The sequence below is a fragment of the Glycine max genome, chromosome 3, assembly GCF_000004515.6.
Source record: "Glycine max cultivar Williams 82 chromosome 3, Glycine_max_v4.0, whole genome shotgun sequence".
Lineage (NCBI taxonomy): Eukaryota > Viridiplantae > Streptophyta > Magnoliopsida > Fabales > Fabaceae > Glycine > Glycine max.
This window is the reverse complement of record NC_016090.4, coordinates 31870072-31942160: the sequence shown is the minus strand read 5'-3', so window position 1 is coordinate 31942160 and position 72089 is coordinate 31870072. Positions and strand designations below refer to the sequence as shown.

Genomic DNA, 72089 nt, shown 5'->3' with positions numbered 1-72089 from the left:
TTTCTGAGCAAGGACAGCCCCCAATGCATAATTTGATACATCACACATAAGTTCAAAAGGGGTTGTCCAATCGGGTGCCTGGATGATGGGGGTGGTAGTCAACGCTCTTTTGAGGCAATCAAAAGCCTCTTTGCATCTGTCATTAAAGTCAAACTCCACCTCCTTTTGCAACAAGTTGGACAGTGGAAGGGCTACTTTGCTAAAATCCCTTATAAAGCGCCTGTAGAATCCTGCATGACCAAGAAAAGATCGCACCTCTCGCACACAAGAGGGGTAAGGCAATTGTGAAATAACAGAAATTTTTGCAGGATCTACTTCAATACCCTTATTGGAAATAATGTGGCCTAAAACTATACCTTGGTCAACCATAAAATTACATTTTTCAAAATTTAGAACAAGGTTAGTTTCAATGCATCTATTCAAAACTTTTTCCAAACTATTCAAACAACCATCAAAAGAGGATCCATATACAGTGAAATCATCCATAAACACCTCTATGCAATTTTCTAAAAAATCACTGAAAATACTAATCATGCACCGCTGGAAGGTACCAGGGGCATTGCACAGGCCGAAAGGCATCCTCCTATAAGCAAAAGTGCCGAAGGGGCAGGTGAATGTGGTCTTTTCCTAATCCTCAGGAGCAATAATAATTTGCATATAACCAGAAAAACCATCAAGGAAACAGTAGTGGGATTTACCTGCCAGGCGTTCAAGCATCTGGTCAATGAATGGCAGGGGAAAATGGTCCTTTTTGGTAACCTGGTTCAGCCTCTTATAGTCAATGCAGACTCTCCAACTGTTCTGCACCCGAGTAGGAATAAGCTCCTCCTTCTCATTTCTGATCACTGTGAAGCCGGTCTTCTTCGGGACTACCTGGACGGGACTCACCCATTGGCTGTCGGAGATAGGATAAATGATTCCAGCTTGCAAAAGCTTGGTTATCTCCTTCTTCACTACATCAAGAATCACCGGGTTGAGTCTTCTCTGTGGCTGTCTTACTGGTTTAGCACCATCCTCTAAATTTATTCGATGCATACATGTGGATGGACTAATACCAGGAATGTCCGCCAGGGTCCAGCCTATAGCCTTCTTATGCTTCTTGAGAACTGACAACAACTTCTCCTCTTGCTCATCAGCAAAGGAGACAGATATAATCACTGGAAAACTCTTGTTATCATCCAAGTAAGCGTATTTTAAATTTGATGGCAGAGGCTTCAATTCTGGTGTGGTCGGCTGGACAATGGTAGAAGGAGATGGTTTCTCAACCTTTACCTCATAAAGAAAGTCAGAGGTATGTGTACTTCCTGAAACATGGTTAGTCCTATCTGACTCTATAAAATCAATCTCGAGAGGTAAAACACCACCACCAGACATGCAATCAATATCACTCTCAGATTCACTCTCAGCATCAAATTCAGACATATGATCAAGTACAATTTCAGAATCATTGCATGAAGAGTGAGAGACATGCAGATTAGAATAAAGATCAGTCATGTATTCATCAACAACATGGTCAATTATTTCAGCACGAAATACAGAAAGATCTTCAGATGGGTATTTCATAGCATCCAGAATATTAAAATGAACAGTTATATCACCAAACTCCATAGACAGTGTGCCTGCATAAACATCTATCTTAGTTCTAGCAGTTTTCATAAAGGGTCTGCCTAGAATGATGGGAACTGATCCTTGAGAAAATCCATCTTCCATATTCAAGATATAAAAATCAACAGGGAAAATTAGTTCACCAACTCTAACTAAGACATCTTCTATGAAACCAACAGGATAGGCAACACTTCTATTAGCTAAATGAATTACCACATCAGTTGACTGCAAGGGACCTAGAGATAGAGAATTAAAAATCGACAGAGGCATAACACTAACAGAGGCTCCTAAATCTAGCATGGCATTGTCAAACTTACTATTCCCTATAATACAAGGTATGCTGAATGTACCTGGATCTTTGCATTTTTCAGGAATTTGAGGAACAGATTTACCAATCAATGCGGAGACATTTCTGCCCATGCTAATTTGTTCACTTCCTTTAAGCTTCCGCTTATTAGTGCACAGCTCTTTCAAGAATTTGGCATATCTTGGAATTTGCTTTATTGCATCCAACATAGGTATGTTTACCTCTACTTTTCTAAACGTTTCCAAGATCTCTTTCTCTGCCTCTTCCATTTTTTTGTTGGAAACTGCTCTTGGAGGGAATGGAAGAGGGGGAATGTGCTGCTTCTGCAAATCAAAATTACCTGTGGAAGAAGATTCACCTGCACAAAAATTGTTAGGTAAATTTTTGTCATCACCTTTTTCTGGAGTAGAGTAAAGTTTGGTAGGTTCATTTGCAGATGAGGAAGGTGCTACGGGTTGAGGTCCTTGACACTGTTTTCCAGACCTCAATGAAATGGCACTGACATTTTTGGGATTTTGGACAGCTTGAGAAGGTAGCTTGTTGGAATTCTGGGACTGTTGTTGATTCAATTGGGTAGCCAATTGTCCCATCTGATTGGTTAAGCTCTGAATGGAGGCTCTGGTCTCTTGCTGAAACTGCATGTTCTGCATAGTCATTTGCCTCACAAGTTCTTCGAGGGAAGGTTGTGGAGGGGCCTCAACTGTTGGTTGTTTCTGGGGTTGTTGCTGTTGTTGGATTGGTGGAGGAATGTATGTTCTTCTTGGGCCAGCAGCATTTTGGAAGGAAGGAGCAGGCTGCTGTTGTTGTTGCTAAGGGCTGGACCATCTGAGGTTAGGGTGATTCCTCCATCCAGGGTTGTATCTGTTGCTGGAGAGGTCATAATTGTTCTGCTGTGGTTGATTTTGCTGCTGAGGTTGAGGAGGTCTATTGTAAATATTTGCAGCATAAGCTTCAGGCTGCTTAATTGCTCCAGGTTGCTGCATGGAAGGGCAAAGGTCTGTATGGTGGTCAGCAGAGGAGCACAAACCACAAACCCTTGCGACAGGTACAGATTTCTGATTCAAGGCCAGCTGGGTTACCAAGTTAACCAATGCATCCAGTTTTCCTTCAAGCTTCTTAGTTTCAGATGATGCAGATGGGTTTGTAGCTACCTCATGCACTCCTCTAATGACTATGGCATCATTTCTGGCGCTAAACTGCTGGGAGTTGGAAGCCATCTTCTCAATTAAATTTTTGGCTTCAGCAGGAGTCATGTCTCCAAGGGCTCCACCACTGGCAGCATCTATCATACTTCTCTCCATATTATTGAGTCCTTCATAAAAATATTGGAGAAGAAGCTATTCTGAAATCTGATGGTGGGGTCCACTGGCACATAGTTTCTTAAATCTCTCCCAGTACTCATACAGGCTCTCTCCACTGAGTTGTCTAATACCTGAGATATCCTTCCTGATGGCTGTGGTCCTGGAAGCGGGGAAATTTTTTTCTAAGAATACTCTCTTAAGGTCATCCCAGCTCGTGATGGACCTTGGAGCAAGGTAATACAGCCAGTCCTTTGTCACTCCCTCTAATGAATGAGGAAAAGCCTTCAGAAATATGTGATCCTCTTGGACATCTAGGGGTTTTATGGTGGAGCAGACAATGTGAAATTCTTTCAAATGTTTGTGCGGGTCTTCACCTGCAAGGCCATGAAACTTTGGAAGCAAATAAATCAGTCCAGTTTTAAGAACATGTGGGACATCCCCATCAGGGTATTGGATGCACAAGCTTTCGTAGGTGAAATAAGGTGCAGCCATTTCTGTTAGAGTCCTCTCACGGGGTGGAGGTTGTGCCATGTTCTCATAATGTGCAAAATCAGAATGCTTAGAATCAGAATGCTCAAAATTATAATGCTCAAGATCAGGATGTTCAAAATCACCAATAACAGAATGCACAGATTCACCAGTTATGGAATGCTCAGAATGATCAAAAGGTATAAAATGATGCCTAACTAATCTGTGAAATGTCCTATCTATCTCAGGATCAAAGGGTTGTAAGTCAGATGGATTGCCTCTAGTCATACACTACATTCAGCATGCACACAACTAGTTGACTTGTCACGTAAATAAAGGTGTAGGTTTGAACTACAGCTACCCTCAAATGATATCCAAATGACTTGAAATTTTGTGAGAAACCTTATAAAATGATGAGAAGATAGAACAAAAAATTTCAAACAAAAATTCAAAGTCTAACTATGAAAGCTAAAATTGGTAGGTTAAGAAAAATAAGTGAATAAAACTTGAAAAATAAAAAACTTTTGACAGAATCGCTTTTTTTGGACAATGGAGACCTCAGCCAGCCTATGGCAGGCTGCCATGGTGTAGGAAATTTTTTTCTACCCCAAATGCATATATAATAATTGCGATTCTGATAACCGGAGCAAAAGTTATGGCCGTTTGAAGTTTTGACAAACACAATTTGCTAGTTTTTTGGAACTTTCAAATCTGACCAAACTAAAGGCTCTAGCTATTTTTCCCACAAAATATGGATTAAAAGAAGTTACCACAAAAAAATTCAGCCAAAAATAACAACCCTAGCTACTAAAACAAAAAATCACAAATAATTCAGCATGGGTGGTCGCTAAGGGATTTCTACTACTACTCTGGTTTGCCGCAAGCAGAAATGGTCGCTAAGTCCGTCGCAAAACACTATTCACAGCAAAACACCCAAAACTGAAACAGGGGAAACGCTTAATGGGAAAACTGAAATAGAACACACATTAAACAAAATACCAGGACACTAAACAACACTAACACACATACTAACACAATACTAACAATTAAACATAAAACACGAAAGGATTAAACACACAACACTAGCTAGCTATTATGAACCTTTGGACACTGCTCCCTGACAACGGCGCCAAATTTGATCGAGGCCGTACCCGAATCAAATAAACATGAAAATGCAGTAACTAGGAAGTGATCCTAGGTCGTTTCCCAACAAGCAGTGACAAACCAAATGTTCATAATATACTTGCAGTAACAGTAACGATTGGGGGGGGGTTGGTTGTTTGGTAATTAAAGAGCAGAACAAGTAAACTGGAATACGAAACTACTAATATTAAAAACTAGTTGTTTCCTCTGATTCAGAAGCCATTCTCTTATCCTGGGTTATGGAGAATTCGTCCCTAACAGTCAACCACTTAATCCAACCCTATTTCAATTTACTAAGCGAAAATCAACTTAGGGTTTTCAATACGTGATTAGGCACCACATACACCAGTTAGCCCTTCGTCCATTAAGCATGAACGCAAGTTAGGCTCAGAGGCAATTAATCGAACACGAAGCGTGCACTGATTAATATTCACGAAATTGGGATAACTAGTGAAGGGAAACTGCCAGGAAACCACATTACAAGCGAAACCTCAAAGAGAGTTGGGCTTCGTCCTCAAAAGGAAACAACACCAGAAAATCTAGCCTTCCATGGATTCAAACAGAAAATGCAAATGAAACATGAAACAGAAACGTAAATGAACAGAACATAAATGAACAAAAATGTAAATGAAACAGAAACGTAAATGAGAGTAGAAGAAGAAGCAAGAACGAAACTGTAATTAGAAGCAGAAAACGTAAAATTGCATTACGTGAACAGTAGCATCAAAGCAGAAAACGTAAAACCCTAAAACAAAAGCTCTGAATAATGAATAGCATAACAGAATGCCTTGCACGAATCCCAAGGCTGCTATTTAAAAAGAGTCACTCAAAGTCACTGGGCTCTATTACAATACTCTGGCCCAAAATGAAATAAACACTGAACAAAATAAAATAAAATTGTGAAATTTCCTAATTAGAAATTAACTAAGGTAAGCGCTGCTTTATTTGCCCTCTTCAAGTCCATAACCAAAATCCGGATTAAGCCCAATGTTTCATTAATTCCTGAAATTAGATTAAAAACATCAAATTAGCTAAATGAGCCCAAATAATAAAACTGCCTGATTAATTGGCAATTAAGACCAATCAGTAATGAAAATGGTGAAAAAAGGGTTTAGAAAATAGAAGAAAATGATGGCACATCAAAAATACTCAAATTACAGTGACTAAAATGATACTCGACAATAATGAAACATATTAAAAATTACAATTACAACGCAAACATAACAAAACTAATGAGGATCTGAAATGTTGTGCAAAATACATGTCTTCTTCTATTTGGATTATTGGTTTGCTAAAAATAGCCAAAATTTCTATTGTGCATAATCGTTTCCAATAGTTGGATTGTGCTAACACCTTTAGCACGTCTTCATCATTTTTCAATTCTATTATCTCATATTCAATCAAATTTTCGGAATACTTAGAATGACTTGGTTGTCGAAAGAACAATCGTCTAACAAATTATGATCTGTGAATTCCATTAGGGGGAACCCCTATAGGTGCAACTTGCTTGATTAAATCGTTCAGTTTCTCCATGTCACATCCTGAAGGAATGTCAAATCTTATTGGATTAGTTCAAGTAAAGGAGTAACCCAAAAACTCACCTTGACGTGGTATGTTTCACTTCCCGTTGTAATACATAATTGCATCATGAGTAGGAGTGATGGTTGATTGAAGCAGGTTGAGTATAGCATCCGATCTTCTAATAATGGTACATAATAATTCTATAGGGCCAACACACGAGTATTGCTCATTGCACATTAACATTGTGTAAACATGTTAAATAAATTAAATAATATAACAAAATAATTAAATTTAATAATATCATTTTTTAATAAAAATTATAAAATAATCCTTCAAAAATTAATTTAATAAATATATAATTTTAATATATAATAAAAAAATTTATATAATATCATTTGGTTAAATATTTGTTTTCAGGTTTTTTTACCGTTCTACATTCTCTCTCTCATCAAAATTCTCAAACTACACTACTTTGAGAATTATTTCTCAAAGTGCACTACTTTTGCTTCTTTTATGGGAGTCGGGTTTGGCCACCCCGACTTCCCGTCGTGTTCTTTTGCTTTTATTTTTAAATTAAAATATTTTTAAAATTAAATATTTATTAAATTAATTTTTGAAGGATTATTTTATAATTTTTTTTATTAAAAATGATATTATTAAATTTAATTATTTTTGTTATATTATTTAATTTATTTAAGATATTTTTGGTTCAATATTTGTTTTAAAATTAGAATTTTTTGTAATAATATATTGATTTTAGTCTAAATTTTTTATTTAAAATTTAATTATTTTACTAAATATAATTAGTTTATTTATGTCATTAGATTTAATTACACTGCATCATCAATAAAAATGTTGTCGGCAAAGTTCACATTTTTTTTAACTTGCTCGTTAGTAGGAATGCGAGTTGAAACGGGACGACCCTTTACTCGTTAATTTTTGAAATATTATTTTATAATTTTTTTGAAGAGAAATATAAATATAAAGAAAAATATAAAAATATGATAAAATTGTAGTATAATTTTTTATTTATGTTATTTTTCTACTTAAATTTATGTTTTGTTGATTTTATTATTATGTTCTTAAAATTAAAAAAAAAATAGTTAGTAATATTAACATAAATTAAAAAAAACACAGTGAAAAAGTAATTGATACATGTGTCTTACAAAGTAGACAAAATTTCAAATTATAGTAACTGAGATGATAGTCGACAATACTACAACATATTAAAAATTACAACTACAACACAAATATCATAAAACTAATGATGATCTGGAATATATTGTGCAGGATACATGTCTTCTTCTATTTGGATTACTGGTTTGCTAAAAATAGCCAAAATTTCTATTGTGCATAATCGTTTCCAATAGTTGGATTGTGCTAATATCTTTACCACGTCTTTGTCATTTTTCAATTTTGTTATCTCATATTCAATTAAATTTTTTGAATACTTACCATGACCTGGTTTTCGAAAGAACAATCGTCTAACCAATTGTGATTCGTGAATTCCATTAGGGGGAACCCCTATAGGTGCAACTTGCTTGATTAAATCCTTGAGTTTCTCCATACTACATCCCGAAGGAATGACAAATCTTATTGGATTAGTTCCAGTAAAGGAGTAACCCAAAAACTCACCTCTTCATGGTATGTTCCAGTTCCAATTGTAATACATAAGTGCATCCGGTGTAGGAGTGATAGTTGATTGAAGCAGGTTGAGTATAGCATCCGGTGTTCTAATATTGGTACATAATAATTTTATAGGGCCAACACACGAGTATTGCTCATTACACATTAACATTGTGTAAATATCATCATCATCAGTTTTCAATTGTAGAGATGTAAAAAAATATTGTTGACCTGCATCTATGAATGGTTGTCGGTAATAGACTTCATCCACTAATTGATTGTTGGTTAGTTGAAGGGTGTTGTGCATTCTACGCTTGAGTGTATCAAAAGAACAATCGTCAAGAAGTCGCATTGGTGTTCGAGTGAGACTTTGAAAATAAACACCAGTTTGGTTGTGAGTAATTGATCCATTTGGAAAAATGAAGGCTAATCTGGAGTTAGCAATGGTCTGACTACTTGTTTCTCCCAAAGATGACATACTAATAAGATTGAATTTGGTTTGAGAGTATGTTGTGTGAGATTGTGCGTTTGTATTGTGTGTGTTGTGTTATTTATAGTTGTATGAGTATTTTGTCACGTTGATGTGTATTGGAATCCAATGTTTCTTTTTCCCTGGTAACTGATGTACCAGACGTCCATTATAATTTCAGAGTGAAAAAAGAGATTATGAGTTGTTCATCTCAAGTCAGTTTTGCAAACGTGCCTAAAATTTAGATGTGTCACCTGCAAAACTGACATGTAATGGACATGTATCCTGCAGAATATATTCCAGATCATCATTAGTTTTATTATATTTGTGTTGTAGTTGAAATTTTTAATATGTTGCAGTATTATCTACTATCATCTCAGTTAGTACAATTTGAAATTTTGTCTACTTTGTAAGACAGATGTATCAATAACTTCTTCATGGTTTTTTTTTTAATTTATGTTAATATTACTAACTAATTTTTTTAATTTTTCATTTTAAAAACATCATAAAAAATAAACAAAACATAAATTTAACTACAAAATTACATTTAACATAAATACAAATTTATACTATAATTTTGTCCAATTTTTATATTTTTCTTCATATTTATATTTCTCTTTAAAAAAATTATAAAATATTTTTTCTAAATTTAATTTATTAAATAATTTTTTTTAATATGTATTAAATATAATTTTATATAATATAATATTTAACTGCGATTAAATTTTAACTTATATTAAATAATAAATAAATAAAAGAAAAAAAAACGTGAACATTTTTGTTAACACCTAAAACCCTTCTTATGAATTCAAGATACGAAAATTACACACATATCACGAATCACCTAAAAACACGTTTGGTTCCCTTGTCTGTTTGTCAAATGACAAAAATACCCCTCATCACAACGTCGTACAGATGCAGGTCGCTGATGGCTCATTTATTCATTTTGTATTGTACTGATGTGACCCTACAGTGACCCCCTGCGTTTAGCTTTCGAAGGGCATTTATTGTGATGTTCAACTCAGTCATCGATTTTTGAATTTTGCTTGTTTGTGCTTTTTGGCTTTTCAACTTTCCCCCTTTTCCAACTGCCTCCTGTGCCGAACTCGAGGTTTCAGCCATTTCATCTTCGTCCTCATCGGAAATTCCATAACGTGATTACAGGTTCGTGTCCGTCACTATGTTTTCGTATCGTAATGTTTTTGTCATTGCATTTGTGTCCTCATTTTGCCTTGACTTCGTTTTCCCCGTTCTTTGTGAATGCTTCGTATGTTGTTTTTTCTGTCTTTATGGTGTCCAATACCCACCTTTTTTCGTCTGTTTCCGAAACACTAATGGATACACATATATTTTCGTCTGTTTGCATCGAATGTGTCCAATGGTTCATTTTTATTGGTTTATATCATTTCAGCAGCTCCATACCGTGTCGATAAACCAATATTTTGTTTGTCTTTGTATCTCCTCTTCGTTATTTGTTGGTTGTTCATCATTTTCTGGACGTTTTGCCACCTCATTTTTGTTTGCATTTTGAGCTTACTTTTTCCAGGCATGAAATGTATGGTTCCATGTGTTTGTCGGTTTCAATACCGTTGCAGTTGTGCATTATTGTTTGCAAATGTCTATTATTCAGAATTAGGGTTCAGTTATTTGTTGCTTCCTGATGTTGTTCTACACCTTTTGCCACCTCATTTTTGCAACCCTTATCGAAACACAAATACATACATATGTTTTGTGTTTTTGTTGCAATTTTTATCGTTGTTTTCTTCTTTGCGTTATGACATTAGTTCATTTATTCATTTGCAGATCTGTATTATTCGGAATTACGGTTCCATCTTTCCAGGTTTTTGTGGCACGGACCACCTTTAACCTTTGTTTTCTTTTAACTACTATTGCCCAGAACCACACGCCAGCCATAACACATCATGACGAGCGAGGCCTCCACCGCGTCCAGTCCCGTAAGTCGTTTGACATTTTGCTTCTTCGTCTTTTGCTTCATAGATGTGAATGTTGAATATAGTTTCGTGCTTCATGTTCGTCTAAGTTGTCGTGATGATATTCATTTTAAATACACCATTTGCCGCAGTTACTAGTTACGCCAACTTTGGATTTCACTCCCCTCCTCATTTGTTGCCATGCACAATCGTATACTCATTTCAGGCAGTATTTCATGTTCATAGGGTAAGTATGTCAAACATTTTTCTGAAAACATTGTCGAGGCAAATTTTAACCATCTTAATAAATGATCGAAATTACAATTGGCAAATGAAATGTAACATTGCATAACTACATTGAGGTCCTCAGAGCTTACCATAAGCAATGGGCTCTAGATTACCCTGGTTATGTGCAGATCGAATACAACAAAGAGTGGCACGTCATAAAGCTTAGAAAAAATGGTCACCACTGCATAGGCAATCATGTGGAAGGCCTCCCACAACCAGTAGGACTTATGTGTTTACTGTGGATGTAAATGCTATCATCTCCAAACCTACACCATTGGTGAGACATTATGCATATGATGAAGTCGTCCTTGTTTATTATTAACAATACTAACAAATTTCACTTCCTTTATTGTCATCTAGTTCTTGCCTACCGCTGCTCTCGATTTTGTTGATGCTTCAACACGATGTATGACAATGCAACATAGGATTGGCGTTCGTGGCATATGGAGCATCTCCATGCATAATGCTATACAATATGTGGATGACCCTTGGCACGGATTCTTAATGGAGAATCACTTGATGGGTGGAGATGAGGTCGTGTTTTATTACCGGCCTAACCAACATGTGTGGGAGATCATCTTGAGGAAGGAGCCCGTATAGGATGAAGACAACGACTCTACTTGAATGTTGCAGTCCACACTTGATAGTCCAATATGTTTTGCTAATTTTATTTTGTGAAGCTTTGAATGATGTACTTATAATTTTGTGCCTAGTCTTGCTAACCTTCGGGTACAAGACAATCTTTGATGACTTATTGGCTTTATTTTTGTCGTCATTAACGGAAATATGTTTATGGTTTATGGTTAATTTATAAATTTATATGTTCATATCTTCTATTGTTAATTTGTCTGTTATATGCATGCAAAAGTCGTATTTAAAAATAACATTTACAATGACTTGCAGGTTCAAACCTGTAAGACTACAAGAATGCTGACGTCGTAATGCCGATAAATATAAAAATTAACTTCACTACATATCATTCAAATTCATGCGGATTCAGGTACATTCCACGTTACTATTTCATACCATACATATAACCATCCATTTAATGAGCATACTGTGACAGGTTACCTTCAATGGTGAACTTATTACTATTAAATGTAAAATACAAAATGTAGAAGTACTACATTGTAGTCGGTAGAGTAGATATAATCATGACTATTGAGTAGTGGTCTGACGTTGACGAATGCAACTTTTAATTGCCCTGCACACATTGAAAATAACATAATTAGGTTATTATCAATATTATTACAATACACAATTTATTTAAATTGAACACAATAACACAATTTATTTAAATTGTATTATTATACATACTACAATTAATATGACATTCTGAAATACTTACAAATGTTAACTTAATGAGTATTAAGTAACACATACTTATTTTAAATTATTCGTCATTCCAAGTCTAGCAGGCATCACTTCATTATCGAAATTTTCGAGTATGCATGGAATACGAACAGTTTCCAATACCTGAACCCGTATAACTCCACGAAAGTTACATTTTAACGGGTTTACATTATAAAAACCAGTTTCCAATCACAAATTTTGTATTTTGTCTGTCCGCGTATACTAACTAAAAGGACCGCCAATCAGAATGAGTTTCCCTTCATCGTCGTCCTCCTTTTTTGTAAGTTTTGACTACGTTTCCATCATCCATATTTTGCTTAATGTATGTGTATGTTCATTATTGTTTCTTAATTGAACTTGAATTTCTGCTTCTGTGCTGTACGTGTCACCATCAACATTTATCATCCTCTTCCGATTTTATGACTTCCGTTATGTAAACCCTCGTTTCTGTAGTGGTTCTGTTAAGGATGTAATTTTTTTCTACTTTCCACTTTTGTCTCCTTTCAATCACATAAGTTTCTTTCACTTTTTATTCCGATTTTGTGACTTGCGATATGTAAACCCTGGTTTCTGTAGTGGTTGTGTTAACTACGTTATTTTGTTCTACTTTCCAAATTCATGTCATTTCAATTACATAGGTTTGTTTCTGTTTTTGTTCTGATTTTCTGACTTGCGTTATGTACACCCTGCTTTCTGTAAACGCTGGTTTATGTAGTGGTTATGTTAACTACGTTATTTTGTTCAACTTTCCACATTCATGTCGTTTCAATTACATAAGTTTGTTTCTGCTTTTGTTCCGATTTTCTGAGTTGTGTTATGTACACCCTGCTTTCTGTAAACCCTGGTTTCTGTAGTGGTTCTGTTAACTACGTTATTTTGTTCTACTTTCGACATTCATGTCGTTTCAATTACATAAGTTTGTTTCAGCTTCTCTTCCGATTTGGTCACTTGCGTTATGTAAACCATCGTTTATCTAGTGTTTCTGTTAACTGTGTGTTATGTTCTACTTTCCACATTGATGTCCTTTCAATTACATAAGTTTGTTTCTGTTTTTTAAACTTTGTGTTTGGTCTGTTATATGTATGTGTCCACTACACAAATGATGATATATACATGTTATAAGTTGCTAGACGTCCATTCAATGTTATTGTTATATATACATGTTCTGACAACTTCCATATTTATGTTTGAAATTGCTATAACTTTGCTGCCATTTATTGTTATATAGGGCCACAAGAATTTTATGGGATGTACCAAAGTCGACCGATTTCAGGCAACATTGGATGTTGACAAAGTCAGTATTCCTATACCCCAACATTTTTGTCTTTATGTTAATCCCAAAATGTCTTATATTTATTAACTTGTTTTCTTGCAGAACTACATTCAGATTCCATTAAACTACCACATTAATCGATACCCCAAATACCCAACTTATGTCGTCTTTGATGTTAACGGAGACAACCATTTTTTTATAAGGGTTCGAAGATATGAAAACAAAATGTATTTTGCCGATGGCATCAAAGAATTCAAAAGACAGATGAACATTTATGAAACTGTGGTCATCAACTTTGTTGCACCCAACAAAAATACAACTTTCCATGTGTTCTTCAGCACTCCTCACTATAGACAACCATCTACAAGGTCAGCAGCAACAACTAGAAGGCATGTTTTTACCGTCGATGTTAATGAAGATATCATGCAACAGAATTATCCATTGGTAGACCTTTGTTAATATAATAATAGACCTTTATTGTATTTTCATTTGACTTTCACAACATTAACCAGTGTCTTCGTTGTAATGCAGGTGCTGCCACCGGAGGCTTTCAAATATTTAGTTGCAAAAAATAAATATAAACGATACATGAATATGCAACGGAGTCCTGGCAGACGTTGCCTATGGAAGATTAACATGCAAAACGGCGTCCCTTGTGTTGCTGACCCATGGTACCAATACTTATCGGACAACGATTTAATGTCCGGAGATGAGGTTGTCTTCTACTACAGATTCAACCAACATGAATGAGAGGTACTGTTTAGGAAGCAACTAATATGGGATGACGTCGACTCTAACTGAAGTTTGTTATATTAGTTTTCTTTTCCTTATTTTACTTATTATATTACTGTTGTTATTTAACTACCTTCGGGTAACAAACAATTTGTCTTTCGGTTTTTATTTGTTACTCCAGTTATATTAGTTATTGCATTACCATATCATTTGTATTCCTGCATTACCATATCATTTTTACTCATAAATTCATTATAGGTTAATGACAATTGCATATTCCGAATTTTCATGTATGGAACACCTTCTCCTTTACCTATTACCGGACACTGGGAGAATCGTAGTCCACACCCAGTCATATTTGTTTTTATTTTTCATTAAGGTTTATATTCTCTGTCGGTTTTTCCTTAAAGCCATTAAAATTATTTACTTTTTTAATTCAATTGTTATATAAATAGTATTTTTATTCATAGTTTTTTTATTCTTCAATTCTTAATGTTTATTTTAGTTAATATTACACTTTTTTTAAAATTTCTGCAAATGTTCGCTTTTCTCTGAAAACGTAACATCTTATTATGTTCCTAAAAAACCATCTTATCATTTTATTTTTAAACACACAAACTATGTGTACTGACAAATATTAACAAATAAACACTCCTATATTTAATTATGATGTTCGACATTTACCATTTTTCCAGTGTTTGAAGTTTATAATTTATTCACCTACATGTACCGACGATCACAATTGGTAATAGATGTGTTGTGGCCTTAAGTTCACGTCACCAACAATAATAGAAAAAAATTGCTGGTAATATATGTCTTCGTACCCTTAAATTGACGTCACCAATAATATTCAAAAAATTCCTTCTAATATATGTCTTGTACCCTTCAAAAGACGTCGTGAATAATAATAAAAAATTTGGTGTACAATGCAAAAACTATAAACGAAATCTGTCATAAACATAATTTGGTTACCAAGTGGATCAATGATGACGCTTATTTAATAAATCAAATTATAATCCACACTTCGTTCACCAACTTTCACAAAAATAAAAACGAACCACCAACTATAACCTGCTCTTTCAGTAAAAAAAATGGATGACATACAACGTCATGCGGTATCAACATTCAATATAATTGGTTAATGCTTGCACAAGTTACTTTCAAGTCGATAATCCTGCAAAACAAAATCCACCACCATGTATTACAACAACAATGTTAGGCCATTTATATGACAATACTACATACAATTATAAACTGATGCAAACATGAACTCATTACCGATCAACTTCTGCAACACAACATAAATATAATTAGGGACCGAGACGGCTACTACCAGCAACAAATGTTTGCGGCTGCTGCATGAACTCCAACATTAACAAAAAAAATAAATTCTAATCATTAACTGCATAACATAAAAATTGAAAAACAAATTGTGCCAAACAACTGCTTCATTACCACTTCATTGTTATTTTCATGTGTAGGTTGCAACATACTGTTAGTTTGTTCACTGGATGAAGCACCAAAAGAAGCATTTCCATTTCGAGTATGGTTGGTGCAAGAACGCTTATTGTGGCCAATTAAACCACATTGCCCACACTTTTGGATTCTCCTTTGTCTGCTAGAGTCATCCATTCCGACCTGTCCGCATCCTTTACTTCGAACCACAACAGGGTCTAAAATACCATCAAAATCATCACCATGTTGTTGTTGCTCATCATTATCATCAACACAATGTTCGCTGTTTCACTTCGACTTAAGCCTTCTAGCCTCATTGGATAGGAAATGCAACATTTTGTCATACTCCTCTTCATCACGGTATGCAGCTACACAAAATTGTCTAGAAACTTCAACCAAAGTGGCATACCTGGCCATCAATTGGGAATCCCAATAGATTGCCGAATCGGGATATTTGTCTTTGATATTTTCTGTCGCAACTTTGGACCACCTATTCAAAACCAAACTACTTGGCAACTCCATAAAATTTAAAGAAACCAACACAGCCAATATGTGATCGCAAGGAAGACCAATGGAATGCATTCTCATACAACTACATGTAAAGTCAACCATCGATGGGCAATACGACACACGCCAAACACTTCCACTACAGTACTTCACAACCCAATAAACTGAAAACGTCACCATCTCTTTACAATCAATGACTCTTAGCTTAATAGTCCTAGATAGATACGACTAAAAAAGTTTAAACATCTCCTTAGTAAGCAAATCATCACCAGACCGCTCAAGAGATCGAAGATTTGTTTGCAAAACTTCATTCCCGTATGTTGACGAATAATCTGCCACAACCACTCTATATCGAAAATATGGCAGGCACCTTTGAAATTGTTCTACAAAATCGGTTAAATTAGTGCATGAATGAACATATTTTGCAACATGTGCATGGAAGGCTTCACAATGAGATGTTATCCGTATGCCCGCAAAAAAATAACCCCTCAAATGGGCGGGAGACCACTTCATCCTTTTTTCATACAGTTCAGCAATCCAAGTATTGTCTTCCAATTCAAACGTAGCAACCATCTTATTCCACTTTTCTTCGAATTTGACCACTTCAAAATCACCAAGCATTAGGTTCTTCAACCATTTCAAAACTTGTTTATCTCGAACATGGCTCAATGCATTACGCAATAAGTGCCATGCACACAATCTGTGAAAAACACCTGGCATGACTCTTCTTATAGCATTTCTCATAGCCAAATCGCCATCAGCTATTATTGAACAGGGATCTTTTCCTTTAATTGCTACCAACAATTGTTCTAACAACCAAACATATGTTTCTTCCGTCTCATCAGTGACAATAGCAGGAGCAAAAACTATTGTTTGATTATGGTGGTTCATACCAGAGAAAACAACAAAAGGGCACAAATACTTATTTTTCTTATAAGTGGCATCAAATGCCAGAACGTCACCAAATACCTCATAAAGCAATTGGCTCTCAGTATCACACCAAAACAACCGTTGTAGTCTTTGACCCTCCATCCACGGTGTAGGAAACATACATCATTGGATCTTTCTTGCGTAAATCATATAAATATTTCAATGCACCCCTTGCATCTGAAGTATGTTGCTTCCTCATGCGCCCTACTTCATTGTACATATTTTTCCTGATAAACCCGACCTTGTCATATCCACCACATTGATTGGTAAATGTTGCATACATGTGCGGAGGTCTAATGCCAACTTTTCTATAGTTTTCAACTTGCATAATATCAGATGCGGACATCTTCCTATGTCCTAGCAACAAGCATGACAATTCTAGGTCCAATAATAAATGATTGTGGTCAAAATTCCAACATGTCACATATCATCGTCCCGTACGAAAATGCACATGAACACGAAACATTGCTTCACAACCACACCTGCTTTCTTTTTTTTCTCGTTGTATCCTTCTATCTGATGTTGAAACTCTCCTATAACCAGCACATGAACAAACAAATGTTTGTTGCAGTGTTTCCATACATGTGTTTCTAACAATATGACTCTTCCTTACAGAAAAACCACTAATTTTAGCATACCAACAATAGAACTCATACGCTAACTCCAAATCACCAAAATTCAACCTGGGGACAACATCATCGCTAATTTGTTCCATGTCAAATTGTCTAATATCTACCATACTATCAATACTTATACATTCCTCTTTCAACAAACCTGGAATCCAAAAATTATCTTAACCTCCATCATCGTCATTCTGTACCTTCGAATCCACCTCCTCCTCATCTTCTAGTCCGACGTCATGTTGGTTGTCTTCATCATTTTCATACACTTCAGTAACATCATTGTCACCATCACCATTCACGAAGCTAGAAAAATTTTGACTACTTTCCAACTCTGACATTATATCATCCAAATCCTACACCCGAACACATTTTAAAATATATCAAATACATACATCACCTACTTCATGCATTTCAAACACCGTAATTTCTCTATCATTAACACGTCTTTGTTCAACTACACTACATAATGCACTTAACATCACATTGACTGGACTACGAACCTGGCACACAAATGCCACAGTAACGAAACATGTATTTTCTTATTCTATGGCTATAATCACACAGATCCTCTGTTATGATCTTTATCTTTAATATTTTCCACATCATGTTTAGGCATGTAAAACTCAAAAAATAACATCATCAAACCTTACACATCTTCTACCAAAACATAATATCAAAGAAATGCTATTTTTGTTTCTTCATTTCCTTCAAAGGGTCAACTTTGTTATTAGACAACCAACGAAGGGTCAACTTTGTCACAGTCAATTTAATATTTCATTTTTCTTATGGATGTACACTTATACTTGACCACTTCAGCCTTCTTCTTTGGATGTCATTCTAAACATAATTCTACTTTCAGCAAATACCTAATTTACTCTTTCAAGGTGTCATATACTTACGATAATCCGGACCTTGCAAACTACCACATATACTGCAATACAACTGGTCACACAAAAACAATGCATGTTCAAAACTACAACACTTAACAACAAGACAACACACAACATATTACAACATTCAGGCAACACAATTTGCAAAACGAACATCATTCAAAAAACCATAATAACAACCACTTCAATTTAAGGGACAACTCAACCAAACTAAAACCGTAACAACAAAAATCGACCGAGGTCTGCGACAATACCGTCGCAAACCAAGTCCGAAACAAACAAAAACTAACATGCAAAACGAAAACTATAATCGCCTAAGCCATACTTTTCTCCAGCTTATTGATGTCGTAGGACGAAGGGCTGAACGTTCGTTGCGGATCTACCCCTGAACCTCCACCAACCTGGCCTTTCTTTCATCCTCCGTTCGAATCCTACTCAACGCTGTGCTTTGATCGTTTTACCACGACAAAGACAATGCTCTACTGCTTTACTCAATCGTACTGAAGGGAAACAACCTCTGCTTCAATCCCGACCTCTGTCAGGGTATGTTGGGCTAACCTTCAATGGCGAAACAGGGAAACCTCACACACAACTCCACGGCTCCTCAACTTCAATCGCAGCAATCGCTAAATCGCGAGCTATGGTACTGTATGCTGGAAAAAGCACAACAGAACTCCAGGGCTCCATAGCTTCAATCGCGACTCGGGGAAAGCAGACACACAACTCGAGGCATCCATTTACTACCGGTAGCCACTAACACATTGAGATCGTTGGATTTCTTATTAACTAATCGGACGGTTCAAATTGCTTATTTTTTTAATTGTCCAAACTTTCGTAGGGTGTGAAAGTAGTTTCACTTTCACACCCTAGACATTGTCCACCATCAAAGCATGAACCTTTTTCCCCCAACAAGAACAACAATTAATAAATTAATAAAAGGGGTGCAGCATATGATGTTAATTCAAAGAGAGGAATTAAAATCAAACCTTCAAGAATTGCGATACCCCAAATTTCGTCGCAATCGCCATATCCTCGATCAAGTGGGAAAGATCTAAAAGAAGAAAAAAATATTCACTACGCACAATCAGAAATGTGTGAATCAGGTAGAAGAAGTAGAATCAAAGACGTAGACGCGGCTGCCGGAGTTGCCGGCGAAGGAGGTGGATTGTTCGTTGCCGACCTTGCGGTGCGTGAGGGCGTAGTCATCCATGGACTCGCTGGAGGAGGCGGAAGGCATGGCGTAGAGCACGAGCGTGACGAAGAGGAGCGGCACTGCCACCATCAGAAATGCTCCCCGGAGGTGGTAGATCTTGTCGGTGAGAGAATCCGGCGTTGGCAGCAGGAGCCGATCGGAGCGTTTCAGCATTTTGGTGGTTTTGAGATCCAGCTCAGCGGTGGCGAGGAGTTTGGCGGAGGAAGGGATTTTGAGGAAAGCTTAAAGGAAGAAGGTTTTAGGCTTGAGGTAAAATAAAAATTATCACTTAAGCTTCAAATCGTGCACCAAAATATTATCCACTTAAAGTACATCACGTCTGAAGCACTAAAATCAAAATTTGAGAAAAATAAGAAAATCAAATTTATAATTTAATCATTTATTTTTTAAAATTAAATCCCTCGTCAATCACTAATATACCATAGTTATTTTATTATGAAATTTATTTCTTATCCTAAATTTAACTATTTCATAAATTTGCGTGTGGATAAAATTCATTCTTAATCTAGTGTTATAATTTTGAGTAAAACAAATGAAAATTTTTAAAATTTAATATGAAATTAAATCAACTTTTTGTTGAAAAACCCTCCAAATTTTGATGGAGAGCTATGATTTTATAATTTCAATGCATGGAAAAAGGAAGAACTTTTCAAAGTCATGAAATTCATTATTTAATCTCTGACACTTCCATACAACTTATCAAAATAAATTAATTTGAAATTTCAAGAATACAAAAATTAATTAACATCCATCAACCATTCTTGAAAGAATTCATACTCCTCCCTATAGACATGAAAAACAAATTTGAGCACATGTATTCATGTGATTCTAATCCAAGTTTGATAGAAAAAACTCATTTTGATTAGGTTGAGTTAAAAAAAATTCCACTTTGTAATTAATAACTTGGTATATGGTATTTAAAATTATAAGTGAATAATTTTTTTTTATAAAAAAAGTAAGTGGGTTCCTTAATCTCTTTAACATGAATGAGATTGAGTTTAAATTTTTAATATCTACCTTCTTAAACTCATCCCACCTTTGGTAAGGGCGGGATAGGAATTAGGAGAGTAATGAAACCAACCCTAATGAGCCTCATTATCATCCTTACTCTCTCTCTCTCTCACAGACGCGCACGCACACACACACACGTGTGTGTGTGTGTGTGTGTATATATATATATATATATATATATATATATATATATATATATATATATATATATATATATAATGAGGGATCAAATTACATTAGTGTAACATAAATAACTATTATACCATTTTATAACTTGATATAGAATGCGATTTTTATCAATCCAACCATTGAATTATATCTAAATATTACCAAAATTGTTTGTATGGAATTTTGTCAAAATTGAATAATAATAAGAAAATAATCAAACCATTCATATTTTAGTATATTTTGAAAAGTTAATATTATGTTAATTTTAATTTGTATGAATGAGGTAGCAAATAATTTTAGATTAATATGAAATTTTGTATATATAATTTAAGTGAAAGAAAATTTTAATCCAACGGTAGATTTTAAGAAAATGTTATTCAATTGAAAATTATTAAATAGTGTAATAGTTGGTCAAAGTTACACCGATATAATTTGATTCTGGGTTCTCTCTCTCTCTCTCTCTCTCTCTCTCTCTCTCTCTCTCTCTCTCTCTCTCTCTCTCTCTCTATATATATATATATATATATATATATATTGTTGAGAAATACCAAGAATAAATTTCCTTCTCTATGTGATTAATATGGACAATAAGAAAAATAAATTAAGAGAGTGAGACAAAAAGAATAACACCAAGAAATTTTTCATGAGGAAAACCCCTTCAATTTGAAAGGGAAAAACCACGGGACCAAGTCTAAAAATATATCTCCACTATGAAGTAAGATCACAATGATCTCAATCTCACTCAATAGGATGATTTACAATATTTCTCAAACACTTATCAAGTATGGTGAACATAAAACTCTCTTTCTTGAAGAGGATTACAAAAAACCCTCTCATTCTATCACTCTTGAAAGATCTCACTTGCTTGCTTGCAACAACTCCTCACAAGCCCTCATTTATATAGTGGAGAGATATGATTTCTCCCAAGAGTAATAAATGGATATAAATTAATTTTCATATTTTCAAGAATCCTTGAAAATGTTGTCTTCATTTTTCTAAGATGAATGTGATATCATCAAGAGTCAAAGATGAAATTCCAAAACCTTGGAATCTCTACCTTTTATTTTCCATACACTTGATGTTATCAAAATTTATTGAATGTGGTGCTCCATAATTATAGAGGGATTTCCAATACACACTCCACTTCAAGATAGAGTTGTATTTTTACCATATTTGACAAAGAGTTAGTTTTGTTGAACTAGGTCTCATGTTTTTTGTAGCATCCCTAATTTTCATCTTCTCGATCAACTCTCACACTCTGACACTTTATGTGATGACGCTTCACTCAACATCATTGATGGTAAGAACTTTTCACTAGTCAGAACCCTCCGTAGGTAGTTCTTTTTGAAACCTCAAAAATCTTCCAGGATCAATGACTGATCCACCAAACCAACACGAGACTTTTCAACATATTTTGTCCTCATTCACATGTTTTCCAAGAAACACCCTAGAAGGTCACTCATCCCATAACTACTCTAAGCCAAGCAAACTTAATTATAAAGTTCTTAAGTGATGGGTTACCAAAAAATAAATACATCTTGTTGGTATAAGTAGTGTCAATTAATTCCTTTAAATTATTATTGACTATATAATCTCATATCTACACAACCTCTAGATCTCTCTTATTCTGGTGTGATTTGATTAGGATGTTACATTTTTTCCCTTTCACATTCAAAGAGTTTTCTATGTTAAAAATCCTTGGTATCATGGATTCTTCTACTTTTATTTTTATTTCTCTTATTGCTAATTTTAAATACACACAAGGAAAAATGTGTTATGATATTTCTTAATAGTAGCATCAGAGTTCATCTTATTGATATTGTTATCATCCATGTGATTCCATATGTGAAAAGTATTATCACTTAGGATGAAGACATGCTCAAGCTAATATTGTAAAAAATTACTCCTATTGAAAGTTGATTATGGAATGATAATTTGTACTGTTAGGACTTGTATGAGGCAATTACCTAAGAGAACAAGCTAAAGGGAAAGACCAACAAAGACAAGAGCTTCTAAATCAAAAGACGATAACTATGATTTGAAAATAGATTGATCAAAACTTGTTTAAGCACATATTTACCTACACAAGTGCATACAAATTGTGGACAAAAATTAAAACCAACCAAAAAGTTTCCTTAAAACTAAGCTCACCTTAAGGTGAGACGAAAGGTAAAACTAAAGTATAGATAATGATGGTCAAAGCATGATCAAGAACATAAAAATTTTCAAAGGGCTAGATGAATTACAAGTCCTTCAACCATATAGTTCCCTACCACACTGGTAGTTGTTGAATGAAGAAGTCAGGAGGAAGGAACAGTGCATGGTTATCCAATATAAAGCTAACATTGTAGACAATTGTGGGAGACGTGAGACTTGTGAAGGAAACACAAGTAGAAATTGTAGTGATGAAACTCAAAAAGTGATCTAATTATATAAATCTCACCCCTCCAAGATCACTTGTTACTATCGTAGTAAGGTAGGTCATAATAAGAAGTCTCAATGTCGGTATCGCAAGCAAAATTCAAAATGTTGACACCATTAAGTCAATACCAAATTGTTCGATGAAAAAAGATAACATTATGGTCATAGTAGAAAATCAAGATGGTGTATTTTTGATGGAGAACACAACTTTGGTTGTGATCATTGTTCATGGATTGTTTGTTGCTTTACGTGTTTGGTTCCATGTTATGCCACGTGGGGATTTTTCACTGCCAACCAAAATAGTGACTTTGGTACAATGAAGATGGGAAAGTGTCTCAAGTAAAATAGTGGAAGCTACACTTATTTAAAATGGGTCTCAACTTCATCTGAGTCAAAAGCTTGATGATGTTGGGCTGGTGAATTGCAAAAAAAAAAAAAAAAAAAAAACAAAAAAAAAGTGGTCAACGTGCCCATTGCAACTCGAGAATGCGGTCTTCGGCCATATACGCAAGAAAAGAGAAAGAGTACAAATTACAGCTAAAAAAATACCTTCTCCGTAGGGTAGAGGGTCTTTTGTTGCTTGAGTCTTGCACAACTTATGAAATTATCTAGCTACAAATCATTTGATTCAATTTTGAACACCTTTATTAATTTAGAATGAATCAAATTGGGGAGAAACACTTCTAATATTTCTATATATTTTGAAGATAGGTTTAGAGGCTTATTTTGTAAGTTGAAGTCCTGACAAAGTTTGCACATTTACCCAAGAAAAGAAAAAGAGACGTACACAGGAGAGATCTAATTTGATAAATGGGGCAATTGTTACAGACTCTAGGCACACTTTACATCATTACAAGATTAGTTAAAGGTGGGCTGTGATTCATCTCGAGGCCAATAATTTAGTTAGAATTGGGATCTAATGGAAATGGCTATTAAATAGGAAATAAAAATCCATTAGTAGACAATCACTACATCAGCGTTCATAGTACTTCCTGATAAATGGCAGTAAAATAAACTTGTACAAGTACCAACAGCAGCTCATGGACACTTCCTTTGGATATATGAAGCTCCATGCTCTTCATACCTATCAGAAATGCATTAAAATGATTCAGTGTAAAATTATCCTTAATGAAAGCCCGATTTGGGGTACTTCAGGATATACCCCAAGGAGAGAAAGTTTTCCTAGGAGGGAATCTCAATGGACATGTAGGTAGCGTGGCTAGAGGTTTTGAGGGGGTGCATGGGGGTTTTGGCCTAGGAGAGATGAATGGGGAGGGTAAATCCATCTTGGAGTTTTCGGAGGCTTTGGATCTTTCTATAGCCAATACATGGTTTAAGAAAAGAGAGGAACATCTTATCACCTACAAAAGTGGAGGGACATGTTCTCAGATAGATTTCTTCCTTATCAGGAAGTCTGATAGGAAGTATTGCTTGAACTGTAAAGTTATCCCGGGAGAGAGCTTGACTACCCAACATAGAGTTTTGGTTATGGATGTAAGAATTAGAGATAGGGCAAAGAGAAGAAGTCCTCTGGTAGCACCAAGGATCAAATGGTGGCACTTGAAGGGTGAGAAACAAGGAATCTTCCAACAAAAGATATGGGAGAATTGGTGTGGACAATCACAAGGAAGTGCAAATGATATGTGGAACAAGATGTCCCAAGAGATTATTAAAGTGGCTAAAGAGACGTTGGGTGAATCTAGAGGTTTTGGACCTAGGGGTAAAGAATCGTGGTGGTGGAATGAAAATGTTCAGAGCAAAGTTAGAGTAAAAAAGGAGTGTTTCAAGGAGTGGTCTAGGTGTAGAAATTCTGAAACTTGGGATAAGTATAAGATAGCTAGAAATGAAACCAAAAAGGCGGTGAGTGAGGCAAGAGCCCAAGCTTTTGACGGACTATACCAAGCTCTAGGAACCAGGGACGGAGAAAGATCTATATATAGGCTTGCTAAGGGTAGAGAGAGGAAGACTAGAGATTTGGATCAAGTAAAGTGTATTAAGGATGAAGAAGGCAAAGTCTTAGTGCATGAAAAAGATATCAAGGAAAGGTGGAAGGCGTATTTCCACAACTTATTTAATGATGGATATGGATATGACTCTAGCAGTCTAGACACAAGAGAAGAGGACCGGAACTATAAGTACTATCGTCGGATTCAGAAACAGGAAGTAAAGGAAGCGTTGAAAAGAATGAGTAATGGTAAGGCGGTGGGGCCAGACAACATACCTATTGAAGTGTGGAAAACTCTTGGAGATAGAGGTCTTGAGTGGCTCACCGAACTCTTTAACGAAATTATGAGGTCAAAACGCATGCCGGAGGAATGGAGGAGAAGCACGTTAATGCCAATCTATAAGAACAAGGGGGATATACAAAATTGTGCAAATTATAGGGGAATCAAGCTCATGAGTCATACCATGAAATTATGGGAAAGAGTGATCGAACGGAGATTAAGAAAGGAGACTCAAGTTACTGAGAATCAATTTGGTTTCATGCCGGGAAGGTCGACCATGGAAGCGATTTATTTATTACGGCGGGTGATGGAGCAATATCGCATGGCCCAACAAGACTTGCACTTGATTTTTATTGACTTGGAGAAAGCGTATGATAGAGTGCCTAGAGAGATTTTGTGGAAAGCTCTAAAGAAGAAAGGGGTTAGGGTTGCATATATTCGAGCTATCCAAGATATGTATGATAGGGTATCGACTAGTGTTAGGACACAGGGTGGAGAGTCAGACGATTTTCCCATCACAATTGGTTTACATCAAGGGTCAACCCTTAGCCCCTACCTTTTTACCTTAATTCTGGATGTCCTCACGAAACAAATCCAAGAGATAGCGCCGAGATGCATGCTTTTTGCAGATGACATAGTCCTCATTGGAGAGTCGAGGGAGGAGTTGAATGAGAGGTTGGAAACTTGGAGACGAGCTCTAGAAACACATGGCTTTCGCCTAAGCAGAAGCAAATCGGAGTATATGGAATGTAAGTTCAACAAAAGAAGGAGGGTTTCTAACTCAGAGGTGAAAATAGGAGACCATATTATCCCTCAAGTCACACGGTTTAAATATCTTGGGTCTGTAATACAGGATGATGGGGAAAGTGAAGGGGATGTGAATCATCGCATTCAAGCAGGATGGATGAAATGGAGAAAAGCATCGGGGGTGTTATGTGATGCAAAGGTACCGATCAAGCTAAAGGGAAAGTTTTATCGGACTGCGGTAAGACCGGCGATTTTGTACGGAACAGAATGTTGGGCGGTCAAGAGCCAACATGAGAATAAAGTAGGTGTAGCGGAGATGAGGATGTTGCGGTGGATGTGTGGTAAGACTCGACAGGATAAAATTAGAAACGAAGCTATTAGAGAGAGGGTTGGAGTAGCGCCTATTGTAGAGAAGATGGTGGAAAATAGACTTAGGTGGTTTGGGCATGTAGAGAGAAGACCGGTAGACTCTGTAGTGAGAAGAGTAGACCAGATGGAGAGAAGACAAACAATTCGAGGCAGAGGAAGACCCAAAAAGACTATAAGAGAGGTTATCAAAAAGGATCTCGAAATTAATGGTTTGGATAGAAGTATGGTACTTGATAGAACATTATGGCGGAAGTTGATCCATGTAGCCGACCCCACCTAGTGGGATAAGGCGTTGTTGTTGTTTGAAAGCCCGATTTGGCAGTGTAGCTTTTATGAGAAAAGGGAGAAACAAGATAGGCAAAGTGAAATATATATTAACATTAATGAACTAGTATAATCGCAAGTTTGGTGAACAGTTTATAATTACTCGGATTTGGAGAACCACATTTGCTGGAAGGAGCCAAGTGATGCCAATATACTACCCCCAATCCAAACACTGCATATAAAGTCATTCATTTTGAGTTAGAACTAGAACATACAGTATGTACAATGCATCAACAATTACTACTCCCACATATAATGTTAATCTCGGTCTCTCTTATTTTGGAGAGAAATGGAATTATAATCAGAGGTTTGCAAAAGAGGGGGAAGCTTTAGAAAGGTTTTCCAAACCTAGCATTAAAAGAAAACACACCTAAACCTCTGATTAGATGCATTGACATAAGATAGATAACACACCTAAACCTTCTTTCAGTAGCATTTCCGCTGGCTAATACTTTTACTCTGGCAGCTTGAGGGGACTCCTGCAACGGAAATTTGTAGTCAATATTTACAACTACAATTAACCTTTCCAGGCAATCACATGTTTTTATAATATTATAAACTCAAATCTGATTCCTAAGAAATTTTGATAAATGTTTTCAACTTAATTATCTTCTCTAATCAGAGGTGCCAGCCTGCAGAAGCTTTGGCTAAATGCTTATAGTCCAGTAGTTTGAGCACAATCTTACAGACGGACCATTGTACTTTACAACTATATAACTTTTTTAATTGTTAATATAATTCAGTAAAAAAAAATAATTTACAATATCACACACAATTTCTTCCCAAAAGCAACCATAGAAGAAGAATATATATATATATATATATAATATTTTAGCACAAAAGATTTCTCCAATGCCTAATGCAAGTTCCATCAAAGAAACACCCAAAGGAAACCATACGAGATTTTTCTTCAAAATTATATCTGGAAGTAACAAGAAGCAGGAAAAAAAAACAGCAAAAACTAAACAAGCCTTCTAGAGACGCCAAATATATTTAATTCTAATCTACAAAAATGACAAGACTAAAACCTTTGGCTACAAATTAAAAAATTTATACACATGCACAATTTCAAAAATTCTTGTTGTTATATGCACAAGTCCTTGCTGTAAATTCTTACACTCAATCTCCCAAACTCCCATCCCTCCAAAATTAGATAGTGAAAATTCGGAGTCATGGGATTTAAGAAAACTCTGTAGCACTGCTGCACGTAAGATAAGAAACAAGTCCCCAACAAGGCTGTATTAATGGCAGTCAACAAAGTAAAAATTGTCCAAACTACTGATATTTGGGATGAGGCACCAACTAAATTCACTTGAAAGAAAAATGAAAGCTACCCCTTGAAATCACATGTTAAAACAACATAAGCTTCAAAGGTATTTGAACTCAGCACCAACAACCATATTGCCATTCAGTGGATGAAATAGACAAGGACTCATTTGTTAAAATATACCTCTAGCAAGTCTTTCTCAAGGCGTTCCTTTAGCTGTTGCATTGAAGCTGTGCCACCAGCAAGCTGCATGGGATAAATGAAATCAATTTTAATTTACCAGGAAATGATGCATTGATATGAAATGCTTCATAACCTATCAATTGATTATTAACTATACATAATAAATGTACAGCATATGGTTTCAGCAAATATATGTTGATCAAAGTTCTAGGGAAAAGGTCACTTGCCTCAAATACAACTAAAATAGAATTCCAACCAAGATGAAAATATTAAGTTAACATCATGAAATTACAACTTCAGCAACACTACCCCCCGCGCACGCAACCCAATCTCAAAAATAACTCTAAAAATTCTCCATATAAAGAATGCCCCTGTATCTTTTTCCTTTTTACAACAAAAATGTCTGTGGTAAACTAAATTAAGCTCTACATAAGAACTACTTGAGTGAGTGTGTAGAAAGAAGGCAAAGATAAATCAACTTTACCAGTATACTACTAAACAACTCTCTTCGAATGTCTACATCACACTTATTAATGCTTTCAATCACCTGCAAAATGATAAAACAATCAGCAATAGCAAGTTAGATACTTAAAACAGATTCACATCAAGTTAAATTACCATTTGAGGCAGGCCACGAACTGAAGGAGCAATTTCTGCAAAGCTCTCTGTGCCAGGAATTGACTGTAATTATCATTTGACACAAATAAGAAAATTAGTACATAGAATAAAAAAACAGGAATATTGACTCTCAAGTAATTTAAAGAACTGCATAACAAAATAGAAGCACAAAAAAAAATGGACCAGCCATATTGCACACAAAAACAACCACCACCCAGAAAATTTCACTGGAAACACTTCAATAATTTAGTTTTTATTCTATATATTTATAGCCTATATTCGTTTTTGTTCATGTCACAAGCTGTGCTTTTTAACAGCTTTTTAATTAATAATTAACAACTAAAATTTATCATTTTTTAACCAAAAACATCTCGATTGATGAAATTTGTATTGTTTTTTCTTCATTCATAGTATAAAAGGGTGGAACACGGATGTGATTGTGGTATAGCAAGTATTTTGTTTTACTGTCTTTCAATTATTAACACCAATCTTCAGTGAGGCATGTCTTTTGGCACCTCACCTCAAGGCGCTAGGAGTCCTTAGTACATTAAGGGCACCTTTTTTACTTTTAATACCTTGCAAGAAGCTTTGGCATATTTTAAATATCATGCAATATTATAAATTATAATCTTTTACGTTGAAGAAACAAGATAAACCAATCACATCTTTGAATGCAAGCCACACACCTGAACCAGGGACGGATTGAAAAGAACATCTGGAATCTTAAATCTGTCAGCTCCAATTTCAATTGTCCTGCATAATAAAAACAAACACATAACAAAACAACAACAGACAATAAATTACAGAAAAACCAGCAGCAACAATTAGGCTATGAAGTACATATAGTAGCATATGAAATGAAAAAATATATTTTGAAGATGAAACATTATTCATTCCATCCTCCTCCCTATTTCAATGAACAAGAATAACATCAACTTACTGGCCATCAGGAAGCTCATATGAGGTCATTGGGATGTTAGAATATGCACTCTCTGTCAGAAAAAGGGGAAAAAATAGATTTAATGTACAGAAACTGCAATTCTATTGGAACCAAGAAGGCAAAGCCATCTTCTAGAGCTATAACGAGCTAACTGAAAGACTTGTACAAGTTTATCACTAAACCAGATGATTGGAAAAAAAAATCATATATGACCAGAGTGAAAGCAGAGATCGGTTTAGAAAATAACATCACATATATAGTTATCTAAGATGTATACAGAGAGAAAGGAGCTCAAAAGAAATAAAGTTGTCACCATAAAAACTAGGAACATTTTCCACATTCCTTCAAAAGAACAAAATGAAACACAGAACCAATAAGATTCGAACAAAAGCACAGGACCAGTAAGATTCGAAACATTATGCGAGATGACAACAGGAGGTAAACAAACCATCATATGGAGTATCTGGAGCACGACACACACATTCCTTGATATCACTAGCAATCACCCTCTGTCATGAAGAACAGTCATCAGATAAACGAAAAGCAACAAGTAATGAGATATTACATGGTCATTCACAAACCTGGCAATAGAGTTTGTAGCTTTCAGTTGTATTTGGAAACTCAAGATCTACTGTCTGTAAGATTCAGAAAAAAAAAATGATAATGAGAAATAATAATTATTTAAGCATAGAATTGCAGTTACAACCAAAATCATATAGAAAGATACATGCAAGAAACTAAATTTTAGAGCTAGTAATAAAGAGAAACACTGGGCAATTTTGCTCACTATCATTTGCCACCAAAATTCTACAACAACAGATGCAAGGTTATATATGTAATTGAAATAAACAAAGTAAGATAACTACACCTCACTCCATCTTCTTTGTTCTGATCCTTAATTATATACCTAACAGGATAACACCATTCTCTGTTTGATATCTTAAGTTTAAAATGAATTTGCTAAATTGCACAAACATTTAGTACATAACCTAATTCTAGTAGATCAAACAAGAGGTAAATTATTCAGCTCATGTCACTAGCAGCAGTATACTGGCACATGCAATTTTTATCGAATTTTATCCATGACTGAAAAGGATTCAAGAACACTCAATTAAAAGAGATGAGAAAAATGAAGTACTGAAACCATCCAGAAATCCTGGAGGCACAAACAGTACATATAATACACATGGGATGGAACCTCATCCTGGCCATGTTCAAAGTTTAATGAAAACAACAGAAAAAAAACAAGTCTGGTGCCTCACACTTTAATGATTGCAAGATAATGGAATTAAAAAATTGTTACTCACAGGTCGTTAAAATGAAAACAAATTATACCTGAAACTCTCCAGGACGTATTTCCTTTCTCCTAAAGGAATACCTTGGTTTTATCTGTGGCAATTAAAAGGGGGGAAATCTCAGGCAGATAAAATCACAGTACCTTTATTTCAGAAGATCACTGATAAAAATAATGACTAATGTTTGTCACCCACCGTAATACCCTTGCTTTCCAAGCTTTTCATCAAGCAGTCTGTAAGAAATTCTCCTCCAATTGGAGAGGTAGCCACAGCCTTAAGTTGTAAACATAGAAGAAAATATGAGCAGACAGAAAGACCCATGGTATTAGCCAAAACTCAAATATAAATGCTGAGTTCAATGAGATCTTAAATTAATTTGATATGTGTGTGTATGCGGCATTCACATACATAGCATAGTTGTCAATACCGGCGTAGCGGAGTGGAGCGGCCGACCCCAAAAGTGGGATAGTGGGATAGCAGATAGCGGGATGACCGCTATTCTAATGTTTTTTTTTATATATGTTAAATAATTAATAATATATATATATATATATATATATGTTCAAAAACAGAAATATATATATATATATAAGTTTTTAATATTATAAAATTATGATATTATTATATTTATTTAATATTATTTCTATATTATTTAATTATTAACATTATTATTATATATTAATATTGTTTGCCTACAATTTATTATATATTAATATTGTTTAGCTTCACGTACATTGTTACTTTCTCTTTGGTTCTTTTCTATTTTTCCTTCTTATCCCTATGTTCCCCCTACTTACATATATACCTAAAAAATGTGGTTCTTTTCTTTTCTATTTTTCCTTTCTTATCCCTATGTTTTCAACCTAGCTCGTGGGCATACATAGTAGCAGCCAGCTAATTTCCTGCGACATCGACTTCACACCAACCTACAAGCTCCACACAACACCACTCACTTTTTCACTCACTTTGGGAAAGAAAGGTACGAACAGTGTCGCAGGCTCGCAGCGTGCTCCTGGGCGTGGAGGAGGTGTTGGCGCTCGCCGGTGTCGCAGCCTCGCCGGGGTGTCGCAGCCTCGCAGGTGTGCAGAGCAGCAACGCGCTAGGGTTTTCGGAATTTCCACGGCTTCAGTGTAGCAGCGCAAAAATCCGGTCCAGATCCCGCGCCACTACGTCCATCCCCGTCGCAGATGGGGGCCGCGCCGCTCCGCTCCGCCGCAATAGCGGCCGCGACATCCGCGATTGACAACATAGATACATAGAAAACAGAATGGAAGATATTACGAATATGCAGAGCATAGATGAAGAAATATTAGTTAGTAAATACCTAGGCAAGCAATAGTACCTCACACGCACATAGCCACTCTCGTACAATTTCGAATTATTAGTTGTATTTTTGTAAAACACAATCTAACAATTGAGTAATAATATAGAGATGATAGCCTACATAATTGCTTTTGCAGTTGGCTACACAACCAAAAATTACTAATAGACAAAAATAGCAATTACATAATCAGAAGACTCTACTACCAGGTTATTTGTCAAGATTTTTGCTCATTGTTAATCAAACAATCTCATCATTTCAAATTTATCTATAATCAGAGTGGTGCATACAAGAAATTGGATCAATGCAGATTCCTAAAACAGCATTAAAGTCAAATATAATAAATTGGCAAACAATCAATCATAATATGGATCATGTACCTTTTGAAGAACATAACCATCATGTACTGGTGCAACTGTAATTGATCCTCCACCACTGAAAACAATGGAATAATGAAGAAAACATCTTATCAGCAATGTCTGGCATGTTATTGGGACATATTAGAAGTAATAACAAATATTGAACTTTAAAAGTGAACTATTTCTCTCTCCCCTTTTCAGTTTTTTCAATTGAATTCTTAATCTCATATGCTTAAAGGTCCACCCAAATACCCAATCCACTGTGTTTGTCTTAAATAGTAGAAATTCAACTTTTATCCATATCAGCCTCCTCCGATGTATTCAAAATGCTGCTTAACCCATTCCACTTTTTGGAATGGAACATTGCCAATGTCTAATTTCTTATTACCAAACCCAGTTTAAAATGGTCAAGCAGGAAAACAACAATCTTTAGACATGTTAACATATATATACAATCTTTACTAAAGAAACTTTCAGATTGTTATTCCCCAACTTAAGGTACACAGTTTACTAATTTATTTAACAATGTTTCAGAATAAGTAAAAAGCCTCCTGATATTTTATTTCTCGCTGTTAACTGTTATAATTGTAAGACTTTCTATTCCAGAACTGAAATAAAAAAGTATAATCTTATTATGTGTCATTCGCTTTGATCCATTGGTTGCAGTTAAATTTCCCTTATCCTGCTACTAAAGCAAAGTCTAATGCCCTCTATGAGGCTTTATACGAGTATATGACTACTACATTGAGGATGGTATAAGGGAGCAGGGGCTAAAGAGGAATTTGGACTGTAACAACCCTGGCTGAGACTGATTGCATTGTACGGCATTGAGTGAGGAAAAAAGAGGGTTGGATGTAAGGATAAAGTGAGAGGGGAGAATTTTAAAGAAATAGGCAAGAATTTAAAGGTCGAGAGGTTTTAGGAGGGGTGGATATTCTCTGAGTCTGCATAATTCCCCATTATTTTCTTTCTTTGATTTCAGTCTCAAGTCTCAACAGAGAGCTACCTCTGCTTGTTAGGAGATTGATCTCCATTATCTGTTCTCTAATTCCAAATTCCTATCATTCTCCTACTATAATTGGAAAAAGTAAGAATGTAAGGTATAATTAAACAAGACAACTACGGCATAGGTCTTCCATATATAATATCTTAAAAGGTAAGCAATTGATATACACCTATACAGAAACGAAGAGAAAGATCAATGTTCTTTGTTCATATTGATACTACTGCAGAATAAGAACAAAACTACCATTCAGTAACATCATTGTCTCTTACCCATCAACAACTAATGACGTAGCACGCCCTGATGCAAAAGAAGTCAGAACCTGTATGTCAAGACAAGTCAGAACCCATCAGTAGTTTTTCATCCTCACTCCATGACATATATTATTTTTAAAGGTGTAGATCAGTGAAGGACTAACAGCATTCTTCGCCAAAAACAATGCAGGTGCTTTGTACTTCTCAAACATCAGCTCTGCTGTCCTGAAAAAATTAAAAAACCGAATCATACATATGATGCTTTAAACTGAGCTCTATTAATTATAGACAATAACCAAAATACCTTTCTCTCTGTTGTTGAGAGTTAGAAGAAGGCTCTGCAAGAAGCATAGGATGCTCTTTAGGATCAATCAATAGGCATTCCCTACCAAAAAAAGAAAGCACACCCAATCAATAGTCATTCCCTACCAAATAAAAAAGAATGTGTGCCCAGTGACAAATAAAACAATTCCTAAGGAATATAAAATAAAAAAAACATAAAAAAATACAATGGAAGAATGGTCAAAACCAGAAACTAATGCACTTACTCCACTAGGTAGGGTTAGTTACATGGATAAAAAAATATAAAGAGAGCTATATCAAAAACAGTTTTCCACAAATCCATTTAGTGTGAGGTCTTTTTAATGGTTCCTCTACCCTTTTCATTGCATTATAGTTTTCTTGCTGGAACCTTTGTTGATCTTCTCACATGACCAAACCATTCTAAGTGAGTTTTTATTCTCCTCGGTGGTGCTACTCCAACTCTTTCCTGTATATCTTTGTTCTTGATCTTATCTTTCCTTTCTTTGCAAATCCGCTCATCCACCTCAACTTATCATCTCTACTGTACTTATCAAATCTCTTCTGCACTTTGATGTCCAGCATTCACTACCATACAAAGCATCACTGATATTATAGCTATCTTGTAGAATTTTCTTTTAAGCTCGATTGTGACCTTAATTATCTATATGCTAGTTCACTTAGTTTGATTCATATGCTTTCGTCCCCCTCAATCTCCTCCATTATTTTGTAAGAAAGATTAAAAAAAACCTAAAATGTGCAATTGTGGTAGGAGCAACTATGATGTGATCCCCAATTTTCACATGCAAAATATTGCTACTCAACACTTGCTAACTATCCCTGTGTTCGTGCAATGTTCCTAATTCTTACTTGAAACTTGAAAGAGAAGGGTTGAGCAAGGCCCTGAACAGCCAATGTAAAAGAAAAGAAAGTTCATAACTATCAAAAAAACTTGATAAACATTTATGGTATGGACCATTGAGGCATTGATGTTTGGAAAAAATAATCTTCATTACTGATTACTATCAAACATTAATTAGACACCATTACTACCAGAATTTCTCATGTATTTCTGTGCTTTAGATACAGGTAACAGGTAAACTATTCTTTGGACCATTGCTTTTGAGAAGAATCATCAGTCATCAAGGGATTTTAATAAACAAAAAAAAAAGGAATCACGCGAGCTTTATCAAATGCTAGCCATATACACCATAAAATAAATATTGAGAAAATGGAATAATTAGGATTTCATTCATATCTAATTGTGAGTATACAAGAGATATATAGAGTACAAAGGAATAACAAACTCAAAATTATCTATAACTTGAATTTAAATTGTAACAACTTGCAACTACAGTAGAAACTCTTTAAATTAATACTCGGTAAATTAATAAACTCTCTAAAATAATAAATTTGTCCGGTCCCGACTTGGGCCAATGTAAAAAATTGAAAAACTCAATAAAATAATAAGATAATAATTTTTCGTGAAATCCCTTTATAATTTTCGGTCCCAAGAAAATCATAAATTAATAATTCATAGAAACTAAAAAAAATATATTACACTCTATTGAAATATGATTCAATAGTTGTCTGTTTTCCTTTAAAGTTCAAGTCTATTTGGAGCTCATCTCTAACTTTTCTTATTGCATCCAATAGCTCAGGTGTTGTATTTTTGTATTGTATCATAAAGTTTGGTATGTACAGTATAATTACTTAAAAACTCTTTAAATTAATAATTATTAATTTATCGATAAATTAATAACTCTCTAAATTAATAAATTTCTCCGGTCCTGACATTATTAATTTATAGAGTTTTAACTGTAATTACTCTATCATATCAATAGTCTAACACACTCCCACAAGATGGTGGCAAAGACAATGCCAATTTTGTTCATAAAATTGTGACGCGAAAATGTAAGATCTTTGGGGAGAAAGTCCGCACATTGCTCAAAGCCAACAAATGCAAACTTAACTATTAAGCAGAAGTCATAACACAAGGCTTAACCTCTCTTAAGAGAAGCAAACAGGCTAAACCACCATAAGACAGAAGCAAAAAAGGCTTAACCAGCTTAAAAGGCAAAAGCAAAATGGCTTAACCACCTAAAAAGACAGAAGCAAAAAATTGCTTAATCACCTATAAGGCAGAAGAAAAAAAAATGGCCTAACCACCTGAAAGGCAGAAGCAAAATGATTTAACCACCTAAAAAGGCAGAAGCAAGAAGGCTTAACCATCATGAATGATTTCGGATGGAGGACACATGATATGATCCTTGTTATATAGCCACCAAGAAGTTCTGACTTCAAGGAGATGAGCCATTTGATAATTGGCAGAGGCTACATTTAATGGATAGATTGGAAGCAATGGTAGGTGACCATGAAGAAACAAAAAAATAAAGAAGAGGCTTGGAGTGCAGACCAGCAGATTGGGTGGGGAGCTGTTGCCCTTAAAAACAAGTTGAGGAATCTAAGATTCTCAATAAAGTAGTGGTGTAAGGATAAGGGGGACATTAAAGCTATCAGAATTCAGAACCTGAAGCAGAAATTGTGTGAATTGGAAACCTTAGCTTCCAATAGAACTCTATCTGATCTTGAAGTTAAAGCCAAGAGAGCATTGCAACAAGAGCTATGGGATACTTCCACTGCTTATGAATCCCTTTTGAGGCAAAAGTCCAGGGCTAAGTGGATCAAGGAAGGTGATAGTAACTCAGCCTATTTTCATAAGATTATAAACTTCAGAAGAAGCTCAAATGCTGTCCATGGTTTTCTTATTGATGGCGCTTGGGTGCAGCAGCCTGATCTTGTTAAGAATGAAGCTGCTAACTTTTTTATTCAGAGGTTCACTGAACAGAACCCTTCTAGACCCACTTTGGATGGGGTTTGTTTTCCCACTATTGATCAGAATCAATCACAGGGGCTGACTGGTCCTTTCACTGATTTAGAAATTAAAGAAGCTGTTTGGGGTTGTGATGGAGATAAATGTCCGGGGCCTGATGGTTTCAATTTTAATTTTATTAAGGAGTTCTGGGGGCTGCTTAAACCTGATTTCAGGAGATTTGTGGATGAATTCCATGCTCATGGATCCTTCCCTAGTGGAAGCAATGCCTCTTTTGTGGCCCTAATCCCCAAGATATCTCAACCTCAGTCCCTAAATGACTATAGGCCCATTTCTCTCATTGGTTGCATGTATAAAATAGTTGCTAAATTATTGGCAAACAGATTGAAGCTAGTGTTGCCAAGTCTAATTGACGAAAGGCAATCAGCCTTCATAAAAAACAGGCATATCCTTCATGGAATTGTGATCCTTAATGAAGTGATAGATGAAGCTATTAAGAGAGACAAGTCTGCTATGATCTTTAAAGTGGATTTTGAAAAAGCCTATGATTCAGTATCTTGGGCTTTTTTGGACTATATGCTGCAAAGATTAGGTTTCTGCATGCAATGGAGGAAGTGGATTTCAGCCTGCCTTCAATCAGCCACAATCTCTGTCCTAATAAATAGGAGCCCTTCTAAGGAATTTGTCCCTTCTAGAGGTTTGAGGCAAGGGGATCCTCTAGCCCCTTTGCTCTTTAATATAGTGGCTGAGGGTCTCACCGGTATGATGAGAGAAGCTCTTAATAAAAATCTCTATAGGAGTTTTCTGGTTGGGAAGCAGAATGTGCCTATAAATATCTTGCAATATGCTGATGACACAGTCTTTCTTGGTGAAGCCTCTTGGGATAATGTCCTTGCTCTGAAATCTATGCTTAGAGGCTTCGAAATGGCCTCGGGATTGAAGATTAATTATGCCAAAAGCCATTTTGGGGCTGTTGGGATGCAGGTTAATTGGGTCCAGGCAGGCAGCTGCTTTTCTGAACTGTAGGCACATGGACACCCCTTTCAAGTACCTGGGCATGCCTATTGGAGTTAAACCTTCCAGTAGGATGGTGTGGGAACCTTTGATTAATAAGTTTGAAGCCAAGCTATCGAAATGGAATCAGAAAAATCTATCAATGGGTGGCAGGATTACCTTGATAAAGTCTGTCCTGAATGCTCTTCCTATATATCTCTTATCTTTCTTTAAGATACCCCAAAGCATTGTTGATAAGCTAGTGTCTCTCCAAAGGAATTTTCTGTGGGGGGGTAACCATCATCATAAGAAGATTTCTTGGGTAAAGTGGGAGGTGGTTTGCTTACCAAAGAGTGAAGGGGGCCTGGGAATAAAGAATCTGTCTAGTTTTAATGCAGCTCTGAGGGGTAAGTGGATTTGGGACCTTGCTTCTAACCACAATCAGCTGTGGGGCAGGGTTCTTATATCCAAATATGGAGGTTGGTCAGATCTGAAATGGGGCAGAGATAAAGGGTGGCAGTCCCAATGGTGGAAGGATCTTAGGAAGCTCTATCATCAGCCTGATTCTAACATCATCCACCAGTACATGGTGTGGAAGGTTGGCTGTGGGGATCAAATCAAATTTTGGCAGGATACCTGGTTGGGTGAGGGGTGTAATCTTCAACAAAAGTACAATCCTCTTTTCCTCATCAGCAGGCAACAACATCTCTCTATCTCTAAAATAGGGAAGTTTTCTCAAAATTCTTGGATTTGGGATCTTAAGTGGAGGAGGAACCTGTTCGACCATGAGAATGACTTAGCAATAGCCTTCATGGATGACATCTCAGTTATACCTATTCAGCAACATGTGCAGGACTCTATGGTTTGGAAAGCTGAACCTAATGGTCTCTACTCTACTAAGTCAGCCTATAGGCTCCTGATGTCTTCCAGCAGCCCTGTTCCTCACAGAGACATTCTCCAGAATTTGTGGAAGCTCAAAATCCCCCCGAGGGCTGCAGTGTTCTCTTGGAGGTTATGTTTGGATAGGCTTCCAACCAGGGCCAACCTTCTCAGGAGAAATGTTCACATTCAGGACACCCTATGCCCTCTTTGTGAAACTCATCAGGAGGAGGCTGGGCATTTGTTTTTCCACTGCAAGATGACAAGGGGAATGTGGGGGGAATCCATGAAATGGATCCGGGCTATTGGTGCTCTCTCAGCTGATCCGGCCAGTCATTTTATCCAATTCTGCAATGGATTTGGTGCAGGGAGTAAGTACAGCAGGGTGTGTGGGTGGTGGATAGCCTTAACTCTTACCATTTGGCAACACAGGAATTCATTGCTTTTCAAGGGGACCCCTTTTGATCCTCATAGAGTGATGGATGAGGCTCTATTCCTTGCCTGGTCTTGGTTAAAAGCTAGAGTCAAAGGTTTCAATACCCAATTTAATCACTGGTCTACCAATCTACAGGAGGCTTTTGGTTAATTTTGTTTTCCTTCTTGTTAGGGGCCTGCTGGGTTTTATGTTTGTTGGGATTTGCTTTTGGAAGGTGGCACCATAGGTGTCTTGTATTACTTTATTAAGTACCTCTGGTACTGATTACTTATTTTAATAATACTATTTTTGCCTTCCAAAAAAAAAAGCTTCTGGCTCTATGATACCATATTGAAAGAATGGAATAAGTAGGATATTATTCATAACTAATTGTGAGTGTGCAAGAAATATATATAGAGTATAGAGAAATAACAATCTCAAAATTATCTACTAAATTATCTATAACTTGAATTTAAATTGTAACAACTTGCATCTAATTGCTCTATCATATCTATAGTCTAACAATAAACAAGTGCAAAAAGGAAAACAATAATCCTACAATACATATCACATACAGATTAGAAAGTCAGTACTGACCTGAAGGCGTGATCCCATATGCTGTCAACAATATCCCAGTCAGCAACAATCCCGTCTTTAAACGGAGACAGCACCTGACAGTGCAGAAGAAGAAAATAACTACACTATTCATTATTTTAAGGAACAAAAAAGTCTGTAAATTACGAATCCAAGTCCAATCACAAAAACCATTACATAAGGGTTACCTCCATATGGTCTCTACGGTACCCCAAGGACTGGGATCCTACATACAATTTCCTCTTTCCCTTGGTCTTGTCAGAATCAGCATTTCTAACATTATTATTTGATTCCGGAGCAGAGGCAGAGTTGTTTTCGCCATTATCTGCTTCATCAACATCCATTTGATCAATTGCTCCCACAACCTAAGTTCGCACAAGCCAAGACAACCACCAATTCATTATCTACAATCAAACTACCCATACAATTTCCAGAAATTATTCTAGTCAACTATAAATTATAAAAATACATAATTTCACTATCAAGCAGTACTAGTTAGCCTATCACCACAGAAAAATGTCAGTGTCCTCTTCACTATTAACTGAGAGCATAACAACATTTCTTACTCTATAGGCCAATAAATGGTAAAATAATATCAGCAAAACAGTAAACACAGCAACAAATCCAAAACTTTAGAAAAGTAAAAAGAGTAGGGAAAACTCTTACAGAGGGAAACACGGCCTTGGGAGCATCTTCACCAGCATAACCAGCTTTACAAGTGTGTGAACCCAAGTCAACTACTATAGCTGATACTTCATCTGTGGATTCAACCAAAGGGAGAAAATTGATTTCACATCTCAGAAGCAAAAGAAAGAGAATGAGAAGGGGAAATGGTTTTGATACTCACCACCGCCATACATGGCTGTGACTGTGCTACGAGCTTGACAGGGGAATTAGGGTTTTTGAATTTCAGGGTTTATGAATTTCAGAGTAGAGAATGGTTTTTGAATTTTCTCTCTCTAGGGTTTCAGTAGAGAGAGAAGCTGCGGCGACAAGGAGCGCCGCCGCGGGAAATTCCGGCGAGATGGTCGGAGGAGGAAAGTCGAAGACTCGAAGTAAGGAGCGCGCGCGATTTGAAGAAAGAAAAAATTAGGGTATGGTAAGGGCTACGATACTTAGATAAGCCCACAAAAAGAATTCACATCACAAGGATTTCACCGTTATAACCCACGTAAGAAATTTAACAATTTTTTTTTCTAAGAGTAAATTATACGTTATTTTGGATTTTGAAGTATTGATGAATTTCTTTTACTCAAATAATATTAGTTATATACTTATATATGATAGATACATATATAATTTTAAACTTTTCATATATAACGGGTCAAACCGAACCAATTACTGACTCATCAATTGAACTATTAATCCATTGACCCACTACCTCGATCAAGTCAATAACCTGGGTTTCACAACTACTATTGCATCGTTACTTTAAAATTTATACATATTTTGAAATCATTTGTATATATAATTTGAAAGGGGTATTATTATATTATTATAAATGTTTTGAAATATTGCTTTAGCTTAACACAATTATCCTAAATATAAAAAAAAATTGAATAGTGTTAATATAAAAAAATGGATAGTGTTAGGATAAAAAAACAAAAGATAAGTAAATTTTAACATAAAATACATGTTACACAAAAATACAATTAGATTTCAATGTAAATAAATTCACTTATAAAGAGAGTGTGATGCTGGACAAGTGGTCTCAATAACAGGGGTGAATTAAGTTTTAAAATTTTTCCACTAACAAATTTTATCCTCCTTTTAAATGATAGATGATAGGCTCAATAAGAAGAAGCAATTTGGGATCTTTTACTCTTGTGTTCAAGATTCTCACAAGCCAATAGACAAACAGTCTCTTAATTACAACCTATTTTTATGAAATGTACATATTGATTTCTCTCATTTAGAGTAGATGATACAAATTGAAGATCTTAGAAGAATTCTCAATAGATTTGCAAGTGTTTAGCCCATAGTTGTTTAGAAATTATTTGACAATTAAGTTCTCTTAGAACATCTCTCTTCTTTTTTTCTTTTCGAAGTCACACACACACACACACATATATATATATATAGGCCCATTGTGCCTTTTCAAAATAGTTTAAACAGATGTGTCAAAAGTTTTTCTGAAATTTTCTTCTTTATAATCAATTACAAGATTCTGATAATCGATTACAAAGTTACATTTTGAAGGGTTATTATGACTTTTCAAAGTGTTTTCTAAAGTGTCGTTACTGGTAATCGATTTAGGACATTTGATAATCAATTATAAGATTTAAAATTCAAATTTCAAAACTCTTTTTAAAAAGCTCATTTGCAATCTGTCTCTGGTAATCGATGTTGAAAATAATTGTTTGAGGTCAAAACTGATTAACCAGTGTGAGATTCTTTTAACAAATAAACTAAGGCCTTATCTTTTTATTGACCTTGAATTAATCTTGAAACAATCTCTATTTGCTTAACCTTAAATGTTTCTTGTAGCAATCTTGTTTGCTTATACTTTGGCATCATCAAAAACCTGTATACATATATTCACATTCTCTCTCTTTTTGATGATGACAATCATTATCAAGTAAATTTTTTTTGGCATCATCAAAACCTGCATGATTCACATTCTCCTCCTTTTTTATGATGACAACCATTATCAAGTAAATTTTTTTGGCATCATCAAAACCTACATGATTCACACATGTGTGCATATATTTTTTTTGAGTTACTATGATATTGATGTAAATTATTCAACAGTTCTATTAATGATTAAACTCTGTCAAAAGACTTAATTTTAAGATTTTGCTTAAGAGGATTGAATCTAATATTACTCAGACCAACAACTTGTTAATGGGAGGATGCTTATGTAATTAAAATAATCTATTATTACACTATTATCCATATTTTAAAAAGACATATTTTTTAAGATTAAAATAATTAGTTTATGTAGTACAATCCAAAAACTAAATAGTATTAATTAGTTTAAAATGACCTATTTTACTATCACTATATCGTTATTATAATATAAACCCGTGCGTAACGCACGGGTCGTTTTTTAATTTGCAATATACCATTAAAATGCAATTTAGTGTTGAAGCATAAAAAACTAAATATTAATAACTAAATAATGGTGAGAATAATAAAATTAACAAAACAAAAAAGCTGAATATTAATAACTAAATAATTGTTCAACAACTAAATTAACAAAATGTTCAAGCTCCATCCACTGTGACGGAGTGAATGGCCCTCTCACACCAGCCAAAGCCCCATGCAAGCTTATGCTTCCTGAACTGTAACCTATCCATACACATTTTCCATAAGATAAAGTCAAAAAACCATGCAACACAAACAACACAAAGGCCTAAAACCAGTTTCATGACAATTTAAAAACAACAAAAATATACTTAAAAAAAATAAAAAAGCAAAAAGAAGGGTGGCAGATGTTCAATCAATGGCGTTAAATGATCCCCCCTGCTGATTTCAACAAACAGCAGTCAAGTCAACTCTGATAAGAAAAGTGGAACAGAGATTTAAGAGAAAGAGACCATACTACAACCAATAAAAAATTTGGAACTTTTTTTTTTCATGTAACATCTCTTCATATATTTTTCTCATTTGGTATACTTTAGTTTACTGTGCAATTTTTTTTTTTATCAAAATCCCTCTTCCTAAAAGGGGAAGAAGAAGGGAAGATTTTTTACATTTTAGGAAGAATTTTTTGGCTTTGTGTTGCTTTCCTGTGATATGACTCACAAACACAGACTACTCATGTATTTTATTTCCACGGAAAGACCTTCCACCGATACTATAGAATCAAACAGTAACAACCCACATAATATTTTGGCTCCCCACAATGGATACCATAAATATTCCAAATCCAAATAAAAAAACACCACTTTAAAATAAAAAAAATAGTACTTGATTATTGATTAACAATTAAAAATTACTATTCCAACCTCAACATATGCATGTACCTGCATTTCTGTTGTTGCTAGACAATTGGTGGTAAGAAAAAGGCAATGTGGCATTTAAGGAAGCCTTATCTACCAACAAAGACTCTGACTTTGGAGAAGAGAAGCTCAACATTTGTGATTGGTGATGATCGCCATCAGAGAAAAGGGTAGCATTAGATCTTAACAAAGTTGTTTCATTCGTGGACCCTGAAATATAAATGGCAGGGAAGATTTAAAGATGTTGCTCTAAAAAAATTGATAAGAACATATATAATCAATGAATTTGAAACTCCCAGGAAACTTTAGGAGCAACATTAATCAAAATCATTGACTTGAAACAAAACACCAATGAAATCCCAATAAAATATCCAATCCCAATTTTGATACTGAATATGAATAGCATCAGTAATTATGAATTGGAAACCCATAATTTTCAAAAAGAAACAAAGATAGCAGAGTAAGCTACAACATTGTCAACATCGCATCCAAATGCAGATGATATAAAAATCATACCTCACCAACATACTTCTGCACAAACTCAGATCCCACAACCCTGATGAAGGCAGCAGTGGTATGATTCACAACAGCTTTGGCAAGCATTGTTTTACCAGTGCCAGGGGGTCCATACAGTAAAACACCATGGGGAGGATCAATACCAATTTGTTTGTATAGTTCATGATGTGTAGGGGGTAGCTCCACAGCCTCGTGGATATCCTGTTTTTGTATATCACATCCTCCAATGTCCTAAAAATATCAAATACATGAAAAGGGGATAAGAACATGCCATAAATAAAAAAAGAAAACCCTCAAGACAACATTTTTGACAATATACTAAACATAGGCCTAACAAATATACCACAAAAGCAATTGCTAATGCTTGTTAGCATCAATGTCATTGACCTAACAAATATATCACAAATCATCATCACTCTCATCTTCCTCATTAGAATCCTTCTTAATCCTGCGAAGCTCCAAGTTCTCACCCATACAAAATGATGGACCAAAACTTTCAGTGTCAATGTTTCCAACCTAGCAACCTCCTAGACTTAATACAACATATATTTTAATAAACATCTAATCATTGACATTTTTAACATATAGCATCAGAACCCGGGAATCCATGAACTGCATATAAAGAACTAAAAGAAACATCCCAAGCTTATTTATGGGTCCCGCTAATTTATATGCTTAATGCAACTTTCAACTCATCATAGCCATGAAATTACGGTGGGTCTTGAGCATACCACGTGAGCTTGAGTGGGATGTTCATTGTAAAAAACAATTAATGTGTGGAACAAAATGTTTTTCTTCCTTTAAAATAGCTAGAGAGCTAACATTTGATGTTATTTTGTCAATCAATTACTTACACAAAGATATCGGCAGCCACGTATATGAAGAGCAGATCTGAAATAATTAACTTTTTTACAAAATGCTAGAAATTGGCGTAGCTCAAAATAGGGAACTCCGCCTTGAGTGGCTCCAAAAGCCTAACAGAGATGTCAAGACCGTTGTTAGCGCTGTGAGCGAGTTCGGCAGGGTGCTTGATGGTTCCGAAGGGTCCACCAGTCTTTGTACACTTGTCAAAGGTTCCAATAGAGTGCCCTCTGCACACGAAACACACCAAAACGCGTTAAAACAACAATCCATAATTGTCCTACTTATAAATACCCTGTCTCAAAGTTAGAGCTTTGGCAAAGAATTGCAAGCATACATTAAGCATTGCCTAGCATACTTACCCAGGTTCTGATATTACTTCTATTCAATCTTAATTCCTGAGATTCCCTTAAAATTCCTTTACCTCGAAGCCTTAACACATTTTTAGCACATGTACTCTCTGGAGGTGATAGACGCGTGCCCTTGGGCTTTAATATCCTTCTCCAAGGCCGAAGACCCCCCTACCTCTTTGTTCACATATTCTAGATCTATCCCCTTAATTATCCAAAGGTTCTCCACTATTTGTCTACAAAGAGGTTGGTCCCTTCATTGCCACTAAATGCATGCCTTCCTATTTCCTTTGTTTTGATGACCCTCTCATGAACATTAGTAGTAAACATGAAACAATGGAAACTTACACAAAATTTCCACTCATGGAGAACTTAAGCCCAAGCAAGATATCAACCAGAAACTTTATTCTTCCATTCTTCCTGATAATCTGCAACAACCATCATAATATACACTGAAGATGTGAGGCAACATATGTGGGAATTAAAGTAATAAATGTATAAGATGAAGCTGATACCTGCTTGCCCATTAGCCCATTGACAGCATTCTCTATCCAACTATCCGTCACAGTTTGTAGATGATAAGTTTTTAAAATAAGAAAAGGCAGCTTTGCAACAAAAAATGTACACATTTTAATGAGCTTCAATGAACACTGTCCAAAAAAAAACTTCAAATTAGTAAGTGTGATTAATTATCGACGTTCCTTTGGATTTCCAAAATCTAACCTGTGAATTCCATATCATCTGCCATTGTGTCAATAGTGACCTCTCCATCAAGCAAAAATTTTCTTCCAGCATCATTTCCTGTGTATGCATGTTAACACTGGCTGCTCAAGGCAACCAATTCGACATATCAAAGACTGCAACACTACATTAATATCAGCCAATATGTGTGCATGATATAGCAAAAAAATTGGGAAAATAGAGCAAGGCAAAGAAATTTAGTTTCAAGATCATAAAAATAGAATAGTCTATCACAGACCACCATAAACTCTCCATCGCATGTTCTGGATTCTTCTGGCAACTGCTCTATTATGTGGCAACCAAAATGGCTGAAAATAATTATTACGAAACACTATGCAAGAAGGCATACAAAAAGTATAAGTACCAAGCAAATAGAAGCAAAAGCAAATGCCATCACAACAACATACCCTCACTGTGCTTTCTCTTCTTCCCCATTTTTTGCTAAAAAATCTGCCATACCCAAGAACCAAAATCATATAACAAAAATGGTACTAAAATTATATGCATAATAAACTTACGTTTGCGCTTCAGCAGTTTAAGTTTCAATCTCTTTTTCAATTGAATTTTTCTCTGATGATCTAGTGGTATCTTTGGTATCCCCTGCTCAACAAATTAAGCAATATCAGCTGAAGCAAATCTACCAAATCTGCTATTAGCTTAACATACCAAACATACAATATTCTATTGGTCCATGAATTTTTTTGCAAGATAATCACATTGAAATAAAAAATAAAATATATACAGCACAATAACAAAAAGCATAATTATTAAATTGAATCCTACACAACTCACGAATTCAGTATATAGGAGACAATAACATTTAGCGAGAATCGTAAGAACGAAATTACAATACAGTTAGAAAAGTTACAAATTGCAGCGATAAGGAGTGGATGAGAGGCAGTAGTGTGAAGCAGAGCACACAGCGGGAGCCAGAAGTGAGGGAAAAGAACAGTATACATGGTTGAAGTGAACCCAGCAGAAACATCTTGACCCAGAATCCATGCCTCTTTCAGCCACTGCACACCATAGTAAAAACAACTGCCACAGGAACAAAGTTTAGAGTAGGGTTTTCAATCAACAAAAAGAAAGTACACAAATTAATCAATGTTGAATAAATTAGAGTGTATGTATAATGTCATTATTGATAATGTAATGTCACTTCCACAACTGGCAATTTTGTTCTCGTGCTTCCAACCAATAATACAACATGCATTCAACTATAAAATTTAGTAACTTCATTAATAATTTATGTAATTTTTTGAAGTGAAATATATTGATGTAATTAATTCATTAAAATCTTATGAGTATAATTTAATTCAATCTTTGTCCATTTGCTTAAATAAGATTCAGTACTAAAATAAACCTTCAAATCAGGCTTGATGGGCATGCAAGGCACACTGCGTGAATTTGGGTTTCGGGGATCTTTCACTGCGTGATATTCTCAAACACTTGGTGAGCACGTTGCAAAGGGGTTACTCATTGCTTTGTAAGAGTAGCATGACCCTGAACCATCTGCTCTCACACAAATAGATAACAAAAAGAAAGCAATACATTAGAACCCCATTCAAGTCAAGGGCAAAAAAAAAAAAAAATTAAAGCCTTCACAAACAACAAAATAATATCAAATCATATATATTGTCAAGCAACTCTCTTGCCCTCTTCATCTCCACTCACACTCTCTATGTATCTTGTTTGTGTTTCTTTTTGGATTTGTTTCGCATGCATGAATCTCCTTGTCACTTGATTCTAGAGATCTTATAGAAATCTTTGATCTGTTGGATAGTGTCAACTGTTATCAATTTCCAAAAATAATCAGAATTTTAGGATTGAGATAATGAACTTTGGGATAAAACAAAATTTCAATAGACAAACACATAATAAATAAGGATCAAAATTATTTAAAATCACTTTGACATATATTTTTTTTAACGAAAACTAAACTAATTATATGTGGTATCACTAAAGAAAAAGATGGAGCTCACACCTTGCTTGGATTGAAGTTACAGAGAATCTCCAATAGTTTGAAGAGCCTATACAGAAAACATGCATGTAATTAGATTTCAGATTCAAGAAATTGAAAATCACACTCATATATATTGTTATAAATTGCGTGAACAGCTTTAACAGGAGAAGAATCTCGTGACTCAACCACAAAAATAAAATAAAAAGAGAGGGGAAATTATTACTTTGGGATCCTTTCCTGCGATACCAAAATAATCTACAACAGGCTTTCAAGGAAAAAATAGCAACGAAGCATCCAAAAAAACCACAAAAAATCAGACAAAAAAAAAACATAAACACAGTTTTAATAAAATCAAAATAGAAGAACCTCTATCTTCTTCTTAACTTCTCCAACAACTTCTTTGCCAAAGCCGTCGTTGTTACTGTAACATGTCCCAAAAATAAAACCACAAAAAATCAGACCAATCAAAGAAAAAGAACCCAAACCAAAATCGCAAAGAATAGAATGAAGATGGAAGCCCTCAGCAGCTCTAAAACTCAACCGAAAACAAAAGAAAAAAGTGGAACTGAAGAAGACACCAAAATGAAGAAGAAAGAATGGAAACAGAGGAAACAAATTGGTGGGGAAATGACACAAATGAAGGAAGCAGGTTTGAAGTTGGTAGGGAAATGATCGGAAACGCTGGAGAAGAAGCCACGTGCATCACCAACAGAATGGCCAAAGCTAAACACTCAACGTGGCATAAAACGCAGCACAAAATCAAGGCAAAGTTGAAGGGGCATAAAATGACCAAAAAGCCAATAAAATGGACAGGTGTCATCAGCTGAAGCACGGGCACAATAGTAATTTTCCTATGCTTCTCTTTTATAATATAGGATATAGATATATAAATAATATCCAATATTATAAACAATAATATTACAAATATAAAAAAAATAGTTCGATGTATGACACTTTTTTTCTAATACTTTATTTATGATTGGTTTAAATTTGTTAAAAATTATTAACTTTGATGGATTTCACTTCTCATTTAATGAAGGAAAAAAATTGTTCTTAAATGACTAAAAATTATTTATTTAATATTTAATTCTTTCATAATTATCACTATATATCTCATATTACTAAAAATATAATAAAAAAGAAACAATAAATATGAAAAATTTACTGCAAAATTACTGAATTATAATAGAATTTATAATGTTTTTTAACCAATAAAATGAGAGGATTTTTTTATCTTATTTATTAATAAATGAAGCTATGTAATGCTTCTTGTCATATATATAAATAATATATAATAAAAAAACAATCATGTATAAATTTAATGATAAATACAAAGAAGTAAAAACATAAAAAGAAAATCTAAAAAAAGTATAAAAATAAAAGCAAGAAAGAAAAAAAAACATAAAAAGAAAGAAGAAAGAAAGAATGTAAACAAAAACACATGATTGATAAAAAAAATGAAAACAAAAAAGAGGAAACATAAGAGAGAGAACTACACAAGAAGAAAGAAAATAGTAACTTCTTCTTGCTCAAAATGTGACACATGTTCTTCCAAAGGTTCTCTAATTTATAAGGTATGGATTTCACAAGAATTCTTTTTTTTTTCAACCCACAAAAAACATCTAACTTTTGAATTTCCACATTGGCACTCTTTGTGCTCCAAACAATGTTAAGTTTGTTTGATCATGCTATCAGCAAATGATTTGAAGTAACTTTTTTTCTCAAATCATCATCATCTCCACAATTACATATGCATTTCCTCTCATGTTTTTCAAACATTATGCACGATACTCCTTGGTCATTTAAGATCTAACTTGTCAATTTGTACTACCTTTGTTTCTAACCATACAGACTTGGCACCATGAATTTTCATATATCACCGACAGATATAAGCTCAAACCCTAAAACTTTTTCAAACTTTTATTTCAAGTCAAAGAGACCCATCTTTTTCCCTAATCATTCTCTCCCTCTAATTTTTCTTCCCTTTTGTAACCTTCCCCAACCACACCGCCAACACCAAAACTTTTCTTACATCTCTATTTTCTTCACTTCCTCACTCTATATCCAATTGAAGTTCCTAAAAGCCAAAGCTCCAACCAATTGAAGTTTATAAAATGTGTTTAAAGACCTAAATGTAAAACTTAGATTGATGTGTGTCGATCCCCTAAACCTCAAATTAGGGACCTCTGATGCAAGATGATCCTAATCGTCTAAGCTCTTAAACCCCAAACACAAAAATATCATTGGAGATATTTGAGGCCTGAACAAAGTCTAATTGGTGCAAATCAGTATACAACTTAGATCGTGGACTTGTGGATCTCTCAATTATAATCCAAATCTAAAACGAAATAGGGGTATTATGCTTAATGTTTGAAAAACACAGGGTGTGCATGTGTAATATGTATAAAACACAGGGAGTGTGTGTGTGATTGTGGAGATGATGGGTAATTTTGAGTTTCAACTTTTATAAGTAAACGTGACTTAGCATCGTTATGGGAGGGGTGCCAAAGAAATGGGTTAAAATAGGGGGGTTTATGCGTAATTTGAGTAAAACAAATTTGCGGCTAACCGGTGCTTGTATCATCAATTATAAGAGCAACAACTTTAGAAACAATTGATAAATTATAAATCCTACCATCATTGACTCTATTAGAGATAGATTTTAATTTCAGATTTTGTGTTGTAGTGTTTCAAATCTCTCTTTAGCCATTTTGGAAGATTGAAAAAATACATTGTGTTCATTAAGCATCATCTTCAATTTTGTGAAAATTTCTGGATCAATATAACTTTTAGACCTGTTGATAAAATTAGAGAAGTTAAAACTTAGAAGATAATATTTGGAGTATTTAAGAACATGGATTGAATGTAAGTAAAGAATTGTAATAAAATGCAAGTAAACAAATAAGCATAAAGAGCAAACTTTGGAGTTTGCCTAGGCATAGGCAACAAATTACCAATTAGGTGATATGATTGGCCTTAGATTCCTAGAGAAGGTGGTCCTCTACCATTATTGAATGATTTGTCCAATTTTCTCTCGATGATGTAACACAAACATCATATTATAAGAACTTATATGCTTCTAGAAATTCTTGTTATCACTCGAATCTTTATCAATTAGAAGATGTTGAAGAGGATTTGTTGGTTGCTTGTAGAAGTGGTAGTTGAAACTTTTCAACACCACAACAATTTTTTAAAACAAAAATTTGAAGTGTTTGTATTTTTTTCTCATTCTTTCTTCATATCACATATAAGCTGCACAATATTGACAAAGATAGGTAAGATCTTCAATATCAAGGTATCCTATGAAATTTGAAGCATTCTTTAAGCATACATGATTAATTGGGGGTTATATCATTGATTAGTTTAAATAAAGTACATGTATCATCATTTTTTATATGATTAGAAATGTTAGTTTCACACTGCCTCTGGTCCCAAATATAAAAAATTTCAACTAACTTAACCTTATTTAATGTTACTATCTCTAAAATACATCTCATTTAATTGAGGTGCTAGTTTCAATGACTCAACATTGTTATTAATAATGAATGAAGAGATATCAGATGAGGATCTAACATTTGTAGCTTGTTATTATCAGAGCTCGAGAGAGATAAAATTGAATTGTTATTGAATTGAGATTGAAATCTGAAATGATACAAGTAAGGGTCTCAATATATAGGTACAAAGCCCAAATGAAAGGAAATGTGAAACTAAGGGATAAGAGTCCTAACAAAACTATCCTAACAAAAAATAGAAAAACAAAAATAATTATCTTCCTGTTAATTGTTTCATTACAATAAATTTCTATGATCATTCATTTACCCCCACAAGCTGACAATTGACACTTTTAGGTTGGACAACAAATTGTGAAAAGGTTTGAACTCAAGGGGCATGGTGAAGATATCTGCAAGATGGTTTTTGGTAGTAATGGTGGAGAAAGAGGAAGAGTTTGGTTTAAAGCTTCTCACAAACAATGTGAAAATCAATGTCAATGTGTTTGGTAAGCTCATGGAAGGTAGGATTGGCTGCGGTGTAGGTAGGTGACTTGTTGTGACAATAAATGAGAGCTGGTGAAATGAAAGGAAGTTGTAGTTCTCTGAGAATGTAGGTGAGCCATTAAATTTCACAGGTGACAGAAGCCAATATGCAATATTCAACTTCAGTGGAGGACCATGAGACAGTAGATTGCTTTTTGGAACAATAAGATATTAAGGATTCACAAAAAAATACAATATTCAATTATTGATTTTCTAGTGTACTGAATCTGAGAAGGATTTAAGTTGAAGTTAAGAATCAATAGAATAGAAGAGACCAAGGGTAAAGGTGGTTTTGATGTAGTGAAGTACCTGATAATCGACAATTTTATTTTAATTTCACACATGAATCGACATAGTTATCTAGCCTTTTTTATACATTGAACCTTGTATTTACTCAAAGTTAGGATAAAATAGGAACTCACACTTAGGATCTCTAGAGTCATAATTTGTTATAATTTCTTGATGTTTTTGTGAGTTTTGGGAGGAAATTGGGTTAGAATTACAAATAAAGTTATTCTTGCTTAAGTGTGGCTTGTTGTGCACTTAAGTGGGCCAAGACAAAAGCAATCGGAGGAACTACTAACATGACTCGTTCAAGCGAACCTTTTTGGATGCTTAAGCGAGAAGAACTTATAAGAAAATGATGAAGCCACACTTACTTAAGCATGGCATGCTATATGCTTAAGTGAACTAAGTCAGTAAGCAACTCTAGGGCCATTGGAGGCCTTTGCTTAAGCATAAGCCTCAAGGCACTTAAGCGAGGCAATCAAGCCAAAGGAGGAACTCGAATCCATCACTTAAGCACGATATTTTGTGCACTTGAGTTAGGAGAGTCAGTAACCAAGCCTTTTAAGATCAAAAGGCCTCACTTAAGCGAGACATTACTTGTGCTTAAGCGAGGAAAATGTGTCAGGCCCAAGCCCATATTAGATTATAAAAACCTGGAGCCCGAAGGATGATGGCATTCTCTCAAGTTTAAGACATCAATTATGTGTGAGAGAAAGCACCATTCTAGGGATTTTATCTTGATTTCACTTTTGTATGTTTGATTATGGGATTTGTAATCAAGGTATGACCAGCTAATCTCCTCATTTGTCAGGGTTGAAAACAATTGAACCTAATTTCATGTTATACTCCTTTGTTGATATAGTTATTTAGTTTTATTATTATTATTATTATTATTATTCCCTTAATGTTTGTTCTAGACTGATCACCTGTTACTTAATCATAGGGATCGATAGTTTAGTCAACAAACACTTGTTTAATTCCTGAACTATAAAGAGTACCTAGTGGGGATTGATTCTAGACATAAGTCAATACCAATTAGGCTCCTTTAAATTTTTAAACATTAATGTTGGTCATTTAGATTAATTTTCCAAGACATTGGAAATTAATCTAAAGGACTAAGACTTTTCCGCTTAAGACATTAAAGTTAGAATTTAACTGTGAATTCGAGATAAATTACATGAATAACTAGATTAATTGATGTTGTTACATTGAAAAGGGGAGAAACCAAGTCCAATCTTGGTTGTCCAAACAACCTTCTTCACAACAACGTTGCAATTGTTTCTTCCTTTATTCTCTTTTTTATTATATGTTTTTATTCTCACGTTGTTCTTTTATTATTCAAACACAACCATTGAGAAAATACTTTTCAAAACTTTAGTGTTTTGATTAGAATTGTCCTAATAACCACTAGTCCTTTGGGAGATGACTTGGACGTAAGTTCTAAACACTACCTTGAAACTTGGTTTCACTTAACCACACGAAAAATTTCTAACAGTACCTTGATTGCAACTTGATGATGAGAGATGATTGGACAACTTATGAATTGGCTTAACTATTGAATTGAATAACAAAGATCAAGTCTAGTGTTGGTAAGATATAAGAGTTTGCCTATAAGACATTTGTAGGTTGTTGTATCATCCAGGAGCTTGTCATCATCTTTGTGTAGCCTAGTATTTTTTTTATCATAGGAGTGTTGGTAGATTTGGAAGCCAGAAGACCCATGTTAGAAAATATTTCCAATGCATATTTTCTTTGACAAATATGGATTCCTTGATGAAACAGAACAATCTCAAATCCAAGAAAGTATTTAAGATTGCTGAGGTCGTGAATTTTGAATTATTTGTTAAGAAATTGCTTAGTGTCATTAGTTTCCTGTTGGTTGTTTCCTGCAAGGATCAAATCATTCACGTAAACAAGTAATGCAGTAAGAGCGTGGTTATGAATTTTAAAAAATAACGAGTGATCAAAGGAAGATTGAGTGAATCATTGGTTTGTTGAAGAGGAAAAGAGTCTAGCAAACCATTATCTGCTTGATTGTTTCAAACCATATGGCATATAGTGCTTTCTTAAGCTTTACAAACTTAGTTTGGTTGAATAGGAGTGGTGCGCGGGGGAAGTTCCATATACACATCTTTATTGAGATTTCCATGAAGGAATACATTATAAATGTCAAGTTGTTGCAAGGACCATTGATTTGCTGCAGCAATGGTCAAAAGTAACTTAATTGTGTTTACCTTTCCAATTGGTGAAATAGTGGCAAAAGTAGTTGATACCTTGGGTTTGAGTGAATCCACGAAGCATAGCTTTGAGCCAATACCTTTATTTTATGTTAGACTATTTATTTTAACTATTATGATAATTAACATAATAAAATTATAATGTCTACTTAAATATATGTTTCTTACTTTATTTTAAACTTGATTAAAAATATTTAAAGATAAAGTATATATAAATAGTAGAATACATAATATGAAAAAACTAAAATAATTGAAACTAAAAATATATTAAAAACAAGGTATCTATAAATGAAATTACAAGAGGTTTAAAATTAATTAAAAAGCTAAAATTATAACACCTCAAAATATATTTTCATCCATAAAATAAAATTGAAATTTATATAAAAATATTTTATGAATATGTCATTAATGTCATTTACATTTCGTCATCATAAAATTGGAAATATTCTTATATTGTCCCACAAAACTTATAGTACTTTTTTGTAGTCACAAATTTGAAATTTGTGATGTAGGTTAATATAAGTTCAAACCTACGATTTCTAATTTAAGTTTTAAAATACTATTTTTTAAAAGGTTAAAAACTGTCACAAAATGTTAAGAATTCGCTACAAATTTTTAAACCCTTCTTCTCCTAGCTTCTTCAAGCCACAACCCCAAAATTACCCATCAAAACCATAACCATTAAACCACAATCATTTTAGCCCACTCTATTGTTCGACTGTGTTGTTAAACCCCAAACTTTGTAATATAAAATTGGAGTCTTGCAGCTAGGTATCAAATTATTAAATCCAAATGCATGGTTACATTTGCTTGGGCATAGTAGCATTGTTGTTGTCATGGTTCCGCCATGGCCAACAAGAACAACCATGTTGCCAACTCCACCGAGAATGTCGTCGGACCTCATGTGCCATGGATGGCGGCTTTGTAACGAACAACCTACAACATAGTGAACGAAGATTATTTGAGACGTAGATAAAGGAACCTTAAGAGTGAAGGTACTTGAGCAGTGGCAAATCTATCATTTTTTCTTAGCGGGGACAAGAAAAAACATACTTTTTTTGCCCTTAAAATTTTTGCAAATTTCATTTTTAGCTCCTAAACACAAAATTTTAGTATTTTTGGTCCATATACTTTTTTTCTTTTTGTTAATTGTTTTAGTCCTTACTATCGAGTGCACATTAGTAGCTTAATGATTTGTCACATCATCAAGAAGTTTGATGGGGCAATCAAGTGTAATTTTTTTTGGTAAATTATGTTTTTAATCTCTTATAAATCTATCTGACATCATCAACTATTCTAAATAGATGAAATATTAAAAATACAGTTTGTTAAAAGTTACACATGGTTGCTCGAGTCATACTCCTTGTTGGCGTGACAAATTATTGAATCCCTAATATGATTGGTTACTTCACAATTAACATGGTTGTCTGTGTCATCAATTAACGTTGTCACTCACCAACATGAACTAAAACTATTGATAGAAGAAAATTATAGGGACAACAAAATGTTAAAAAATTGTTTATGGACTATATGTGGATTTTATACAAAGTATAGGGATCAAAAACACAATTAACTCAATAGTTTATAATATTTTAGCAAAAAATAAATATCACAAACATTTACAAAATGTGTAATGTCATAACAAAAAAATCTAAAAGTGAAGTTTTTGTAAATTAAATAGTCATCTGTGCATTTTCATACTTCAAAAATATCCTATGATCTTTTCATCATCCTTATTATCAAAAGTTAAAAGGAAAAAGTAGTGAAATTATATCATTTTTTTGTTTCTTATATTTTTTTACCTTCATATAAATAAAAATATCTTATGGGGGCAATTTTTTTAGTTATTTATTACACATACAAATAAATAAATAAATCTTGCGGGGGACATTGTCCCCACACTCTTGTATGTGTATCTGCCTCTATATTTGAACATTGAGATCTTCGTTCTTGAATCTTGAATATCTTTGTCTTCATCGGAATCACAAATGGAGTTTGTCGTTGATGAGCAATGAAGTGCACAAACACGACAACAAAGTTCCCGTATACTATTAATGTGATGACGACTGTCATTCACAAACGCATACTCCTATGATGCAACCTAGACCTGAGTTTGCTAGCGAAAAATTTTTCATCTCTACAATCATAAATATCTTTGAGATTTTTCCAAGGGTGCCAATGTCTGTAATATTTTCTTGTGAGGAAATGGTGAGTCATTGTATCCCTTTCATCGGTCAATGTAAATGAGCACTATTTCTCTTTCTTTCTTTCTCTTCATATTCTTCTTTTCCTCTTTGTTGTTTTGTTTGGTTATCTTTTTGTGTGTTTCGGTTTTGTGGCATTTTTTCTTTTGCAATTTGTTGGGGATATTAAACTCAGACATCATAAGAAGAGAGTAGCCCACAATGGGCCAATGAAGGAGTGATATATAGGTATGAGATTCAGCCAAGCCTAGCCTGAGGCACAAAAGTAGTATACTTTAATTTTTGAGGATGAAAAAAGTATTAAAACTTTTTCTGGGACGAAACCCAAATATTTTCAAATTTATGAGAATAAAAAATATATTTTAGCTTAGCTTTACCCAATATTTATAATTTAACAAGTTAATTTAATAACTTTTCGTTAGTCGCTGACTTTTTAGCTACTGTTGTTGTACATAACCTTAATTGGATTGGTAAATATTTTGACCTCTCATTTTTTTCCATTTTTAAGGCAGAAGTCATTGAGAATCATTTTTTTTCCAATAACAATATATAAGGATAAATTTTTGCATTCTAGATTTTATCCTAAGTGATATTAATTTATATTAATTATTACATTTATTTGCGTCAAAATTTATCTAATGTGATGAACCATTAATTTTTGAATGGGAGATGTATTTTCTATTCTTAGAAGTATTATTTATATTTGAACTTAATAATGATAAATGTATCGTAACTTAGTTTTAATTATTATAGAAAGAACAAAATATTATAAATCTTATTGTGATATTAAAAAAATAGTAAACATATTTTGAAAAATTCAAAAAATATAAAGTGAAGGATATATTAACCACCATAATCTATTGTTAGTTAGTTCTGGTAAGAAATAGTACATTTAAATTCATAGAGATATGAAGTAAAGGAAATATTAATCACACATGTACCATATGCATTATACAATTAGGAAAATAATTAAAATAAGAATAAAAAATACACAAATTTTAATATATTTCACCATTTTTTTAAGTGAGGGGTGACGAGTCTCATCTTTCCCTCTCTCTATATACGCACATTTTATTCTTACATGTCACAATAATATATATCCAAGATTTCTAAGGTTAGGCAATCATTCCTCTAACTTACTCTCATTTTCTTTTCATTTCTAGTTTTAGGATTTGTTCTATTACTATAATGATTGCTCTTACTACCTATCATCTCCTTTTCTCCTTTTAGAAGTTTGTTTTGTTACTAACAAATTATTTTTGTATTGGCAGGCAAAGGCAATTAAATGACACACAACAACTCCCAACAGTCCAAATGGAAGACCTGGAAACTCATTCATGTGATTGCCAACTTAGGGTTTGACAACTTTTCGGGATACACTTTTATCATAATCGAAAGAGCTTTGGACCGTGCCATCCTCGATGAAATTCAGAATGTGATAACCTTGAACAAGTTAAAGAAGAATGCAAAGCACATTTGGACTCTCACGAGTGCTTTCGTGTTGTTATTCTTTGCCACAGTAGTCGCAGTAGAGGCCATATGTGCATTTTCAAAGTGGGGGAAGAAAAACTACTCACCAATGAAGCAATGGGTGAATGTTAACTCTTGTTGCTGCTTTACCAAGGGTCTAGGTCAACGCGGTGGTACTTAGATCGATTTCGGCTTTGCTAGTGCCTAGTACTACTAATTTCCTTCTAATGTTATTTGTTTTAACTAGTATAATAATCCATGCTCTGCAGAAGTCTTAGGTTTACATACAATTTACAAATTCTTATATTATTATATTTTTAAATATATTTGTAATGTTTTTTATTTTAAATATATATTTATATGTATGTCTTTGTGTTCGTGCATGTATGTATGCGGGTGTGTGCATGAGTGTGTGTATGCTTGCAAGTATATTTATAAGAAGTATCTGTTAAAAAAATTAAAACAAAAAAAAAATTAAACTAAAAATATACAAATTTGAGCATATTGTTATAATGAAATAAATACTTTTAAAACATAGATTTATACTAAAAATAAATAATTTTTAATTTTTATATTTATACCAAAATTATATTAAAGAGGACAAATTTTTGAGAGAGCAAAGCAATATATACTCTTAATGTGCTAGATACCTCACCCTACTTGACATTGAATCCCTTTACATAAGTCATTAACCATTATCCAACTCCTAACCTTGTATTTTACCATATCAGAAACTTCATACAGATTAATTACAATTAACCTCATTAAACAAGACTCAATCTAATTGCCAAATGCCAACCAAGAAACTATTTTCACTAACTCGTGACTAAGACTAAGCTTATGATGTAAAATTACTATTCTTGAACTTTTTGCACATAGGATGTTAAACATACTTTTTTTTAAGGTAGTTACACAAGGCAAAATATCATCAAGACAGTTCTAGCGTGACTAATGACTCATTGTGGGCTTTGGATGCTCAAAGAAATGCCTAACCTGTATCATTATGTAAAATTTTTTATAGCTTGATAGGTCCATTGTTTTAAGCTATTAAATTTGTTAAATATTCTAAATTTATTAGTATCTTTTTTTAAAAAAAGAGAAGATTTATTATGATAAAAATTGATTTTGCATTGCTCAAGACTATACATAAGTCTTTACCATGTGTTATATTTAAAATTTTACTATAAAACAAATTTGTTTAAATTAAATATTTAAAATTTCAAAGAAATGAACCGTCCAAAGATATTGAATTCTCGTTTAAAATTCAACCAATCACCAAAGCATATATGAAGGAAATTAAGAATTTCTCAAAGATGACTAGAATTCTATGTAACAACATAGAATATAGATATCCCATCTTATCTGGACACACAAGTTAAGATGGCTCGCATACAAGATCAGAATTTTGTACTTGTATTTTTAACTTAATTTTATAATAAGCATTTAGACATAAATTATATTATTTTAAAATTAATTTTAACCAACCAAAATTATTTTTGTAAAATTAATTTTATCAACACTCATCTAAGCACACTAAAAAACTAAGATATAACAAATCAAAGCATGTGTGGTTTGAATTTATCATTCACTTTTGTTTCTAACTAAATTCTTTTTCATTTTTCCGCACGCACACGCACGCGCGCACACACGCATCCGCACCCACACGCGCGCGCACTCACTCACATTCACATTCTCATATGTCATATATTAACCAACCAATTTTTTTTTTTGTAAAATTAATTTTATCAACACTCATCTAAACACACTAAAAAACTAAGATATAACAAAACAAAACATGTGTGGTTTAAATTTATCATTCACTTTTGTTTCTAACTAAATTCCTTTTCATTTTTTCGTAGGCATGAACACGCACACGCGCACGTACACACACACTCATATGTCATATATTATATGAAATTCTTTTTTTGATAAGTTTACACACATAAATTAAAAAAAAAAAACATATCCAATGAAATATTATAATTGTGTATCGTATGTTATATATAATTTTTCTTTGCATTAAATGTAAAGAGTACATTCTTTTGATTTTTTAGAATTTTTTTTAAAAAAAATAGAATGATAAATTTTTATTAGCTTAAAACACTTTTTTATTTGATAAAACACTTTTTATAATCTTAGTATAGGTTCGGTGTAGGTTATTATTTAAATACACGAAAATTTAAAAAAAAAATAAAAAATACCATTTTAATAACAAAATATAGCACTCAATATTCTTTAATTTCAATTTGTAAAAGAAAAAAAGTAAATTTAATCAAATAACCCAATGAATAAGTTGTAGGTTATGCATCAGTGCATCACTACCATCCATCTACAATATATTTTTTTTAATATAAATCAATGGCTTAAAATAGTTGGAGCATCCACACTTTACAAAAGTAATGAAATACCGAATCTGTTACCAATCCCAATCATGTTATGTTTTAGTAGAATTCATGGACAAAAGGGGTAAGAAAAGCACACCCATCTACAACACTATTTATACTCTCTATTCTTTGCTTCATAAAGGGCAGATTTTTTTGTGTGTCTAAAAAAACACAATTTTTATTTCGTGGCAATTCCCAACCCTAACCCTCTCACACACTCCTATCTATGTGTATGCTTTTGTTAAGAAAATGGAATTTGATAATTTTCATTGATATGAAACACTGAATAAATACATGATCCTCTCTACCATCTTTCCATGATTATTAAGGACAAAATATCAAAACAGAATCATAAATAAAAAAGGAGAAAATATATAAGGATTTGGGTCAATTACAATTTAAATTCAAATCATATCTAATCCCTATAATTAATGGATTCTAACAACTTTCACTCTCTCTTCTTTCATTTATCAAGTTCCTTCCTTGTCCTCTTTCTCTTTGTAGCAATACAATCTACGTTATGTCAATTTCTGTGTGGGGAATCATGGGTGGATTCTGTGGTGTCATTTTGTTCACTAACTATTTTCGTTTTGATTTGAATTGAATCTGCAGTTCAAAGTAGCGGGAGCTGAGGTGAGATGATAAAAGTAAGATCGAGTTGGCCATCGAGGTTGCACCAACTTCTCTCTAGCGAGGGTTCCATTGGCCCTTCCGTCAAACTCGACTTTGACCCTGTCAGTCTTCTCTTTCTATCACTTTTTCCTTTAATTTATTTTAATTCAATTGTTCTAATTATTGGAAAATGCAATTTTTTCCCTAAGGCTTTTGCTTTGTATTCAGTGCTTTCTTAATTATGTGTCTAATTAGCTATTCTACCACTTGTTAACTGAAAATGTTTGTGATATGAATTAATTTTTAATTTAATTCTTAAGCATAATGAATGATTCTATTTTAACGATTTTTGTAGTTGATCACATTGTTTTGTTGGATTTTTTTTGGTTGGGTCATTAGTATTTCGTAGGGACGACAACTAGATCTGTTTATCCCATAACTTTCTAGTTCATCCATAAATAAATCCAACCAAACTATCCAATTATAAAAAATAAAAAATAATGGATTGCATAAATTGACTCAATAGCATTATTGGATGGTTAATGAACTATCCAACGTATTTTTTAAACCACTGGATCAATGAGAGCAACTCCAATGGGTGTGGAGAGCCAGCCTTGCTTCATCCTTAAATCACCTGATAAAATGAATGTACCATTGTTAAATCTCAAAACCTGTAAAAAAAATAGATTTTTCATGGCTGATATATGAATGTACAAGGCAATGTATAAGAGTGTGAGATTAGAAATAAGAAAAAAATGTACTCACCCCAGCAAAGTGCAGGGCTTCTAGTAAGAAATATAGTATAACATCATCCAAAATGTAGTTTCATATAGGTTCAAATAGATAAATAAAAAAGTCCAACATAACTAAATTAACAATGAATACATTATAATGCTCAAGGAAAATAGGCAGTATATAGATATTATATATACCTGACAGGTTTTTGAAAACCTCTTTGAAAACACTAGTTTAGGTCAAGCCTTTTTTTTTTCTTTATCATGTATTAAAAATTTTAATCCATTCTTTGATTTGACTCTCGATAGTGAAACATATAGTTGACCATGACTAAACACTAGTTTAGGTAAGTAAAGTCCAATAGTAGATAATGATTGACCTTGAGACTTATTAATTGTCATTGCATAAAAGAGTATTACTGAAATTGTCTCCTTAAAAGTTTAAAGGGCCATGGTGATTGAGCAGAAGACATAGACATTCTAGTAATATATACTTTGTTTCCTATATTTTTTCTAGAAATAATCTTAGCTGCAATGACATGGTTGACTAGTCTTGTAACAATTAATCTAGTCCCATTACAAAGGCCTTCACTTTGACCTAAGTTTCTTAACCACATAATGTGTGATCCAACCTTAAGTTTGATATAATGATTTGGTAGGCTAGATGTTTTCAATGAATTGAGAAATTCAATAGTTAGTGAACTAAAATGACAATTGTCTATGGTTTCTAATTTCTCTACTGAACCAAAACTTAGATATTCCATATGTTCACCTATCACAATGTTAGAAATTAATTCATTAACTAAAAGTTAAATAGAAAGCAAACGAATAGATAGATGAAACATACATGTTAGTTTTCCATAATTTAGAAGAATAGCATGGTTAAAAGTGCAAAATATGTTTTCATGGTAGCAATTAATTAAGGTGCAAGTACAATTTAAATTGCATAACAATTATATGTAAGTATAGATAATCAAATGTTAATGGAAGTTTAAAATCTTCATATATAACTGATATCTAAAAAAGTAAAGTCCAATTAGTTATGTTAAAATTAAGGTTCTTTTTTTTAACCAATGTTGTTGTTGTGTTGTTGGTATAAATCTGGAAATGTGGAATGTACTATAGCATGAATTGGGTCATCATATTTTGTTATTGGTAGTTCTTGTGGGATTTCCACGATGCCATAACCATCATTTGGATGTTAGTTAATTCCATTTCCTATGTCTAAAATCCATCATGCAAATGTGGTTGTTTCTTTTCTATTTTCTAGTTGCATGTTACTTTCTAAGTGCATATTCTTTGAAAGAATTAACACTTGACAATCATCCCATAGATAAGAAGAATCTGTTGTTGCATGAACAATGTCTGAGCGACTGAATCTAGGAATGACTGGTAGAATCTGTCGAAAATCTCCACCTAACACAATGAACTTACCTCCAAAGATAGTATTAGAACTTCATCTGCCTCTAATGATATTTCTCAACTTTTATTGTAACATCCCATTTTTTTGTAAATAAATTAAAAAAGGTTTTTTAGTTTAAAAAATAGAGTTTTAGAAAATGGTGAGATTTTTATAATTAAATAAATAAGGAGAAATATCTGTATTAAAATAATGGTCTGAAGGAAAATAAAAAAAGATATTTGATTGATTCATTTGATAGTAAATAAAATAGTTTATTTTTATAAAAAAATAAAAATAAATAAATAGAGTAAATAATAGGTTATGAGTACCTTAGCTATAAATAAAGACATGTTAAGTCACTTTTCAGACTGGAGATGGCTCTACGTCTCCTCTTCCTCTCAATTTTGTTTTCTCTTTTTCCTCCCAAAACACTCTTTTTTCCGCATATACTCAAACCTGTCTTAGTAAAACAATGATCTTAGACTCATTAACTGTTGGATCATTGTGATACTTCAGAACCAGGTTCGCAACTCAATATGTAGCATTCTCACCGTTGGAAATTTTGAAATAATGTCGGAGGTGAGAGAAATTCCCTTCACATTGTAGCTTTCTCTTTTCTCGTAGAGACCTAAAACCTATCCCAGTAAAACTACGATCCTAGACTCGTTAACTGCTGGATTATCATGATAGTTTCATATGATATTTGCAATTCAATTCCGCACATCTTCACTGTTGGGATTTGCAAAATAATATTCACAGAGAAAGAAACGTGAATCGCACAAAGATAGTATAAAATGAAGGCTTTAATCTCTTCCCCTTCTCTCTAACGCTTGGAAACCCTATTAGAGCAAATCAGAGGAAAAACTTGAGGAATCTTAGGAAATTGCTAGAGATGTCGCTATCGCTGTCAGAATACACACGTGAGCTCGCTTAGAGGTAAATGATGAGTTTATCGCAATTGGGATTAGAATGAACATGTGTAGGGATCCTTAGAGGATTAAATTGGAGTTTATTTTGAGATGTTTATTGAATTATATTTTTTTTCTTTATGATTATAAATACAATATTGATATCCTGATGCAAATTGGTTGATAAAATTGAGTGCTCTTGGTGTTTTCGTTTTTCTATACCGATGATTTTGATTAATTAATTTTGATATAATTGTGTGAAATTATTTGAGGGATTTTACTTCCCATGTTGTGATAAACCTTTTGTATAAATTGTTATATTGAGATTATGAAATTGTGCTTCAAATTGTGAGCATGTGATAAATTGAACCTGTGATGAAGGGAGAAATACATGTGTATTGAGTTGTGTGTATTGAGTTGTGAGCTATGAACTGTATAATCACACAATGGTAAGACCCTTTAAGGACGACGACGATGAGTTTTTGCGCGATGAGTATTGTGATGGGATCCACTATAGGGACCCGACGAGTTTAATCACAAGTGCGATGAGATAAAATTATTTTGAGAACAATTGAGGAATTATGTATTGCATAGTTCATAGGTAAAATGTATATGATTTATGAGGTGTGATAACATGTTAAATTGGGATTGTACCATTGTGATTGAGACCGAGTGTATGACATAAATTGAGTGTGTATTGACTTGTAATATACGTGTGCATTGGGATATGGAGTTCACTGAGTTGTGAGCTATGAATTGGACAATCACACGACTATAAGACCCTTTAAGCGTGACGAGTATTGTGATGGGAACCACTGAGGAGACTCAACGAGTTTAATCATAAGCGCGACGAGATAAAATTATTTTGAGAACAATTTAGGAGTCATGTGTCTTGTACAGTTCATAAATAGAGTCTGCGTGCTAAAATATTTTCTGGGTTGGACCTGAATCAGGTGGGAGAGGTCTTGACGGACTCTTCGGAGTGTAGACCTTGGGGATAAATACACCCGGTTTGAATGTTCCTTTAAGCCTGTGTCAATCCCACATGGTTGGAACATTCTCGCAAAACAGTGTAACCTTGACTGGTCTCCCTATGATTTCACCTAGTGAGAGTGATCCAACTTACCCATTGTGAGGCATGTCCCGCCATGTACTCCTAGGCAACCGATGAGGTTTTTCACTGAAAAATGGTACCACATTGCATATAGGCTTGAGTCTAGCGTATTTGTTGCATAACACTTGTATTTGACTTTCATTGAGTTAACAATTGTGGTTTGATGTTATTTTCTGGAGTGTGTGAACTTGAACGAGTGTGAATAATGTGTGTGATTTTGTAAAGTGATGTTATTTATATAAATTCAGCTCTAAGTATTATATGTTTCACATGCTCTAATGTTTTATTATATACGAATAGGATAACTCACTCCCGGTGTGTGTTTGTGTTTGGGTTGACTACCATTTTGTTTTAGGTGAGCCAACACATAATGAGTTTCATGTTGGAGATTGAGAGACTTAGCCTGTGATAGGGATATGCTCTGATAAGTGTGACATCGGGGTGTAGGATTTTACCTCATGTTATAATTTTGTGAATGATATAATTGTTTTATGTTTTCTATTTTAGCTTTTGTTTTATATTTATTCAGAATGGGCGACCTTGTTTTGAGCTGGGATAACTTTATCTTTTATTCGAACAATTTCTACTATGATTTCACTAACTGGATGTGAACCTTTTACCTTTTTGAATTGATTTAAATTAAATGTGTTTTAAAAAAAATTAATTCCGCATGATTTTATTTCCTTTTATTATTTATTTATATTTGTGAGGGTAGAGGGTGTCACATTTATCATGTGCTTCAAAACAAAATTTGTGAGCCATGGGTGTTTCATCCCAGATGATTAGACTTTTATTTAATAACTCAGCTAGCTCACTGCCTTAGTGTATATTACATGTTGAATCTTCAAATGTGGGTACAAGGATCTTGAATTTAAAGTGTACAGTTCTGCTTCCCGACAATAATAAGGAAGCAATGCCACTAGAAGCAACCATAAGAATAATTTTTTTGTTTGCTCTCAATGAACTTGCTAGCTTTTTCCAAATGAAATTTTTTTCCTGTACCTTCATATCCATATAGAAAAAACATTACACCTTCTTGCTTGTCCACTGCTTGAATAATTTTGTTGAAAATTAATGTTTGTTGATTTGTAGTTTTGGAAAGGCATTTTAAGAGTGATGAAAGTACAATCAATTTTAAATTATTCCAACCCAAACAATAGGAGTCTTTAATCTAAAAAACAAAGGAAATGTAGTTAATGAGATATAAAATTTCCGAGTTAAAAGAACTAAGAGAAACATGTCAAATGTAAATGGTTAATGCAGAATAATTGATTTTTTCTGATGTAGTAAGTGTATAATTCATTTTATTTTATTTGTATATGTATAAAATAATCACCTGTGAGTCATGAGGATAAGATATGGTTATGTAGATTACTTTTTGATTTAAGCTAATGGTATTGTAGTGGAGTTCTGATAATATCAGTCCATTGCCTAATTGGTTTGGCACATCTCCTTATGGGAAAGGAAACTCATTAGCCTACCAATTGTGTAACCTTTTTTTCCTAGGTTTTCAGTATCTTTTTTGTTCGAACATAGACAAACTTAGAAACAAATTCAGCACGCATAAGTAAGATTTCTTGCTTCAACAAAGCTTTTATTTGTGTCCATCCAAGAAGTGAACATTGAATTGGAGATACTTGGCTTAGATAGTACATCATCAATCTCTTCGTGGTCTTGAACATGTTGTCCTAGAAGGTGGAAATGTAGTCTTTCAACAACAGGTTTTCTCCCATGAATTGGGAAAGCAAAGATTCTCCAAGTAGTTTCACAGGGAGAAATGCATATGTTTTCAAGACAACAGCTCATCAGAATATTTTAGTTTATCAAAATTATATGTTACAGATTAATCATACCTGCAATTTATATATTCCTTTATCTCATCATGGTGAGTTGCATCATTTTCATCATGAACTATAATAACAATGACTCTATCATATCCTTTGTTTATACTTGAATAAATATTTAATAAAAGTGCTTTAGTTACACCATTCAACATTGATATGTGCTTGTTATTTTCTCAGTCATTTTGGATTCTAAAGCACAATATTTCTATTACCTTGTTTTACCATTATCCCTTCTACGATAAATTGGATAGCCATCTGCATCTAGAAGAGTACGAGGCTGAAATGTTTTGGGATAGAAATGACTACACTTTCCTTCTTTCATGCATAGAGATCCTCTCCCTAAATTTCCTCATGGACCATGAACCATATGATTTTGTACTAATGTATATAGTTCAGGATCATCTTCTTGTGAAGATATCTTTGCTGATATAATATGATCAATGTCATATGGAGATGAATATTTGTTAATGGGGTGTAAAAACAACAATAAATGAACGTGAGGAAGACCACGTTTTTTAAACTCTTTGTATACATGTTTGATATCCCAAAAGAAAAAATTATGTTAATAGATAGTCATCAAAGTGCAAGGTTTTTTTCATATATTCATGTCTTAACTTTTGAAAGTGGAAGAAAATAATATGATTTTTTATTTTTTTATATTTTAGTTACTTTTAATTTTGAATCTTTTGCGTTAAAAAAGGCCCCCCTTTGCCAAACTTATACATCAATATTGGTACTGGATCTCAACTCGTAGTTCTTCAAAATTAAAAGAAAGTTATTTTATTGAAAAACTAATTGGAGGAAAAAATAGAAATAAAAGTGAAGAGATTGCAATATATAAGCATTTTTGAAAGTTATTTGGAGAAACTTACATGCAACTACTTACCTAATAGACGATTCTTTGTTAGGTCAGAAAGCATTTGTTCAAACTTCAATTTCAAAATCCATAAAAGAATGTCTGGCCTATCAATTGCTTTCAAATTTAATGGTGCTAATAATCTATGAACTTCAAGCCCATTTGGATTACAGGTTAGAGTAATAGAAAGATCTGGGAAACCAACATGGCTACATATGGCCATACCGTCAAAGTAGAGTTGGTCCATGTATCGTCAGCTTCCAACAAACGTTGAAGGTAAAATCACCCTTTTTCTCTTTTGTTGAACTCTTGGTAGAACCAGTATCCAATGACTTGTGTAAATTGCAGAACTTGTCAACTTAGTATTCTTTGATTGCTTCTGATGAAGGAATGTCTTTCTGACTCAACCATAGTATATCCTTCAACCACAAATTGTTGGAACAGTTTCCTAGAGTGCAATAATGTTTGTGCCTCATTTGATCTGCTCTGTAATCTAAAAGCAGACCACTCCCTGATTGTAAGGCAATTCCTCTTTCTTTTTTGGCCAATTGATGGTAACACGATGAAGTATGTCAGGTATGTATCCATCTTCATCATAAGGAAACAGTAGAGGGTATTGTAGCCCTAGATAACTCGAATGCAATTCATCAATCCTTTGTAATTGACCGCTCTGTGTTTAGAGAATAATATCTCTTCCTGAACATGTATCAACATCATTTGAAAAAAGGGCAACAATTTCTAAAACAGTAGGTACATTATATATGCGACCATCCTTTTGACGATTAGCAATCAAGCTCAATTTGATATCATGCATTTCATTGTGTGTCAATCTATCTTTCGGCATTCTAAAACTCTTTGCATGAGTGTTGTGCTCATCTAGCATTTGACATAAACTTGCAATGATGTTTGCTTCAATTCCAGTATTTTCTCTGTAAAATGAAAGATAAAAAATTCTAATTTGTACAACCTTAATTTGAAGTAAACAAAGTAAGAATGCAATGGTTTTAGTAAGAAAACATGCAAATTATTATAAAGCAAATGATCAGCACCTGATGGCATTAATTTTGTTTTGCACTTCATTTTTTGTGTCAAAGATGTATAATTGTGCAAATTTGGGTTCTTTTCCAGGCATGGGTAATAAACTGCCAATCTTGTGGCGTGGTTGTCCTTGGATTCTAATTGTAGGAGGTCCTTTTTTATCATTAATTTATTTGTCTAGCTTAATACCAATGGAGGTAAATGCAAACATCATGTTATACGTGCATATATGTTGTTGATAATTCCTACTATAAGCCATGTTATGATTAAATAGAGGATGTTGTAGAACTGGCGAGGGATTTTGTAACAACGGAGGTTCAACTTTACCATCATTGCAACACATGTTGAACTTCGGGTTTGCAATATCCTTAGTCTTAGATATTCTTTCTCCATACCACATGTTTGCATTACAATGTCTACATTGGACCACCTAATCACCAAGGTCCAAGTATCTAGAAATTGTTATTTTATGATTTAGTCCTCAATTCTAACTAAAATTGAGAACAAATGTTTTAATTTTGAATTGTTACCTTATGTGTTATTGGGAGGTACATTAATTTCTAGTTGACAATGTTTGTCCCCAAGAAAAGCTATAGAATTTGGTTTTGGAAAATACTTTAGTTAGATAGAGTTATTACATGATTATGCAGCTAAAGAAATTAGATATCATAAGTTTTCAATTGATACCTTCTGATGAATCAGAATTGCTATCTTTGGATTAATCAAAATCAATACCTTAGGAATAGGAATAAATTAAAGTTAATTGAAATATATAAGCATAACTAAAATAGAATGGGTCGTCATATTTTGTTAGCTATATTTGTTTTTGACGTTTTGCTTCAAATAATACAGTATGAAAATATCATGCAACTATTGTTAATGTGTGTTTTGAATTGCAAGGAAGGTCTAGTTGGGTTTTGTTTCGTGTCCCAAAATTATTGTGCTACTTTATTTACCTTCTACAAACAAATCCATACTACAATTTTTTTTCCTAAGTCTACAATATTTAAAAGGTACATGTATTTTTATTTATGTCTGTTAGATAATAAAAATAGTAATTAGCTGAGGTAAACTTATCTATTAACACATATCAAAAGTGTTTCTTACTTTATGTTGAGCCATGTTGAGTAAATGCACCATTGTTAATGCCACTTATAGGAGTTGGACTACATAAAGTATAGCTATGGTTTTGTAAGGGTGGACCCAAATGATGTGTTCTTGTGCTTCTTTTAATATCAAGTTTAGTTGAGCTTGGGTTGGCATCTGAGTTATTTTTCTGCAGATAAGGTAAGCTAATTTTGCTTTGTGACGCTACTTGCTTTTGTGGAGCATGGCAAATGTTTGACTATACTGGGAAGTGAGATTGAGTATTCCATTTTTGCTGCATGATATTTGACTTGTTTGTGTATTCATCGTCATCCATTACAGTGATAGTGTGTGTTGTTGCCTAGGTGTAGATTTGTGTTTAAAGGTGGAGAGATGATGATTGTTGCAAGGAATTGGGAGATGAAGATTATAAAAGGAAGGTAAGAGAAAGGACCCATCATATATGACGCTAGGACATTGGGAAATGTACTTACCATAGAGAATGGAAAGGAATTAAATGCATTGCACACTTGCTCAGTGACACGATGCATGATAAAAGTCTTAAAGGCTGGCTCAACTTGCTGATATGTTTACTAAGGCCTTGTATCCTACTTCTTTAAAGCAAAATATGTGCAAGTTGGGCCTTGTTGATATACATTGCCCAGCTTGAGAGGGGGTATTAGGATTAGATGATTTCTCTGCCATTTGTATTTCTTTTTAGTCTTTTAGTTAATAACTAATTTTGTTAGTTTGTTATTGACTTACCTTCTTAGTTAGTTAGTTAGTTAGTTACTTATCTTTTCAACCATAGCTTTGCTTGTATATATAGCAACTCTTGTAATCTTTTTTGATTGATTGATCAATGCACAATATTACACAAGGACAATTTTCCAAAACTGTTTTTTTCTCCAAATTCAGTTCATGTTCTTTCATGGTATTGAAAAGTTTTATAAAATATTTGTCTTTTCCCTAATTTATGGTTCTTTTTGTAGGTTTGTACATATTTTAAGGTTTAGTTTAATTTTGTTCAGTAGAAATGCTCAACATTGTGAATTTAATGTGTTTCAACTTCAATTTCAGGTAAAAATGATGAAATTTGTGAAGGCTAGCAGCTGGTGTCTCACTAAGCAAGGCTTGTGCGCTTAGCGAGAATCATGCGCTAAGCGAGGCACTCAACCCGCTTAGCAAGTTGGGAGAATCTGGAAAAGAATCTTAGAAGCATATGCGCGCTCAGTGCGTCATCAGCTCGCTCAGCGAGACATTTGTCTCTTCCTACGCTAAGCGTGCCCAGCTCGCTCAGCGGATATTCACTAACTCGCGCTAAGCACGAAAATGGCGCTAAGCGAGCC

At 34.0% G+C, this 72089-nt stretch overlaps 1 protein-coding gene and 1 non-coding gene across 5 annotated transcripts; both read right to left on the bottom strand.

The window, feature by feature from the left end:
• Window positions 1–24019: 24019 nt before the first annotated feature.
• Window positions 24020–41282, bottom strand: LOC100785066 (actin-related protein 4). The gene is made up of 20 exons (XM_003521006.4): window positions 41002–41282; window positions 40821–40912; window positions 40343–40519; window positions 40158–40231; window positions 34445–34525; window positions 34305–34365; window positions 34159–34208; window positions 32905–32959; window positions 31399–31476; window positions 31244–31297; window positions 30490–30543; window positions 30357–30417; window positions 29909–29960; window positions 29655–29721; window positions 28969–29031; window positions 28835–28897; window positions 28351–28413; window positions 27315–27379; window positions 27004–27072; window positions 24020–24319 (listed from the first exon to the last, which is right to left on the bottom strand). The coding sequence occupies exons 1-20, from the start codon at window positions 41012–41014 to the stop codon at window positions 24274–24276; spliced, it is 1338 nt and encodes a 445-aa protein (XP_003521054.1). The 5' UTR covers window positions 41015–41282; the 3' UTR covers window positions 24020–24273.
• Window positions 41283–43234: 1952 nt separating this feature from the next.
• On the bottom strand, window positions 43235–49359 carry LOC102661779 (uncharacterized). Of its 4 annotated transcripts, XR_005890698.1 has the most exons (14): window positions 48896–49359; window positions 48551–48596; window positions 48241–48355; window positions 47930–48078; window positions 47435–47604; window positions 47085–47166; window positions 46974–47016; window positions 46549–46649; window positions 46341–46475; window positions 46174–46253; window positions 45469–45705; window positions 44615–44845; window positions 44123–44308; window positions 43235–43445 (listed from the first exon to the last, which is right to left on the bottom strand). It is a non-coding gene; the product is annotated as an uncharacterized protein (transcript). The 4 variants fall into 4 exon arrangements; XR_005890697.1 differs by having other exon boundaries at window positions 46549–47166; XR_005890700.1 differs by lacking the exon at window positions 48241–48355 and having other exon boundaries at window positions 46549–47166.
• Between the last annotated feature and the right edge of the window lie 22730 nt (window positions 49360–72089).

Coding starts and splice junctions, on each gene's coding strand:
- LOC100785066 (XM_003521006.4), bottom strand. Junction 34,526..40,157: donor ATATGGGATCACGCCTTCAG/GTCAGTACTGAC, acceptor TTTTTTTGGTAG/GGAATGCCTATTGATTGATC. Junction 27,380..28,350: donor TTGAGAAAGACTTGCTAGAG/GTATATTTTAAC, acceptor TTTCCGTTGCAG/GAGTCCCCTCAAGCTGCCAG.